This window comes from Aulostomus chinensis, chromosome 22 (assembly GCF_037954235.1).
Source record: "Aulostomus chinensis isolate RoL2024-O1b breed Wild chromosome 22, RoL_Achi_v1.0, whole genome shotgun sequence".
In the NCBI taxonomy this organism is placed as follows: Eukaryota; Metazoa; Chordata; class Actinopteri; order Syngnathiformes; family Aulostomidae; genus Aulostomus; species Aulostomus chinensis.
The window spans coordinates 7,003,691-7,075,779 of NC_141341.1; the positions used below are offsets into that span (position 1 = coordinate 7,003,691).

Below are 72,089 nucleotides of genomic sequence, written 5' to 3' on the forward strand. Positions count from 1 at the left end.
ATATAAAGTCCATAATATCCTTTTTTTTTTTTTTTTTTTTGCATGCACATGCAAGTATTAAAAAATACAGTTACACCAGAGCATATAGTATATACACTGTTTGAAAAAAGAGTGTAAAAATCCAGTGTGACAGTCATTGAGTTCTTGAGGTCATGATTGTAGATTAAAACAGTCAATGAGATGATCCAGTTGATGGGGGGGGGGGGGGGGGGTGTCGCCACTCTCTGTGTTGCATATTCATGTTCAAGGAGCTGTGTGTTGGCCCTGAAATAACGAACGTAACGTTTCATATTCTGACTGATCCCATCTAATAATAGAACTCCTGTTGTTCATCCACCTTCCGACAGAAAGCAAATGAGGGCTTTTCCTGCTCCGAACTACAAAAATGGATCATCTCATTGACTGTTGGGACATGTTGCTTGTTAAGTGAGGCTTCCATGACTTCCCAAACAGATTGCACCACAACACTGACATACCTTTATCTACAAGCCCTTATACAAAAGGGAGAAAGGAGTCGTGTTTGGGAAAACAAATAAAAGGAAGGGGAAAAAAAACACAGATTGAAACACAGTATCATCATAAGATTGGATCGAAAAATAGTTTACAGCAAAGAGTAGAAAAGTTGCTCTTGAAAGTTCCTCACTGCATCATCTTTCTGGAACCAACGCGGGCCAAAAGGGCTCGTGAACTCACAGAACAGTTCCTGGTATCACAAATCTTTGAATTATAGGTATACAAAGCAGAACTCAGACTAGCCAGCACCAGAGACATTCCATCATCGTTGCATATTGCAGCAACACACCCCCTCACTGAGTTTCCGTGGTGACTGGAGAGGTCCACGCTAGAAACTCAAACTCATCAAGGCACATTCAGGAATCCTGTATTCCTTCAAAGATAATCAGAGTGAAGCAGCTCCGGTCAGCGTGGAGGCCCAGAACGGTCCCGCCTGACTGTTTTAAACGCCATGATCTCGAGATCAGGAGTTAATTATTGTGTTATTCTGAGGTAATTACATTTGTTTTCTTCTGATAACAGGTTAATTCATCTCACGTCAAAGAATAAAAGCCAATTTTCTAAACGCCATCAATACCACGTTTTGAGGGAACATCCCGTTTTCTTTAGATAATTTATTAATTATCCCGTTATCTCAGCTTTCGTGACAAAAAGTTAAGCAGTCATCAGGAGATAACAAGCTTCGTTATCTCGAGACAACGAATAATGAACTCGTGATCTTAACAAATAAAAAGAGTTGGTGATCTTGAGCTTGCAAGTTAAACCTCTTGAAGAAAAAGTCACTTTTCTCATGATAACAAGTAAATTACCTTGTCATTATCTCAAGAAAACAGGTTTGTTATCTCCAGACGTCGCAATAATTAACTCATTATCTTTAGATTGGGGCATTAAAACTAATTACAAGCATGGTCGTCCTCAGCATCCATATGTCAGGAGGGGAACCCACCCACCCACCCCCCAAAAAAAACAAAAAACTGAAGCATTCCACCCACGTCTCCACCCTCCTCCTCCTCATTCCTGAATGAATGAAGGATGGAGGACCCGGGCTCTTTTTATTGACACCACCCCACCCCGGCACTGGAGGCAGATAAGAGCAGAGATGCCTGTCAGTGCAGTTGCCATGGAAACTAGCCCTACATGTCGCGGGATGTGACACTTGGTGGACACGGGGCTACCCAGTCTATACTTAGGATCATGCAAGGCAACGCTATGACTACTCAGGTGTACTGACCTGTGCACACAAGTTCAATAGATAGCTTATTTTCACATACATGTACTCACATACAGGACACCGCCTGCTGCACTGCTGGGTGGTACAGCAGGAGTGTGTGTGTGTGTGTGTGTGTGTGTGTGTGTGTGTGTGTGTGTGTGTGTGTGTGTGTGTGTGTGTGTGGGATAGGCCGATAACAACCCTGTGGGTATCATACAGGTTTTATCACCTGCTAATCTGCCAACACAGAGCTGAGACCACCGCTTGACTCAAGAGTGACTTTGTACTTCTGGAGGTCAAAAATCACGACTTTAGGGAGAATCACATCAATATACTGATACACACCGATACTGTAGCTTAGATATACTGTACTGCAGCTTATTTTTGGATATATACTGTAGCAAATATTGAGCTGGATGATATAAGGTATAATAAGTGTCAGCTTCTTGTCACAAACAAGTCTTGTCATGTATGAAATATTGATCTCAAGAAGGATTCTGGGACATAAAGCAGGCACGCTTATAAAACTGTCAACACATGAACCGCTGTTTAAGCCATAACTGCCCTGTAGATAAGCTGGACATCCACACACGAACATATATGTGTGTGTATGTGTGTGTGCGTGAGGACACCAAGGGTCACTCATAACTCACACAGTTTGATTTTTATACCTTCCGTAAGCAGAATAACGCTATCTTGTTTAATTCATCTTATAAATCACAGCTGAGCGCTCCTCAGCCCTTTAATAGGCAGCAGCGGAGTGGCTAAACACACCGGAGAACAAAAGCCTGACCAGCTGCCGCTCCTCCATCGGGAAAAAAACAAGTCCTCATAAGTATTCATATCACACTGGAGCAACAAGAAAGCCTATTGTGGCTCTTTGATAGTTTTAATTCTGCTGTGTGCATACATGTGCCTACTGGCTGCTCGCTCTGGCCAGGGCTTACACACAGAGAGCTTCTTCTCTGCTCTACAATCAGTAAGATCAGGGGGAAGCTGTCACGTTGGCACGCTCGGAATCTTAAAGGTGTCAATTGGAATGTAAAATGATGAGTGCTGGTTCCAGATGAAGTCAACTAAAGTTCATTTTTTATGGGCAAAACAAGACAAGTTGTTTTTTTTGTAAAATCTTTTTGTAGTCGAGAGAATTTTAAGTTCTTAAATTCGGAGGTGCACAATTAAATGAAATTGCATCAGCCATGTCTGCCTTCTCTAGAGTTTTCTCCCCATTTCCCCATCAACAGGTTGCGTTTGCTCCGTTCATGGACAGACTGGTCATCTTCCCGGATAACTGAATAAACTTTATCTGCAGATGAAGCCCAGTGAGAACAGACAGCTCAACATCATGACGCTGAATCGACTTGCACAATGATTCCTCGATGAAAAAAAAAAAATGACACGAGTATTATTTTGGAATACTGTTATTTCATGCTGCGTGGGGGTGGAGCCAGAGGGGTGTCCAGGATGGCACTGGTATCTGGGTGCTCCCTTCCTTTGTATTTACTATCCCTGGTACCATTTTGATATTTTTATTTTAATGAGCATCTCATTGATTGGAGCCTTTTTCAAATCTACTGGCCCCGACGTTTCCAGATTCGACAGTTTTCCACCTGTTCAGATGACTTTTCCATCACCGTGGGCTGAGCGAAATATTTTAAGCTCCAGTTTCTGTCGTTTTTTTATAGCCTTGGCCAGCCCCGTATAAAACTCATATTTGGCGGATTTTGCACGACTGTCCAACACGGTGACATTAATCTGTGTTATTATGACTTAACGAATAAGGGGTTAGTAAAAAAAAAAAAAAAAAGACTGTTCAGACTGAAGCAGAAGCGAGAGGGCGACTAACTTCTGTCTGGACACTTGGTAGACTTGAGGCAGGGTGTTTTTATTTTCATGTTCTACAGCATCACATTGTGTACAGGAAGGAGATGATAGACCAGAGGACACATGGGGAATAGCACCTCAGTTTCTCCGCTGCGGAGGGTGCAGCACCAGTGCAAGTGTGTAGAGTACTCAACGACAGACCCGGGCGGAGTTCCTCTCAAAGCATCTTTGAGCCACTGGCGTTGAATGGAACCAAGATGGTGTCAGTACGACAATGAGGGTCAAGCTGGTCCATAAACAAATCCCAGAGTTGCTTAGCGTTGTCTGAAAAGAGATGTTTCAGAAATATGGCAGCAAAATGTGCTGTGAGACTTTCCTGGTTGAATTTCTGTGTCATATGAGGGACACAACACTGGCCTAGAATCTGAAATTAGCTGCCTGAACTTTAAAGATCCAGTGTTGCCAGAACCTCTGACTGACCTCAACTTGGGACTTGTTTCCTGGACGTACCCTGACTTTTCCACATGCCGACGGAGGGGAAGACCCAAACACAAACACGATGCATGATGGTGAACAAAAGGCAGTGGAAATACAGGAACGCAACCAGCCCATATGATCTGAACCAACACAAACATCTGTGAATCACAAAGTGTTGGCTTGGCTTGTTGGGGGCTTAGCGGGGGACTTGACCTGCATACACTGACAGGAAAACGCCACAGGCTGTTTGATAAAGGTGGAGACCTCCTTGGGAGAAGTGAGTAACGCCTGGAGGGGGGGGCGGCAGAGCACCATGCTTCAGTGGCGGCTTGCATTCTTTGCCTGGGGCTCCTTCACGTTCACATGTAAAACCTTCGAGTGCACACACAGGTGCAAACACCCAAAGACGTCAATCAAACTAATAGCAAGTGGGCCAGTGTGACAATGGGAGAGAAGAATTGGAAATTAGATCAAGGTATTAATCAACTTGGTATTGGATCAACAGCAGCAGCAGCAGCAGCAGCAGCGGTGGCGGCGGAGACGTGAAGGAGCTCCAGGCAGGAGTGTGCGGCGCACTGGAAATAGCTTATCAAGCTAGGCTTGGAGTGAGCAACACGCCTGGGCTCCCTCCCTCCACATTACAATAGCCACAAAAATGTCCTTCAGCAGAACATGAAAACAAAATACAGTATATATATTTATAAGAAACAAACAGAAAGTCAAATCAATGTCTTTTTTGCTTTGAATTTAAACCCCAACGTCTTCTTTCTTCGCGCATATATAGATTTGTTTTCTTTTCTTCAACAATATGCTCACATAATACAATGGCTAATCATTTTTGAGATAATCTAAATATCTTTTAATGAAATATCAACATAATGAAGGGAAGAAGCACGACGATTATTTTCAAGAAAGTGACTTTAAGGCTACCCCTATGTTCAAAACAATAGTAGCAAGAATGGCTGAAACTTACATTATTTTCTTGCACGCTATCGGACCTGACTCGCTCATACGCTGGCAAATGTAACGACGGGGGTCATAAACATGGAGCTCAGAGAAAACACAACCACACGTAGGTGAACAGACAAGAGGATAAAAGAAACAAACATGACAGAGCGACCGCTGTGAAGTAAATAGGCGACTGTGTGAGTTTAATCGCTGGTGTTGGTTTGGGATTTTTCTGGTTTAAACGATCCTGTCAGAGTAACAGAAAGATTTCGGTGTGCATTTAAACACATTTCATATAATTCAGAGAGTAAATGCTGGAACAGAGAGACAAAAAGGCCTGTTGGAGGAAACATTTGTCTTCAATTCAGTACAGCGTAATGAAGCAAGCCTGCAGCTGGTCACCACAAAACTAAAATCTGTAAACGATTAGTGATTTTTTTTATCCCGCGCTTCCAGCCACACACAAATCAGATAACTGCATTATTCTTTTACCACCAGAGCCAAAGCTTTGCTTGCAAGTTGCCAAATGAATGATGCATATTGAACAACAAAGAAGTGACCTCATCAAGTGCTTTTAACTTTTTCCCAATCCCAAACTCTATTATGGACCAGTTAAGGTGAAGGAATGAAAAGAGCAACTCTCTCTAGAAGTAACCACCAATGTACCAAGTGCTCAGATACGCACATACAGTGCAAGTGCCTCACTTTTGGTTTTGAGCCCTCCTCCTTTGGTTAGTTGGTCATCAAATACACCTCACCGCCGTGTGTAACATGGCGTTTGTTTTTTTTTGCTCCCTTTAGGAAGATGTCGATGAGGAGGAGGAGGAGGATGAAGAGGGCGATCTGTCTCTGGTGTAAGATGCTTCTCTCTTACGGCCTCGCACACTGCTGGCTTCTAGCTTCCAGTGCTGTCAGGCAGGTCTTAACACACGCGCTGCAGCAGGTGGTACGTAAACAGTCTCAATTCCCCCCCCCCCCCCCAAAAAAAAAAGAGAGAGAAAGCAAACATCAACAACATGGCACCTTAACAAAATCCAAAAACTTCAAGAAGATAAAGGAGTTTTTGGTTGCAAAGTTGTCATGTGTCATGAAAGAAAGAAGCTGTAGAAAATAGCTGCTGGTTTTTGCTTTCTCTAGAATCGCATCTGATAAAACAAAGAACAAATTAAATGGATAAAAAGTGGGTCTGTTTGATGTGGCGTGGTCCATCTGCTCTCCCTGGCTGTAAATTGGATTCTTTTTTTTTCTTTCTTTCTTTTTTTTTTGCATTGATCATTCACCTTCCTCCTGTTCTCTCTTCCTGTCACCCAGCCCCTCCCGGCTCGGCCGTAAACTCCCTCTGGGGTGGTGAAGGTAGGAACCAGGAGAGGCTGAGAGGTCAGATGTCACCTCCATAAGTCCAGGAATAAAACAAGAGATGAAGAGTTTGAAGGAAGAACAACTTTCCTGTCTTCAAAAACTTCAAAGAGGTCCATTCTTCTTTTGGATTGGAAAAAAAAAGTCTTCCGACGAAACACAAGATCTTCTGGTGGACCCCTTCTTATCTGACTTTTAAAAAGCAGAGCTTTACAAAACATAGAAAGTTGCAACACTGAAACCAAGATAGACCAGATATTCTATTTTTTTACACTGTTTAGCTGCACTGGGAATTCCCTAATGTGGGAATGGTGAGGGCGTACTGGGAATCCTGGAGGGCAATGTAAAAGGTGACGCCGTCATCCTTTGGTTCCTTCCACAGCTGGAATGGTTCAGTGAAGCTGCGGGGGTGGAGCTGAGGCTTGACAGACAGTTGCGATTTTGAGCTGAAGAAAACCAAATGCATGCAAAACGATGCCCCTCCCCCCTTTTCTCTGGCGACAGGCAGCAGGTGCCTGATGGCGTGGCGTGCCTTTGCGTTGGCCGGTTACACTCAATCGGTGAATCTCTGGCAGGCCTTTTTCCAGCGGCAGGCAGTGCACCACATGTCACGGTTCTCCATCCCGTATACCTTGCGGCACTTTTTCCCTTCACCACGCACCTTTCGACTGCAAAAGAGAAAATATAGAGAATATTAACATAGAAAATGGTTCGCCCCAGAGTTTTTATCACATCACACATTTTTCCAACCGCACTATTGGGAGTATGATTGCTCCCAAGAGCTGCTGAGCTTTATTCTGTGCTGCACAGACACGGTAGCATAAGCAAACATTCTAGCAGGAGAACTCGGGGAGCGTAGCCACTCACGTGTTCATCTCCACCACTGCCTTCTGATCCCAGTCTGTTGTGATGGGTCTGTTACCCCTGGTTTCTCCTTGCTACCACTAGTTGGTCCATCAGGGGGAAACCCCATGCCCCCAACAATCAATTCGATCTGTCTTCAGTTTCATGCTGGGCAAATGGATGGGGGGCACCAAACTCCCTCTTCATGTAATCCAGCTATTCCTTTCAGGAATAAAGCTCTTATCTCACATGATCTAATGAGTCCTTCGAGTAGAACCGGGCCACTGGCCCCTGCTGCTAGTGCGCTGTGGCACACATAGTCTCAGTGGGGCCCCATCATGCCCAGCTCACCGGAGCTCACACACACTGACCACACAAGTACTGTTTATCTACTACTTATGGTATTTATTTACTCCTATTAATGGACAAGAAAACTTAAGACCTTTTTAACAAAATTCAATACTCTAAAGGCCTTTAAGACCCTGAGGCAGCTCTGGTGAAGTGTCAGCTAAGAAGCAGTGATCAATGAAGGTCCAGTACCTGAGGGCGGTGGTGGCTCTGGGTGGGGATGAAAGGACGGCAATGGTCTGGGAGCGCTGGTCACTAAAGCCCAGACTTTTACTAGGAGACATCTGAGAAGGGACAGACACATCTGACCTTAATAACAGACCAGTGCTTGTTCTTGTGTGTGCTTGCATGTGTGTGTGTGTGTGTGCACACGCATAAGTGTGTCCTCACCGTGTTCCCAGTGAAAGTGACAGGCGGTGACTGCCAGGAGATGCTAAAGCTGGAGCTGTTGGTGGGCGTGAAGCTGGTGGAAGCTGAGCCAGCCGAGTTACTGCTGCTAGACGGGATGGACACAGGAGCCGTAGCCTGGAGGCAAAGGTCAAAGGTCAAAATGATTGTCACTTCCTATCTGAATGAAGCATGTATGTGGAAGAACTTTTGCTTCTGCTATTGGCTCATTACAATTTTTACATCATTTATTTACTTTTGCCGACTCTAAACTTTAATCACAACTCTGATCAAACACACAAGACTAAGAGGAAGAATGTTCAAACATTTTTTCTTCATAAACAGACCATTTCTATGTTGAATGTGGCAACACACTGCAAATGAATAATCCATTCAGCTCTAATTTGTAAAGAAACAAATGTGAAAAAGTAATTACAATTGTGTGATTACTCGTTTATTTAAACAGCTACTGTGTGGTCCTCCCTTCTTGATCATGGCCTTGAACGAGCTGCGCATAACAATTGTTATGTCTGGATAATTGTCATGTATTTGTATATTGTAAATGACCTCTCCAAGGCCACCAGCAGTACCATCATACCCCACCAGGGGGCTACAGCCCTGACAATCTCTACTTTAAATGCAGAATTACAGGAAGGACAATTCTTTCATTAGATTGTTAATGAAGCTCAGACAGGATAACATAACAGCAGAGGTGGAGATTTTGATTATATATGGTATTTAGAATCTTTGGCATCATCCACCAGCAATGAAATGGTCTGCTGCAGTGATATCACTGTTGTGACATCATTTGTTTCTAGTAAACACAGTAAAAGCAGAATGACCTCGAGGCAGAGGAACAGTGTGTAATGAGACATGAGGTGCTGACCTGGTAGGCGTGGTCCGTGTGGATGAGGTAGAGTGCGCTGGGCGCAGAGCGGCTAAGCGGGGTGGTGCTGCCAGCATGAGGCTCCTTGGTGTCGGAGGACGGCGGAGGTCTGTGGGAGTCCGACAGCTGGCTGAGAGGGGGGAGAGGACAAGGTGGAGGAGGAGGGGGAGAGAGGACGGAGGGCGACACAGGGGACAGGCTGCTCAGCCCGTCTGCCACTGAGTCCGTGTTGAGCTTGATCTCTGTGTAGTAGAAATCCTCCTCACCGTCACTGCAGTCTGAGTCACAGTTCCGCCTGGAAACATAGAGGATGCAGACAGTGAGGGGTGAAGGAGGGAGGGAGGGAGGGAGGAGAAGGACAAGTGGGTCACAAATTAAAGGAAAAAGCAACATGAGATTTCTTCTGAAGTTTTTGGGCCACCAAGAGCTGCCAGAACAGCATCTGTGCTTTCCAGCACTGATTTTATAAGACTCTGGGTCTCTACTGGTGGGATGATCACGATTCTTCCAAAAGGTATTCCATCTTTGGCTTTAAGATGATTGTGATGAAGAGCACAGCCAGTCCAGAATCACCTGTTGGTGTTTGTTATGATATCTGGAGTCAGGCTTTCTTCCATCAAAATCAAGCACTTTTATGAGTCTTCAAGGAAGAGTTTCAGGCTTTTCCGGCACTTTACAGCTGTGGTGGACAAAAAAAAAATCTCCATGTGTCCAAACTATTTGATACCAAATCAAGGTATGCTGTGGGGCTTCCATTATAAAGGTCTTGCCGTCTTGTGTATCTTGGAAAGATTTTGACCATTTGTACGAGTTCTCAAGTGGTTAAAACAATGTAAAAAAAAATCAACTGTTGCAACACCTGATGAGACACAAACGCACATGGGAATGGCCATAATATACCTCTTTCATCATGTGTCTTACACGTATGCATGAAACATTCACAATTTTAACCGGTGGTGACCAAAAAAACACATTTATTACAGAATTATGACGAGAGACATTGCTGATCTCAGCTTTCAGACAATGCCCAACACCTACTGTTGCCCTGCAATCTTGCCCTAAGAACCTTTATTCTCTCCTGCATTGTCTTGAGTTTTTTTCACTTTATCACCAGTAATGAGTTTGTTTGGGAATATTAAAAGTGTGGAATGAACTGCAAAAATGTTGGAACGCAGTCACACGTGGCCTCTGACCTGGTTCAAAATTGACGTCATTCCTTCAGCCAACAAAATGCTATCATGGGCAGTGAATCAGTGACTTCAGGCTAATTGAATGTCAGTATAAATGTGCGATACATCTGATATGATTGTTCTCCGCCTCACTCATTTTCTCTCAACTCTAGCCTGAGCATGTTAGAGCCATGATTAACCATCAGCCATTAATTTGGTGTTTTGACAACCATATTGTTTAGAGTGAGTGAGGTGTGTGTGTGTGTGTGTGTTGCATTGGCGTCTTACCCCAGGTGGATGGTGCGAATGTGTCTCTGGATGCCAGCAGCAGTACTCAGCACTTTGCCGCAGTTCTTCCACAGGCACTTGAACATCACCTTCATGGAGTTCTGTGTAGAACAAACATGACAGCTGCTACAGTCGCCAGCAGACAGGATCACGCCACTCCAAGGCTGACTGGTCTGAGGCCAAAGAAAGATTAGCTAATTGTTTGTTTGTTTTTTTGTCCTTGTTTCATGGATATGAATTTGGCAATAAGCAACGTCAAACCCAATGTGCCTTTATAATCACAAGACTCCTTTAACGTTTTGTTTGAAATCAAGGTTCAAGGAAAATATAAACTAAATTTCCTTTTTTGTCTTTTCACTGAGACTTTTTGTAACTCTCTAAACAACACCACAGTACCTTAAGACTAATGTTTGTTATACCATCTATGACTGCAAGTACACAAGAGTCTGGGAGGGTCTGCATGATTTCAACTTTGACTTTATTTCAGGCATTCAACTTGAGACGAAGGACCAGGAGGATCAGCATTGCTTATTTCTGCATCCTCCAAAAGCTGAACATGCAAAATTGGAACCCAAAATTATTGTAAAGACATTTTCATGAACACTTTGATGGAGGAGCAGAGAGAGGCCAAATAACAATTTTTTTCTAGTCGTGAGGTGGCAAAGCTCCAACATCTTTTGTCTGAAATACTGTAATTACCCCGCCGGCCTCCTAGCGAGACTGTGTTGTTTATCATGGAGTGGAAATCCCTGTGAGCGTTCTCTCTGCCCTCCCGCTCCCCCACTTGGAGCAGCTATAAATGGTCTTATAGGCCCGTCTATCAAACTATTGTTGAGGGCACTGATTTAATTTTGACATGTCCCCCCCCCTTTTCAGAAATGCACAACAATAATCTGTCCCCCGTGCATTGTTTTTTTCTTTGGCTAACAAAAGCTTGCTGAGTGTGTGGCTGAGTGTGAGTGTGTGTGTGTGTCTTTTTAAAGAAGGCTTTCACTATTAATTAAATGGGGGGCTCCAAATGGTGTTGTCTTGCCAAGATAGAAATGAGAGCACAGACCAAGAGTGTAGATAATTTCCTGTGAAACCTTTACGTTGCTCTAATAGTGTGTGTGAGTGTTTATTTACATGCGCTATATTGAGAGTTTTTTTTCCTCTCCATCGACGCTCCGTCTCTTTCTCCGGTGATTCCTGTTACTTCCCCTTTAATTCTTGATTATACTTCTCTCTACCTAACATCTAGATGTCTTTCTCTCTTCGTTCCCATGCCCTTCACTGTGATAAGTCCTCAATAAATACAATAATATGGAGCTCATCTGAGTTTTTCATATCGATTGGGAGAGCAGGCATGATCTTTATGTTTGCTGTAGCAAGTATTAGATCATTATTGACGTTGCTGAGCGGCTGCATTTGAAGACTGCGAAGTAATTATGAAGGGCAAATGTCTGGGGAAGACACACACAGACACACACACACACACCTCCAGAGCCAGTGGAGACAAAGGAAGAGAGGAGGTGGGGAAGAAAAGGGGAGACTGAATGGGGAGAAGGATGGATGATACTGACAGTAAAAACTAGCAATAAGGACCACTGATAAGGATGAAGGGATGGAGGGAGAGAGCAAAGCAATATACATCTGAGAAAATAATGAGAGTGACACTGAGCTGAGGATGTGATGAGCTGTCAGCGCTGTGCAGAAATGAGAAGGGCTAAAATGATGAGTGAGTTTAAGTGTTGTGCTCACAACACCTGGGTAACAAAGACAAAACCACGTCAGGGGCAAAAGGTTCTGTGTTCTTTTCTTGTCCCATCTCTATCTCTGTCTTATCAGTCAGTAGGAATTTGCACAGCATCCATTACCTCTTAATATCAGTGGGTGGTGGAGGGAAGCTGCTGCAGCTTGTGGAGATCTGACAGAATCGCCAATGACGCTGTCCCTGCTCTGACCCTGTTTTTATTGAGATCTCACAGCTATCAGAGGATCTGAAGCCGTTTTCTTAGAAATATGCGACTCCGTCACAAGCCCACGCAGTTAAAACAAGAAACCCCTAACAGTGATGTCCTTAAACTGTCGAGGTCTCACGTGGTCATGACAGCAATCGTTTTTGTTCCTGAGAAACCCAGTTACACCACGCAGAGGTTGTTTTCATTTTGTCATAAAACTAAAACTAAAAAATAAGTCTTCATTCACATAACAGCAAAGCAGCACAATGAGAAGAAGACAGAAATGAGGAAGAAAGCATCCAATAAAAGCTCACTGTCCATCAAACAGTCTCATGCATCCTGCTTATTCCAATAAAGGAGAACAGCACTGAATGTTAGAGATGGGACAAAATACCAATATTGCAATATATATTCATATTTTTCCTTGCACAAGATACACTAGTGCCAAAATCAATATTTTTGTCAAAGAAGCTGGTGTTACAATTGGAGCGCACGTCACCATTTTGTGTTATCATTGTGACAAAGTCTTTCCTGAACATACGCCTACCATTGGTCATTCCTTTCATCCTCCTTTAAACTCATTTATTGTATGAATGTTGATTAAATGGCTTAGAACTGATCCTCATTCTATTCTACCAGAAAAAGTTGAATGACTAAACTAAAGCCCAGTCGGGTGGAGGGAAGAAGGGGACAGAGCTACGCTCCACCACTGACCCCTCAGGGATGGTTCCTTTTTCATTTACACGAGGAGGTTTAGCCTTGGTTCAAAATGGAGACAAATATTTAGAAGGTCATTGCTGACATAAACATCAGATTAGAGTGCCAGCCTGGAATTGTATCATTAAATGATTTTTTAAAATTTATGTTAATGTTGCCTTCAAAGATGGACTCGCTTTTATAATGACAGGTGCCAGCAGGACTCACCTTGCGCTTGCGAGGGATGGGCTCATCGAAAAGCAGGCTGCTGCCATCCTGCTCATCCAGGCAGGGGTCTTCAGGCCCTGCAGGACCAGGCCCCACGCCACCAAGGCTGGGCACACGGAAAGGCTTGAAGCTGTCTGCGGAGAGTGGTGGGGAAGGTGTGGAAGGGTTGGACTGGTCACTGGGGGCAGACCAGCTCCAGTAGCCTCCTGAGGAGCTGTTGCTAGAGGGCGTGAAGGGACCAGCTGAGCCGTTGTCCTTCCACGATCCACTCAGACCCTCTGAGAAGAAAGAAGTGAGGGGGTGGAGAGAGAGAGAGAGAGAGAGTGTCAAACTAACAATAAATCCGACTTCTTGAGTCATATTTGTAAATAATTCAAGAGCAGCAATACATGAAGGTGTTTCCTCTGTTCATGATGGGAGATCCAGACATTCAATTAAGTTCAGACAGCTTTATTTGCACTTCACACAAAAAGAGGCTCCTGGAGCTTCTGTTGACTGTGACACAAGAAAATAAAGGTTACACTCCTGTACTGGGATCCCGCAGAGACCATTCCAAGGTCTTCCTTGTTTCTTTAGATCTAAGAAATGTTTCTTGTAAATATCAGCTACAAAAGAAATTTCACTTTGTGAAGATGTGGGCTTGGGGAAACTTCAGAGTACTTTTGACAACATGTTTTTTCGCGTGTGATAGAGACTTAAGAACAGACCCAGTTTGGTTTAGAGAGGCTGATTCTAGGTGCAGGTGCAGGTGTGTGTGTGTGTGTGTGTGTGTGTGTGTGTGTGTGTGTGTGTGTGTGTGTGTGTGTGTTTTGGTACACACAAGACAAAGTGGCTCACCGGCAACAAGAATCTGCTCTGATATACATTTGCTTTTGTGGTACCAAAAAGCAAATTTTTCACAAGGAGTGATTTCAAGATTCACACTTAAATGCTAAAGAAAGTCTTGACGAGAACGGCAGTCAGAGGCATAAGAAATAGGATCTTTTGATCCGTTCCCAATTATGCCATGAACTGTTGTCACGCTCTTTGATTTAAATGACAAACTGTGACTTCCGCAACGTGCAAAATTATCCTTTAAATTGACAGACATCACATGTAGTTCTTCACAATTTAAATCTGATCAAAGGATCATATGTCTCTCACCATCATCTACCGTTCATATCTTTTGTTTTGCACAGTCTCATGGGATTCTCTAGTCTTCGAACTCTCATGTGACTCAGGCTAGACTGCATGAAGCAGGAATGTGTGCTGATGTTAAAGCCCACTGAGTGTACGTGGGTGTGTCATTAACATGTGTACATGAAGACAAAACTGCTGGGTTGGTATTTAAAACCCGGTTTGTGCATGTGTGGATGATGTATGTGATTTAACATTTGACTTGGTGTGTGTGAGTGACAGTGATAACATGTTCACAGTGGTTGGAGAGTTGCCTGCATGTCTGCTCAGCTGAATGGTCGCTCGACTATCTAAGCAGAAGCGGGTGATGGCAGTCATTGGGCACTTTGGATTTCCGCCACTGCGTGGAGCGGCAGAGATCCAGATTCATCGTGCTTTTCTGTGGATTTGCAGAATTCTGCTCATTGATGAGAGAATCCCCGAGCACTGCAGGTGGCTGTAATTTATCCAACTAAGCTTCCACATGCATTCATACGATAACAGCTGGGAGGAAATGAGAAGTAGCGGAACATACACATCAAGGCTTAGGCTGAGCTGCTTTTTTTCTGTTAACCTTTCATTTATTATAAATCAATTTATATTTAACTCAAGCTGAGATGAAAAAAAGACTTTTTAACCCTTTTAGTTCAAATCCTTGGTGACATTATTCACCTATTCAATAATATATGAAAAAATTCATTTTCTTTGTATTTTTGAAGTAAAATTCAAATTTCCTTTAAGACATAAAAAAAAAAAAAAAAAAGCCATTTGGAAAGATGAGGGGTTCCGGGATCCCATCAGCAAAGACCGCCAATGAGTCATCTAACATTCAGTCTGGATACGCCCAATTTTCAGCATTACAATCAAATTCCTCCCATTATTTCCTGCCATACTATCCTACGTCACTTTTCAATACGTCAGAATTCAGTTGTTAGACACTTGAAAAGCAGTTTAAGCTAGACTTTAGGGGCCTCTTGGTGTCACAGGGTTGTCACTTCATCTATTTTTTTACTCACCGCTGACTTTGACAGGTGGACTCCTGACCAGAGGACTGGTGGAGAGACTTGTCAGCACCATGGCAGCGGTCACCTTGTCCATGTCTACTTCCTCCTCTGACCGTCTGTCAAACAAAAAACACAAAACAAAGTTGAGTTACAGACCAAAAACTCAATGGTGGTTTTCGTGTGTCAGTACTAAAACAGATGGCTCCAGTCAAAAAGAAACCTGCTATGAAAAGAAGGTAGAAACAAAAATCTCTCAGCTTGCTGTGACTGTGACATGAGCTGCTAATTGCCTTCAAGTTTTGTATTTTTGTCTTTTATAAGTAAATGATGCAATCAGCCAGACAGACAATTAAAGACGCCATTAGAAAAATCAACAGCTAAAATGTCAGAGTGCGAAACAAAGACTAAAAACATTGAGCTTTCTTGTGCACTATACCATTTGTTTTACAAATACAAACATCAGGCTTGTGCTGCACAGTACACACAGACACACACAAGATCATAACACACGTATTTGTCTCTGCTAATTAGTTTCCAGCAAAGACGGGCATCTTAATCCTCTCCCATGTTTTCTTCGGAGAGAGGCAATGCCTGTGATCAAAGCGATGTCAATAGCTTTATCACTGACAGTCTACCTATATAACATGCTCACTATTAATGCAACAAGCAGTGTGTGAATGTGTGTGCATGTGTGTGTGTGTGTGTGTGTTTTGTCCTTGTGTGAGCAAGACTTTGATGCCGTGCAAAGACTAAATGATCAAAGTCGGTTCCATTACAATGATGAAATCTTCCACTGGCTTGGAAAAACATGACAACTTCTGAGATCAAACAGTAAACTATACAGCATTTTAATTGGTAGACGTACAGACAACGAACAGATGAAATAAACAAGTCTCCCTACTCTCCACTACTTGTCACCTGTAACAATGAGTAACCACTTAGCAGTGAGAGGTTTGTTTGAGTTAACGTGAGAAAAATATATACTTGGTGTCTCTGGTCATGGTTTTTCTTTTTCATACCTATATGCATTCAGTAGTATACAAAATAATATCTGTCAAAAATGGCAATTATGTTGTTATTTGCCTGCCACAAAGTGTGTTAAGCTGCACTTGGCAAATTCAGGCAAAGTAATTTAACATGAGCAAAACATTCGCATTCATGAGCAGCTGGTCTCCATGGCATCAACAGAAAAGTTCCATAAATATCAGATCTATCCCTTGGATGATTAAAGCACAAATGTCCACTGCATAAACAATTTGCAGAAATAAAGGAGGAAAAAAGTTGTCTTGCATCTAACATACCAATCTGGGCCCAAACATGACTCAGCTGAAAATAAGAATAAAACGAGGCAAGGCGGTCAGGGAAGTGACCACAAAACCAGAAACCACAGGATCTGTCTCAACCCTGGAACAGAAGTAAAAACAGCCTACTGGTGTTTGCAATTGCAAAAACAAGGTGAAAGGTTGAGAGCAAAGAACATCAAATTAAAATAAATATTCAACTCCTAAGTTGTCTTGCAATTTACTGTCTGTCTCAACCCTTGGGAGGTGACGGACATAAAAAAAAAAAAAAAAAAAAAATCCCTCAAGCATAACCGCCTTTTACTGGACCAACAATTTGTGCTCCGACTTGAACCCTGACACACAAACGCAAAAACAACACCAGGGAGGCTTAAAAACAACACCATTTAACTTGTGGTGCAGACAAGGCTTAAACATGGCTCCAAATCCTTGTATAGCACTGTACTAAAGGTGGAGGGTAGTCGACTCACCCTGGTCTTGAATCCGAGTCCTTGACCATTCGCTGGCATAGCAGCTAAAGAACAACTTATTCTGTTTGTACGCTTGCTTTCAATATGTTTTTTTTTTAAGGATGCTACCCAAGTACACTTTCACTGATATCAGTAGCTTAAGAAAAATCCAGAGACAAACTAATAAGACATTTCAAAGCTGTCCTGTGTTACACAAAAAAAAATTATATATGTGTGTGTGTGTGTGTTTGTGTGTGTGTGTGTGTGTGTGTGTGTGTGTTTAAAACTAATATTTGTTTATTTCAATTTAAATTTCCTCTGGGAAACAGTGAAATCAATCTTATCTTATCTTATCTTTCTTTTTTTGTTAAAAGGTAGTAAACAACATTAATATTAAAATTTAATTTGATCTGTAACAGAAGTCAACAGGAGCTGGATCTGATCTAGAAATAGAACACCCAAACAACAGCAACACATTCATAAATAACAATACTTCTGTGTCAATTAGTTTTGCGATGGCTCTGCTGTCTTGTATAAATTACAGCTCCTAAATCAAAGGAGGAACTATTAAAGAGCATTTACAGAGAAGATGGAGAAGTTGATGTCAGGAAGAAGGAAGCCGAAGAAGAGAAGAGTAGAGAAGAGTAGAGAAGAGTAGAGAAGAGAAGAGAAGAGAAGAGAAGAGAAGAGAAGAGAAGAGAAGAGTAGAGAAGAGAAGAGAAGAGAAGAGAAGAGAAGAGAAGAGAAGAGTAGAGAATAGAAGAGAAGAGTAGAGTAGAGTAGAGAAGAGAATAGAAGAGTAGAGTAGAGAAGAGAAGAGAATAGAAGAGAAGAGTAGAGTAGAGTAGAGAATAGAAGAGAAGAGTAGAGTAGAGTAGAGAAGAGAAGAGTAGAGTAGAGAAGAGAATAGAAGAGAAGAGTAGAGTAGAGTAGAGTAGAGAAGAGAAGAGAGGAGTAGAGATTAGAAGAGTAGAGTAGAGTAGAGTAGAGAATAGAAGAGTAGAGTAGAGAAGAGAAGAGAAGAGAAGAAAAGAGTAGAGAAGGGAAGAGAAGAGAAGAGAAGAGAAGAGGAGAAGAGTAGAGAATAGAAGAGTAGAGTAGAGTAGAGAAGAGAATAGAAGAGAAGAGTAGAGTAGAGTAGAGAAGAGAAGAGAAGAGTAGAGATTAGAAGAGTAGAGTAGAGTAGAGTAGAGTAGAGTAGAGAAGAGAATAGAAGAGTAGAGAATAGAAGAGAAGAGTAGAGTAGAGAAGAGAAGAGGAGAAGAGAAGAGTAGAGTAGAGTAGAGAAGAGAAGACAAGAGAAGAGTAGAGATTAGAAGAGTAGAGTAGAGTAGAGTAGAGAAGAGAAGAGTAGAGTAGAGAATAGAAGAGAAGAGTAGAGTAGAGGAGAAAAGAGAAGAGAAGAGAAGAAAAGAGCGATGGCCAACAAAGAAACATTAGCTGATGTCTAATTTATTACCTCCTCCGCTGTTGAATATGATGTCATTACAGCCTCCACATAAATCATGGAATGGAGCTGTACACTTTTACCCATAACCCCCCATCCTATGGCGCTGTAAAACTACTTCCTGGTCACCTTGGGAAGCCATCATGTGACTGTAGATATAATCTCCATGGCAACGGTGACAGACAATAATTACGCGGTGCTTTGTCTGTCTTGAAATATGAAAGAGTAAATCTGAGAGAAAACACATTAGGGGACTAATAATTAAGATGTGATGTATGAGAGAGAGTGAGAGGGAGAGCTGGAAGGGGACTTTCATTGTCATTAGTGGTCTTATCGACCTAACTTCCCATCCAAGTGCTTATTGTGACTAATTAACACAGGCCAAAAGAGCACGCGTGTGAGTGTGAGTGTGTGTGTGTTAGAGTGATTGTTAAAATATATGATACATGTGACACAGGAGACATCGTGTGATGGTTAATGGTTTAGTAAGTGAATTCTGATAAATGAGTTTCATATGTTGGCAAGTGTGTGTGTGTGTGTGTGTGTGTGTGTGTGTGTGTGTGTGTGTGAGAGAGAGAGAGAGAGAGAGAGAGAGAGAGAGAGAGAGAGAGAGAGAGAGAGAGAGAGAGAGAGAGAGAGAGAGAGAGAGAGAGAGAGAGAGAGAGAGAGAGAGAGAGAGATGGTTACGTTTCAATATTCTCACTTCCCTAACTTGCAATAAAACATCTTCACCATCTTGGACCCCTGAGGCTTCCTAAAAGGAACATTATTATGGACCTATTGGCTCCATAAACAGAAAACTAGTGAGAAGGTAAACAGCTTGTTTGCTAATGCGGATTACATGAAACAGATTCATGTAATTTCACGGTGCCGCTGGCTATTCATAAATTGGAAATGAGTTTATCTTAAGGGGCCAGACAGGTTGCCATAAATGGCATCAAGGTTATTAATGCCTTTAAATACCAGCAAGGTTTTTTTTTTTTTTAAATGACCTACAATGAAGCTAATTTGCTCTTTTTTAAATTTACCTATTTTGCATATAGCAGCATAAACATCTGATTTTTAACCAGCATCTAAGCTTCAATATTCAAAAATGCAAGAACGCAACGCCTCCTTGAGGGATGCAGGAATGAGTTCTACAACCTGCCGAGTGTATAACATACAGGAAAAGACAAACTGGTAACTAGGGAACTCAGGCTTCCTGTGCATTTACAATGTTATGGTGTCCTCAAGCTATTCAGACCACCTTATAAACACAACACAGGTGAGCAGACTACCATCGTCAACACATGAATTAAGAAAAAAAAGAATGTTGGCCATGTATTACTGAACCACTGAAAAGCTTGTGTATTCTTCTGGTTCTCACCAGACGTAAGATTAGTTGGGATTCCCCCTCTGAGTGAGGAGATTCAAGTAAAACAACAGCTCCCTCTTCAGGGGTTCTGATGGGTTTGGTGGGCTGTTGGCCAATCTGCTAAGGGGCTCTGTCAGTGTGTGTTGAAACTTGTACTTCCTTCCTAACATGTGCCAAATCCCTTTTAAGTGGATTCAACAGAACAAAAGGGCCAAGAAAGGAACAGGTAAGTTGGGGGGTTGAGTGTGAGTCTGAGGCCAGCTTACCATCGTTGTGGGGGACGGGCAGTGTCCAGTTTCAAGCAAAACACGGGCCGGTAGAAGGACAATAACAAGGGTTTAAGTTACTGCAGCTAGTTGGACAGGTAGAAGGGATCCGATGAAATATGGGTCTGTCTTTTTTCAACACATTTTAAGGTTAGCTTGAAGTTTCAGACAGAAATATGCATGAGGGGGCTGTTATTTCGATGTCATAAAATTCAAAACTCAGTCTCCAGAAAAATCAGTGAACAGCCATTTTATTCTGATTTGACCACATTATAAGAAACATTTTCCCCCCTTAATTTAAAAAAAACAAAAACATTTCACAACATCCAGCTCAACAGCGAAAACAACAATATTACTGCCAACAATTTTTATAATCTACAAGTCATTTCAGGCTTTTTTAAGCAAAAATGTCAACACGGCAAATGAAGCATTTGTTGGCTCAAGGCTTTTAGAAGATAAGGACTTGCTACTTTTTTGTCATTCGTGAAAGTAATTGAAGAGGATTGGATTTTAGACTGATTGATGGACAAAAGAGCAATCTGAACACAACAACTTGGGCTCTGGGATGAGTTGTTTTTTGTTTTTTTACTTTTTCACTGACATTTTATGGTCCAAAATAATTAATTGTGAAAATAAAAAGCCTACAGTAATACATTAGTGACATAAATAATTGTTTCAATCCTAATTGGAACACTTTTGTTGAACGAGATCAAATGCATGGAATATCTAACAGAGATTGCAAAAAGAAGGATGTGGATATTACCTTCTGAGCACTGTGTGACATTTGAATACGAGGGGAAAGAAATGACTAATATGCACTGAAGTGATGAATATAGACCGACCTTTGTAAACAAACCTTCAGGATCTTTTCACTCTCATAGTAGACCTTGTACTTCAATACCAGCTTTGATATGGACTGAATGAATGAGAAAATTAAATAGGGCGTCTGGCTCTGTAAGGCTGGCTCGGCAGAAACTCTGTGCTTATTTTATTTTAGTTCAGCTTATTTCGTTCATTTTAGTTGAGTTTATTTTATTCATTTATCAAAATGAACCGATACATTTGCATTCTTTTTTCCACATTTTCTTAGCATTTGGAAATGTTTGGCATTGGGACGGAAACCCGACTACTGCAGCAGGTGGGATGGCTCATTAGCAGTAGTAAAACACGGGGGGGGGGGGGGGGGGGGTAATCACACACTGTCACTGCCAACCAAAAGTAATTCAGTTCACTACATCAACATCAATTGACTACAAAAATCTGTTAAAAAAAAAAGATTTTAAGAGCGTGGGAAGCTTATGAACAAATCCTGCCTCAGAGACCAGCATTTCTAACTGCTTATCGTAAAACATTTGGCTGCAGACGTCATCTAAACATCCCTCCACTTACAGCTAAAGAGAGAAAAGTTCTGTCCAGACTGAGTCAACAAAAACGATCACATTCTTGTCAACTTTCACATGTAGCCACACTGCAAACCAACGACTACGTTCTTTTTAAAAAAAAAAATTAACTTGTTCCCAAACGTCCTGGGATGAAATATTTTGAGGTCAAACTTTTTGCATGCAAACATGAACAAATCCCAGGTGGCTTTAGTTTCTGTAATGAAAATCAATGAATCCATTCTAATGAAGGGAGCTGAATGGTGTGATGGATTACAGGAATTCCCCTGAAACACAGGCTGAAGACGCCTAGCACACCTCTCACTCCTACACTCTTCCGTCCATAGTCCGTCCCCTTTCTCCTCTGCTTCCCTTCACCCCTGCTGGACTAACTCTCCCTCCCACACGTTGAGCTTCTTTGAGTTTTGTTGTTGAGTATCACACTGTGAACATAGTAAGTGAGAAGGAGTGTGTATGTGTGTGTGTGTGTGTTTTTGTTGGCCCTTCTCTTTGATACTGAGCGTTACAGGGAGGTGTTCTCATTTATTGCAGCCACTGGACTATGACGTCCATTTCCTCCTCTATAAGCTGCTATAAATCAGAAAGCTCCTCCACTAGCATCTTATCTGTTCTCTTACCCTGTTACACACGCACACACACACACGCGCACACACACACACACGCACACATCAAACATCAAAACCACAGAAGGCATCTGCATATGACATGGAGCTAACATGCATGAAGGACGATGCTTTTGATTGGCAGATGTGTAGGAAGACACACACAAGTCACAGGAATTTTCTTTGACATGCTTACGAGCATCGTTCAGGCACTAGAGATGTTGCTGATAACTGTCCCTTTGTTGGAAAATACATTTCCCAAAAGCGGCATTTGTATAAAACGTGAGAAACATACAAACAACGTATTACAGCCTATTCAATATCCTGTGAAGAGTATTGCTGTGGTTGCAATGCACAGTAGAGGGGTGTGTGTGTGTGTGTGTGTGTGTGTGTGTGTGTGTGTGTGTGTGCGTGTCCGTCTACCAATGACAAACATGAGGGTGTATGTGAGGTTTAGACAGGTGCTGCCAGCACCCCCAGGATGAAGTTTGCATGATGGTAAAGATGAGCACATCTAAGAAGATCCATTTATACGACCACAGTCGGAGATTTACTGCACATGGAGAAGAGATCCTAAATAAATAATCTTGCTTTGCTGTCATCTGCTGATTTTAATGGCCAAATCTTTACGTACATCAGTGCAAACTGATGGTGAATTAATACTGACAGTAGAGGAGGAGATGATGCATTGGTACATTAATCTGTGCTACCTTTTATCATTTACCAGCATATTCATTGTCATAAAGGACGGAGGAACAATCTCCTTCAAGACATATGAGAAACCCACAACAAATACCCTTTGTTTCTGTGTGTTTGAATGTTTAACTACAATTTACTGTCTGACATTGTAATTCTGGATTTTTTTTTAATAAAAACACAATCGTGTGTTTCGTAAACACTACACTATATATTTTAATGCACTCCAAGCACTTTAATGTGAAGCACTTTGGTGCAGCTCAGCCGTCTGTAAATGTGCTATACAAATATAATTGACTTGACTTGACAATAGTGTATCATTTTAATTCTTTTCTCTGCTTTTGTCCACTTAACATATTTGTGGACTGAATACCTCAGTGTTTATTATTATTTTCGTGCCTTTTCCCCTGGTGTTCACCTCATCCAGCTTTCCACCCGCAGACACGGCCAGTTGAGTGAGTACCAACAGCCAACCAAGCTGAAAGCAACAAGGGAGCCACTGGTTCAGTTCCCCGTGTAGGCAACCCAGTAGACCGCAGCAATACCTGACCAGCCATTACCATTATTTTCTGCTATGCCATAGACAAGACTGGTGATTTAACGAAAGACAATTTCTTCTAAATGAAATATTCTTTAATGTAAGCTATATTTCTCTATTAGTTGCAGTGAACTGAGCAAAATAATTCATTATTTGATATCAGTTCTGCACACAAATTATATTTCTGTTGTTTGTGATGTGCATATCTGGTCTGGAAGACAAAAAACATCCAGAAAATCAAAGCGGTAGCAAGCCATCTTCCTAGCCATAACAACATATGCCCTGGCCTGGCAGCCGCTTCCTTGAAATAGGAGCCACGAGCATCTTTCCCTTCCCACAGACAGACTCCCTCAGCCCTTTGAGCAGCAGAGCCAAAACCTCCATCTGATTCACTGTAATTCAAGTTTTACAATGAACTGTAGCCCAGATTAACGCTTTTACCCATACATAGGTTCTACTTGGGCAGCCTGCACAGGTGGTTCAGGCCTAACCTATTCTCAACATGCGAGAGACACTGTACAAATTTTGCTTGACAACATGAAAGTGCAGGTGTAAATGGTCTGGGCCACATCGTGACTACATTGAAAACCAGATATGGATAACACTGGCTGCAGCCTTCGACAAATAAAAGTGAGTAACATTATTTTGATGAATTTTACTTCAATTAGATCAAAGCGGAATCTATGTGGAATGCAGCAGTCATCCAGACAAGGAAAGGGTTTTGAGAGTCAGGGGCTGTAAGAGTCAGACGGCTGCATGCTTCTGGGTGATGTTATGAACTCTGTCGGACTGCATTTGGTGTCTAGGACTTCCGCAAGTTGCCAACCATAGTTGATGAAGGTTGAGATCTGACAGATCTGAAATGGTGTATCTACATAGAGGAAAGTGTCCGTGTGGTCGACCAGCAGAGATTTGCTATTTAAGTTTCCTTGGCCTTAACAGCGTTTGCGGCAAAACTACAGGTGATTACATAAATTTGTGGCGTGATCCTGCAGTGCTGCTGCTGTGGCCAAACAAGGCTTGTAATGTACGTGATTATGACTTTCATTGGATTCATCTGAATCCAACAAGCTTCCACACCACAGTGTGGAAATCTCCCCCAGGAGAGTGGTATGGTACTGAGCTGCTTGAATTCGCTTTCATTAGTGAGAGCAATAAAGACATCGTTATGGTTGCTGGCTCTCAGAGCATCCAGATCAAAGGCGGAAGCAGGATTGTGTTCAAGAAAATGCTTTGTAAGGTCAATATCAATCAAAACTAAAACAGAAAAAGAATGAAGTACCTTCAGGCTCAGGCCCTAATAATAACCAACTCTCAAAACCCCAATGAAAGAGTTTTGATGTTACTTAAGGGTAAAATACCTTCTATATAAAAGGCTTTCTTCTCCAACGTAGTATTTCTCTTTTCTAAATTGACATCGTCATTGTGACTGTGATCAGTCTGCACCATCAGGCTTTGTAAAGATGCTATCAAACATTCTCACCATTGACTATAATGGGCTCTACAGTGACAGATTTAATGAGTGTCGAAGGCTGGTTGTGTATAGATTACTGAAGATGATCAAGTCATTAAAGCCATACTGAGTCTAATCATCTGCATTTGCTAGCAACTAATTAGCCAAATATGCATTAGCGTGTTTTAGTCATCCCTCTCCTGCACATGATGTCACACATAGTTGAGTACATGGCAAAACAGTGACTGTGTATACAGGCTCATTTTTACATAAACAACAGTAACTGCAGATGCAGTTTGCTCGTAACACAACAGATTTTTTACGAGTACAATTCTACCGCTATGAAAGGTGCCAAAACCCAATAACAGTTGGTTTAAATCAAACAGCAAAAATCAAGTTTAGGGTTGACTTTGTTTATTTCAGCATCCGTCAACTTTCTGTGTTTTGATCACACGTCACTCGCTTACAGAACACCAGGAGACAACAAATATGTTGATGTTTGTGGTGTAATGCTTTGGTTCATACCGCCTTGGATTTTATGCCACAGTTGAGCCAAGTATAAGCCCACACACAAAACTGCATCTGTTTGGTACGCATCTGCACCAAAAGTCCTGTAGTGAGGCAATTTGTTGAGAAAATGTGTACGTTGCACCCCTCAATGATAGGACTGTTTGATTTCAAATATTAAAGACCCAAGCATAGTCCTGACCATGGGAACATGCAGGTCAAAATTTCTCCAACTTTCAAGATGAACACTGCAGTAACTTTTTTTTTTTTAAACAACACTCCTCTATTAGACAGACACACACTACTTACTGAAAGCCCTCTGGTGAGAGAAAAACAGGGTGTGGTGTGCATTAGCCGGGCATGGGGCCACAGACCCTCGGAGTGTTTATGAGTGTGTTGCTTCCTCGCGCCGACCTCTGCCAACAGACAGTTACAGCTGTTCAACAGCTCCACTGAATCAACAAAGCATGTTTTATCTGCACGTTCATACACTTTGCTTTTGTGATTTTTGTCGTTTACTTCATCCAAGAGTGGATGAGATGATTTCATGATTCAAATTGATAAATAATAGTCAACACTGACCTTGTAACACACTCAGTCTCTCTTTTAAATACAGTTTTATCTGTATAAAATTTCATCAAAGGCTTTGAAGAGTGTGTTTTTCAATGTCTCAGCACCTCTTGGAGTACAGCATGCTTCCTTAAGAGACAGCCGCCCACCTCTACGCAGCTCTTAAGCCAGTCATTATCTTAATATCACACTCCTGAGCACACACACATATGAGGATGAGAATCATTAATAAGGGAAATTACACATATGATAATGTATATAAATAGAGGTATTTTAACAGTGCTATAAATGTCTGGCAGAAGTGTGGCCTTTTAGTAAACAGACTCAAAGCTGGGGGGGGGGGGGATCAGTTATGCTCAATTTGTCAATATCCTTTATCGGTTTCCACTTCTCCTTTCACTTGTCCAATAAACTGAAGAGCACAAACAGAAGTACATAGAACTATGTGTGTAAATGGATAACCTTTGAACTTGAAGGTAAATAGCACGAACACAAGGATGGCACTGTGTCTGAAAGAATGCAGTCTTCTTTAAGTGTCTGCATGCGTTTATATAGGAAAGAAGCAGCCTGGTATTAGGTCATGACTTCAGTGAACGGATGTGTGTGTGTGTCAGGTTGATGTATATAGGTCCTGATTTCTTCTTATTTCACATCTACACTGACAGCAACCCCTTAAGCAACATAGATGAGGGGAGATGATCATCCACTCCCTCCACTGCACTTTACCTTTTAAGTTGATTGACACACACGCGCACACACACGCCCTAGATCTGCACTATCGGTTGGGGTTCTTACATACATCCTACCCTTTGGGCTTAGGGTGAAAACACACATGCACAAACATTCGATGCTTACGCCACCGAATGGTGCAAAAGGTTGGAGGTTGAACTCTTTGCCTGAGGGCTACACGCACGCGCGCGCACGCACGCCCGCACACACACACACACACACACACACACCACTCATCCAGTAATACAGTAGCAGGTGAAGGGAGTGACAGATGAAAACATATTCGGTGGCTGCTAAACAAAATCAAGCTGATAGTGAAAAACGATGGGCAGTCGCGCAGATATGTTTCTGTTTACCTACAGAATGTAAGACATTCTTTAAGACCAGTTAAAAAATGTAATTACATGACTGAAACTGTCAAATCTCTCTGCAGTAGCAAAACCAGTGTCCACAATCTTCCAGCAATTGTATAGATCATTCAGATAAATCTGTTTTGTGTGTGTGTGTGTGTGTGTGTGTGTGTGTGTGTGTGTGTGTGTGTGAATTATCCAGCAATGAATCATTTTTAAAACCAACCAGAAGACAGATGAACTGAAGTTGAAGCAAGTCAGTAAAGAACAAATAACCTTCAGTGGTGTTATTTAAACTCCATGTCACAGAGGAAATATTCTCCAGTTCTCATATAACTGATGCGACAGGAGCATCTGCGCTAACCATTGCAAGACCAACCATTTTTGTTTTGAATAAACAGTCTCGTTCCAACAACTGTTGTATCACCTAAATCGTGACCACATATCTCCAAATGACACTGACTGGTCAAAATGTTGTACCGTTGGGATTTCACAACTCCAGGTATCTCACAAGTTAAGGTCTTTTTATGTTCAGGCATTAAACTTAACACCCCTGAAGACCTCTATAGCACCAATGTCAGACCTGTGACAGTCTGGCAGCCTCTCCAGGATGGAGCACGCCTCTCGCCCAATGTCAGCTGAAACTGGCAGCAGCAGCCTTGCGTAATATTTCAGCAGCACTCATTATCTCTACTTTTAAGTTGCCTGATTTTCTTTCTTCTTTTTTTTTTCTTGGTATTGGTTTTCTGATGTAGTGAACTCATCCTCCACTGATCATTGTGTCTCAGTGTATTTCTCTTTACTAGTACCTTAACAAACAACTTTAAAAATACTTTGAAAGACGATCTGCTGCACAGTCTACCCTGCTCCTTTGAGGCTAAGCTCCATCACACCAATGAGCATTAGCAGCTTTTAAAAGCAGCAAATGGGAACTGTTTTAAACCACATTGAATATGATCCTGATTAACACAAGCCCTAAAATTGGGGAGAATGTGAGCTCTTGATCTGTCAAGTGTGACACAATCTCTTTTCTGCCAGGTAGACAATCTCCAGGGCTTTATGAGCACCTTCAGCAAGCAAACACACACCTTCAGCAAGCAAACACGCAAACACGCAAACACACACACACACACACACACACACACACACACACACACACACACACACACACACACACACAGTGATGGGCTTTCCCTGAATGGATATCACTGTGTGCCATAATGAGCAGAGGGAATACACAGGATCTCACTGCTTCAAGCTACTCATTTTTGCCTTGTTTGTGTGTATGTGATGGTGTGTGTGTGTGTGTGTGTGTGTGTGACTAGAAGTGTCATTTTCTTTGTGTGTATGTTTTTGCTGGCAAGGACCTCTGAGCATGATGCCTGGCTGCATGTCGGCAAATGTATATAAATGTGTGTGAGACAGATATAGAAGGACAGAGAGAGAGAGAGAAAAAAAGAGAGAGAGAGAAAAAAGAGAGAGACAGACAGAGTGAGCAGCGAGGGGGTCGATCACTGATGTGAACAAAGGCAGCAGCTATGAGAGTCATGACGACCTTTACAGCAGCTTGCTGGTAAATATCTTTCCGCCCTCTATCCTCTTCTCCTTTCATCCTCTCTCTTGCTCCCTATGTCCCTAAACCCTCTGCTCTTTCACCTGTCTTTCTCCATCTAATACCTCCATTTCTCTTATTTTGGATCCTCGCTGTCCATCCATATGATGCAGCACTGAAGTAAATAAAAGGAAGTGGCTTGAGGAGTGAAGTATGTGAGGTCTGTGTCAGAAAGTGGGTAAATGGAGAGCCTGAACATGTGTAGGAAAGTAAATATCAGGAGACATCTTCCTCTCTGTCATGCCCTTTTACTCTGGCTTAGCATCAACATGAATTATTTATGTTGTGGCTTTAATTTCAACATCATTGACATGGAGAAGTGTTTCAAAAGTTGACGCGAATGGAGTTCTAGAATCAAATCAAATCCATGATACTGACATCTGGCGAATATTCCTGGACAAAGTCCTTTTCAAACTAGAAAATGCAAATTGTATGTACTCAATATCCATGACATACATGTGAGACATTTGCAATGGATATTTAAAACAGATGGTTGCACTCACTGGAGACCCAAAAGTCCTCCTGGATATGAGCAAGGTTGCATGCTTCACAAAATATATATCTGGGATGTTTTACAGTTCTGAATAGTAATTTCAATAAATTGTGTCTAAAAGTTATTTTTGTGACAGGTAAATTAAAATTCCATGTAGTTAACATAATTAGCTAATTTACAAGCAGGGCACATTAGCAAATCCTTGGTGTGGATGTTCTTCACTGTGAGTGACGAGAACATATGTATTAAAAATGGTGCTTAAGGGAAGGAGGCTAAAGGCAAGCTAGTGAGAGAGGACAACCAGCCCTCACAAGTGTCAGTCAAATAAATCAGTGTTAAATAAAGTTGGATATGCTGCACATCGTTTGGATTTTCTTAGTACAAGGTTTGTCCAGTAACCGGCAAGATACTTGTCGAGTTAATATTGGTTTCAGTGAAAGTTAAAGAACTCATAACCTGTTTCCTCGATGGAAATTTACAAAACTGTTTGTTTATGCTGTCAATTAGGCTGCATTCCTAGGAAAGAAAGGAGATTGCACAAAATTGGAATCTGCCAAGAAAATTTCAATCTGAGCATCTCTGGTGAATAGTGGAAACTGATCTCATTAGTGAATGCAGGTTTGCTATGTTATCAAGGTTGAATCAGGAAGGTCTGATCTGTCCATGTCCATGTTTCCTGCTGTCTTCAAAGATTTGGGAGCCTTCTCCTCCAGCTACCTTACACCTCATCAGTGTGTGTGTGTCTGTGTGTGTGTTCTCGTTACAGTGTTTAGTGGTGATAATGGGGGTCATGAGGAGTCAGCTCTGAGTGCTCCTTTCTCTCCACCTGCCCTCCGGACCCACACACACACACACACAACCTGCCAATAAATGCTGTAAACCACACAGACATAAACATGCACAAGTAACCTTTTATCACTGCTGAGCTTGATTATAAACACTTTGGATGTAAGTATGGCAGACTCAGGCAGACACACAGCAGCACTACCATACACACCTCCAGCCCCTCCGATCCCAGGAGAGCGATACACACACACTGGAGGAAGGGGCCTCTTTCCCAATTACACCTCTTGGAGAAGGGGGGGTTGCTGAGAGTGTGTGTGTGTGTGTGTGTGTGTGTGTGTGTGTGTGTGTCTGTGTGTTTGCTGAAGGTGCTCATAAAGCCCCGGAGATTGAGCTGATGGAGAGCATTATAAAAGGCCTATCAGCTGGTCCAATCGCCTCACATCGCCTCCAGGCAGGACAAAGGATCTGCCCGCCACTTCAACATTTACCTAAAGGCCTTTTACTTACACCCTTCCCCCTTTACTCTCTCCCCCTTTCTCCCTTCCTGTTTATTTGCCATTTGTGCAATAGTTCACCATTACATGCCTGTCAAACGTGACCGGGATGTGGGTTTTCCCCAGAAATGCCCTTTTTTACACTCACAAATACACAGTCAGTTGGATTACATGCAGAGTTGCTTTTGCCATTTAACTGGACAACTGGGACTGTTGTCCCAATGCAAGAACTCAGGAAGAATCTATTTATTGATGCAAGTGTGTCTATCTCCTAAATGGTGGGTGGCAGTATGTCTCCACACAGCTGGCTGCAATCATGCTTTAATCCTATTGAGCTTCTGCATCAAGCACTGAAGAAGTAAGCGAGTTGCGTCCCTGTCGTACGACCGTACATTTCTCCTCACCTGTACAGAAATGCACTGTTTTCCCAATTGCATCCACCATGATGATATCCTGTTGACTGCTCACTATTTGCTGGGTTAAACAGCAGCACAATGCCCAATACTGAGCCTACTGAAGCGTATACATACTATGGTTAATTCATCTCAAATTGCATGATCTTGGTAAGTCAGAAAGAGCCCCAGTATGATGTCAGTCACACTAGCGTGTTTATATGTGTTTCAACAGTAAAGTTGGTTGCAAAATACAAAAGTGACAATGTTTATTTATACTATTTACATCATTGCAGTGTGTTTTGCAATTAGTTGCCATTTACTGGGGAAATTTTACTTTTCAGGAAATAAAGCAAACCTTTAGTTCAATGCATCAGTAGAAAAAAGGAAATATTATACACAGATCAGTTAAGTACAATGCACACAGACCACATTAAACTGCTAAACAGCTCCAGTGTGCCTCATGTTTTACCTGTGATTCATGTATTGATGCAACTGTTGATCATCGTTAATGAAGAAAACGTCATCAGCTACATCTATCGCAGTTCACGTTTACCCTGGTGCATCGAATGGTTGCTGAGCTTTAAAAAGGAAGTTGCACCAGTGTCTGGTTTAACGAACTCACTGCATTCATGCAAAATAAGCAGCAAACAGAAACCAAATAGAAGCTGTCCTCCATTTTCAGGCATGCACTTAGATTATTTTGAGACAATACTCTTACAACCTATATTGTTGTAATCCTGTGTACAATGATGCAACTAAAACCATTGATCTGCTACCTGGGGATTCCACTGATTGCTTAATAAATGATTCAACCACTGGAATAGGTAGGAAAACTCAGACACACCAAACAATGTCAGGGACAGAAGGGGGAAAGTAAGAGAGAAAGACAGGAGGGGTGGGTTTTGTTTGGTGTGTGTGTGTGTGGGGGGGGTCTCCATCAGGAGAGCTTCATCTCTGATTAATTTACTGCCATGTGGTATGAGGATGTGACACCGAGCGTGAAGGGACAAAAAAAAAAAAAATGAAAACGTATCAGTGAGAAGAGAGGGAGATAGAGAAAGGGAGATAGAGAGAGAGCAAAAGAGAGAGAGAGAGAGAGAGAGAGAGAGAGAGAGAGGGAGAGCACCGCTTCCTTGTTCTCCCTAAACCATGTCAACAAGTCCACACAAAGAATCCTCCGCTCCATGGTCACATATGGTCTCGTATACGATATTAGACTGCATATACTTCATCTGATGCTTCGGATGGGGATAGAGAGAAACACCAGATAGCAAAGTAATCAGTATTCCCATGAACAAATACATTACTGATTATTTTCATCATTCTTCAAAGCACGGCTTCAGTTTGCAAAGTGAACAGGATTTCATAAATGGTGTGAGTGTTAACAGAAACATCCCACAAAAACAGTAAAAGCTTGAACAATACAAATATATCTCTTTTTCAGAGATGTCACTTTTGTGTTGTGTGTGTGTGTGTGTGTGTGTGTGTGTGTGTGTGTGTGTGTGTGTGTGTGTGTGTGTGTGTGTGTGTGTGCGTGTGTGTGTCAGCATGCTGCTCACGTCTTCTGTGCTAACACTTTAAGCAGCTGCAGGTGATGCAACGAATTGATGGACAGTTCCAGTCAGCTGATGTACTGATTGTCACTTAGCATTTGGGTCAACGAAGCACCACAACAACTGCACCGAGAAGGTAAACAAAAACAAAACAAACATGGAAAAAATATAATAAAGAGTGGCTATCCACGACACGATAATGATTTGTAAATGTGAGATTGTACACCAACTACTCATTATTAACCCTTGCTGAGGGGGTTAACTGCAGATGATTGGCATATTTGCACAGATAATTGGATGTTTGTGTGTGTGGGTGTGTTTTCTGGATATAGTGTCTGTAAGCATGTCCAGTAAACATTATATTAATTTCCCTGTATATCATTAATTATAGTTATATTCTATCATGATTAACATTTGCGAGAACACACAACTGGAGAAGGGTGAAGGGAGTTTTTTAAGCAAAAATTTGACATCCGTTCTGTCAAAGACTAAGTGGTGATTTCATCTGCTTGTGTAAGTTATCCTCACTGCTGTCTATACTACTGTACAACACCAGTGTACAGCTCAGCAGTGGGTTAACATCTCGCTCTGTCAGTCAGGGGAAAAACATTGCCACACACACACACACACACACACACACACACACACACACACATACAGTGAGCAGGCAGCAGAGAGCAGACAAAGGAAGAGAGGGAGGGCTTGAGTGTGGGAGGGTGAGAGACACAGATCATGGGGGAACAGAGGGGGAAATGAGCGGGAAAGCAGAGATGGAGAAATCAAGATAGAATAAAGGGGAAGTGGAGAAAGAAGAAAAGCTGAAAACAATGTTTAAAAAGCTCATCTACCCAGACAGTTACAGAGGGACAATGAAAAATAGATGGAGAGAAAAAGGGGAAGGGGACAGTGACTATGTTTTCGTGAGCTGCAGAATTATACAAACAATACTCTGAATAACTGCTGCCATGTTAACAACACTTTCTTTCTACCCGAAAAAGGTAATTGTCATAGAAAGAAATTGTACTATTGCAATGGTAGTTGCATGATTGTCGCGTGTTTGTGCACTATCTTGCAACATGTATGGCAGTCGCACTGGTTGACAACGCAGCTCTCGGCTTGAAGCAGAATGTTTTGCATAATCAGCCACAGCAGCAACTCCACAGATAAAGTTTCAGGACCTAAGTCCAGTAAAAACCCAGGAAACTGACATACGGTAGAACACAGAGACATAATTTGAGATTGAGTACCACATAAACATTCTACAAGCATGATATGAAAATACTAGGATCAGAACAGTGTCTTATTTAGAGGTCAAGGTCAATAGTTGAAGTATTGCAGTCCCTCAAGTGTAATGTTTCCTCTCGCTATTGGGAAAAATACACTTGGAATCGAATGGTGCACTTGCCATCTAATTTGATTTGTCTTCAGCAACTGAATACAGGCAGGAGAGAGTTTTGCATCTTCCAAAGTGAAACAGTTTCCAAATTCATTGTACATAAATAAAAAGTGCATGACAAATATGCCAAATTCAGTTATACGAAACACAATACCAACACGAAGTGAGAGGAGAAGTGCAGATGGAGATAAATATTGAAAAAAAGGAACAGGTCAGCTCACTTTGTTTCAGTTTGTTTTTCTTCAGTCTGACTGAGAAATCAAGTGGTTTAATTCAATCTTGTCTCTCCTGAAGTCTATCAAATTTAGGTCAAAAATGAAATGTTATAATCATCGATGTTCTATATTACCAAGGCCTGATGCAGATTACTGAAGATATGAAAATAAACTGACTAGAAGGCCACTGAGATAGCAAAGATGACAACCAAGGCCAATAGCCGGCTCTTAAATACTGTTATCTACAGTAGATCTGTACAAAATCCCACTCAGAAATAGTAAACCACTATAAATATGTGCAATTTTTTATAAAGATCCGTGTAAAATGTCCAGTGAAATTCATGAGGATGTACCTCATAACTGCAAAATGTTATAGGCGTGACCTGACAACTGGCACATGCTCCACCCTGCCATCTTGTTTCATGAAAATCTGCCAGGTACATTTTGTAAAGTGGACTTTATAAACTTACCATTGAACACTAAGGAGAACTTAATCTCCTCGGTGGAGTAGTCAATTGTTGGTGGATGAAAGTGTGTGTGGTTACAGTTGACTAGAGGAGTTTTTTCTTCTACAAGCCAATGCTCTGACAAAGACCCACTACTGAGCAGCTGAAGGAAGCACCCATGTTTACATAGATGTCAATGGGAGGTCATGAATTATGCATAGTATATGGAGGAGTGTGGCTACCTAACATGGTTTCTGTGTGTGTGTGTTGGGTGTGTGCGCGCGTGTGTGTGTGTGCGCGTGTGTATTTTGGACCTAAACTCCAGAGAATGATTCTGTGTGTGTGTGTGTGTGTGTGTGTGTGTGTGTGTGTGTGTGTGTGTGTGTGTCATGGTGGTGTTATGTTTCCTTCCAATAAGGTTATGAGCCTCATATGCTTGCAAAAAAAGCGAGGGATATTAGACAGAGAGAGCAAGGTACAGAGAAGAGGAAGAAGACCATGATAAACATATCCATTTTCAGCACACAGTGAGGTCACGCTACAAGAGCCAACACAGACAACACACAGAAAAGACACACACAAAATAATCAAAACAAAACAAACAAAAAAGCAAAAACAAAGTCTGACTGCAGTCCTCTAGTTTGGCAGAACATTGCAGTCCCACCCGGCCTTAAACCCTGAAACGATTGCAAGTCCTCATCAAGTCAGTCTCAAGTTCACCATTTGGAACCCAAATCAAAACAATAACAACTTGGTCTGCAGATGCTGGTAAGCTCACGTGACCGAAGCTTTGGGCTCCTATTGTTTACAAGCAGGGACAGGAAAGAGAGAGAGAGAGAGGGAGGGACGAGAGACAAAGAGGGAGGTGACAAATTTGCAGTTGGAGCAAACTGCAACCTTGTTGATATTAAAAGCTTGTTGATGGTGGGGGTGGTGGCTGTGTGTTGAAGAAAAACAGGAGATGGTCTGAGTAACCTCTCCAAATAGGGGGAGGAGGGGGCAACTGTACCAGCTGTCTTCTGAATTCCAACACCAACCTCTATATACACACACACACACACATGCACGCGCGTGTGTGCGCACACATACACACACGCACACACACAATATCACCCCCAAAGAAAGAAGTGCCACTGCTGACAGTTTACCCCCTTACAATCTGTTCTGTAAAGAGATAAGGGACGAGCTGATGATAAGCTGTGACAAACTAACCTTTACCTAGAAGAGGAGCTTGTGTGTCTGCGTGTGTGCGTGCATGTGCATGTGCGTGTAGTAACTGCGGTACTGCCAGCGAGATGGCAGCTAAAGCTAGTGAGTCTAATGACAAATGTCCCTGATGAACAAAGGAGCAGCTGAGAGAGAGAGAGAGAGAGAGAGAGAGAGAGAGAGAGAGAGAGAGAGAGACTCTAAAAAAAGAGACAAAGAGACACTGAACATCATGCAGATCCACTCCAGAGAGAGGTTGGGTATCATTCACATTTGAACTGATATCATTAGCAGTACCGGTGCCAGACCAAGTACTGGTACTTTATTTTTGGTTCTTTACTCTCTGATGAATAACACAAATTTCAGTTCTAAAAAATTTAAGTCTAAACTTAAGTTCCCTGGTGTGCCGCTAACAACAGTTAACCCAAAAAACACTTCACTCTAAACTTTTCCCGAAACTTTATTTCTTCAGGTTAGATCTATTGTTACGGCCACTGTGGTATTTTACCCTAATTTTGTGTTACAGGGGTGACATCACATGGAACTTGACTCTCTCAAAGAGATCCAATCTTAGGTACTGAAATCTGTGCACTGATTTCCTTAATGGCAAGTGTTGCGTGGCAGTACTGATGTCATTTGGTAGGTAATTTTAAAAGTCCACTGGTCAACTCTACTGATACAACAGTCAAAGCTTTATCTTACTGTAAAAGCCAACGACTGATGATTTGAATAGTCCGTCAGGAACCCCTTTAGTACATTTTGTCTTCAAATCACTGCCACGTCAGAGCAACACAGTGTTTGAACAACAGTGCAGCTCCTTTGGGGAATAGCTCGGTGGATAGTGTGTGGGAGGTGGGAGTTTAAGTATTTCAAGGCTTTTAACTGTCATTAAAATTTCCAAGGACCAAAGCAAGGCTGAAAAGAAACAAATTCATCAGCACTTAAAAGACCGTCTCAGAAGAATATATAACACCAATATTAAGCTAAATACTTTGTTTCAACACAATTTCAGTCAACATATAAGCCTCTAATCAACAGAATCGAAATTACAAGCAAAGATAACGCGAGAAAGAGCTCCTCTTTGGTTCTTTGTTCGACTACATCTGGCCAACTGCAAGAGCTGGAAAACCAACAGATGATGGATTAGCTTTTAGATTTTTCTTTTGGAAATGCCAGGTCTCTTATTTACAGTTCTGGTCTGCTGCCTACTTTCGGTAGTAGATCTTATGAAGACACCAAAGACCACAGCGGCCTCTAATTGGATTGTGAAGTAAAAGGATCTTCTAGTGTTGTCATCTTCTGGAAGCGTTTATGTCGATGGAACCCAAGCAGATGGTTCTTAGATATCAGTCTAACAAATGGCTGACTTTCAATTAACTTTATCACTCCCTCCTTGCAATGAGGTATTTAGTTGGGGAAGACATCTGTTGGATAGTTTTGACTAAATGTTTTGGTGCACTAATGCACATGTCAGATTTAATGGTGTTGAGCAGAATTCAGATGCCTGGCTTCGCCACAACTTGTAGCATGAATGTTTTGCAAGCATTTGAGTGCAAAGGCAAATCTGTACCATAATGCAGACTGAGGCAAATTGCACATCACTACTATACATTTCTACGCTTGCTTGAAAAATGATCATTTTAGCCTTTTGGAGGTGAAATTACATGCCGCCATGATAAATACATTATGGCCTCCCCTGCAGTGTGAGTATCCTTTATACATCTGTCAGACCAGAAGGTGAATGAAAAGGGAATTTGAGGTTATATGAGGTTATAATTTTGTCTAAAAAATGTGTTTTGCCACTTATGGTCTGTGTGGTTGTGTAAATACTTGGATAGACTGACTTTATATATTTGTCTGCCTGGATTGTTACAAAAATTTACTCATTCTGATGTGTAATTTAGAGATTTGAGTTTAGTTTTCCATCCTGATGAACTTCAAGTATATCAAGTCATCACCCCACAGGTGATTGGTCCCCTTTCATTATCAATAACTGATCATGGTCCCTTTTTGCTCAAAGATTCCACAATAGAAAAAAAAAAACCCAGCTGTGTTCAATTATACTTGCAGAACCAAATAAAGTGCAAGGCCTCCCTTTTTATTCAGATATCTATTGGCTCTGTGGCTACCTCCACTGCTGGCCTCACACCGCAACAATAAAACCCTCCACTCTGTTTTCAAAATTATGTTTTATGAAGAGTGTCTAGGGGGAATAAGAGCACAACCTTCCCACAGAGATGCTCATAAGTTATTTCTAGTAAGTCCAAATCCGGTCTCAAATCTTTGGTAACCAGTCCAAATCAAGTTTCTCAATCTTTCTCCCTTTCTCCTCATTCAGTAGTTAGGCCAATTCCTCTCTTTATGTCCTTTAGGTTTTAAAGTTTGCCAGCAGGTGGTGGGACATGGATGGCAACAAATGTGGTGCCAGTGTCAGCTTGTGAGATGGTGCCTTAATGCTAGTGTGCCACATAAAGACTATTCATGAGTCCTACAGCACAAACCTTATTCAAGTCTCAGATCTTTTGAGTCCATCTGAAGTCTCAACTCATGTGTATGAGCAACTTAAGTCAGACTCTTGTCCAAGTCTGCACCTCTACATCCCTGCGTTGAATGGGGTGGTGAAACAGGGCTTGAGTGTACAGTCTGACGAGACGGAAGGACTGTGGTAGTCAGGATGTTGTTTGACATGGAGGATGTGGTATTTGTGTGAGATGCTGCACAACCCAACAATTACTTGGACAGGGAAGACACCTGTTGTGACCTGGTATGACTCAGAGTTGGAGGCAGGTTCTCAGCGTGAGCCAGAGGGAGATGTAATGAGGTGGGCTGAGAGATTAATCATATGAAATCACTTCATCATTACGTACATAAAGACCCTTTCAAAAAAGGGTGGTGAATAATAAAGCAACATATTATTGACATGGCCAAGTGAAATATGCAAATTACAGGAGCAGCAGATTTTTGATGACAATAAAATGTCACAACATGACATTATAAATGAGGAATATGGTACTACAGAGATCCCCAACCTACCAATAATATTCTCCTTGTAAGGGAGAACGCTTGTTTGGTACAGACCCCAGCCAAATCACATCATCATAATTCTTTATATCTTTTCAGGGAAACTGAACTGAAAAACAAACAAACAAACAATCAAAAAAAAAAAAAAAACCATCCCCATGAAACAAGGAGTCATATCTGTGAAAATAATCAAAGCTCCTTTTTCCAAATTTTACTCCAAGCCATGAGGACTCGCTATCATTTGGGGGACTGCTGGCAGAAGTAGAAGGAAGTGTTTCTTTTTAATTGTGTGTTTGCATGAGACCAACATTTTCTAATATTACATTGCTGTCTGGTGTAAATCTATTCAAAGTTCATTTAAGGGCCACAGCGTTAAAAGAAAATACAGCAAGCAGCTCAGCGGAGATACTCATATGTTTTGTTGTTGAATAGGCTGGTCTTTTAATTTAATTTTATCTTATCTCTTCGGATTATACTGCAGAAAAATTAACATTCTGATGCAAACTGGTTTGAGAAAAGAAAGTAGGTCCTTATATCCTCTGATAATCGTACAAGAAGCAAGTTGGGTTAGTGTTAAATGATGGACATTCGCTTGAGGTAAGAGTTAACATGTGGCCACACACACACACACACACACACACACACACACACACACACACACACACACACACACACACACACACAATCAAATCAGGGCACCTCCACCCTCTCTTTGCCAACCCCTTTATCACATGCACCCACTCTGGAAAGCTGCGATAAAATTGATGAGTGACACTCAAATTAAAACAGGGCTACAATTATGACACCCTCATGCCGTGCTCTTAATTAGTACATCTCCATTTTAATTAATAAAGCCTGTCAGGCTGACAGATATCAATAATTTAACAATAATTCAAAACAGACAGGTCAATGGAGCTACAAAATGGATGGCCATAATTAGAAATAATGGGCAGGGGGTTGTTATTAATAGATTACACTTGAGAAGCATGTTGCCTCCCATGTGGGTCACTGTGCCTTTGCCCCAAACCAAAACTTGGTTGGGTCAGAACAGTAACATTAACACTAAAATATGAAAAGATGTGCACAATAGACTGCTAATTGTGTGGGTGTTGTTTGTCTGTAAGGGCAACTTATGAACATTTTTTTGTGAGTTGCTGCGTCTAATCAGAAGAATCAGACTCCCAGCATCATTGAACAAGATCGGCGGTTCAGTTAAACAATGATGGAAGCAAATGTAAACCACTGCTGGGGCCTGTTGTTACTATCAAAATATTGATGCTCTGCAGGTAACATTTAGCTCATGTTTTCATTTTTTTAAAAAAATTTAAAAAGATTTTGACCGCTGAAGTTTATCGATTCATTTATTCACATATTTACCAAATCGAATCGAAATTCTCTAAATATTTTGCCACGGCTATAATTGATATACGCCATTGATTTAGATTAATTAAGTACCGAACACTCCTATCAATCATTTGACAGCACCAAGATTTACATTAGTTTTTCATGGAGGAAACATCATTTCAAACTTTGAGAATGCATAGAGTTAAAAACAAACAAAAAAACAGCCAAGGTGTTGTGATTGAAAGGTCTTACCATACTTTAATAAGCTGCTATTATTGCTCAGTCATCATAAATCGCAGTGCAATTCTTTTGTAACTCAAAGACATATTGGAACATGATGTTGACTTTCTGTCACTCATTCCACATAAGCACAGGTGCTGATCAGGAGTTCACCATGCTACCTGTACGATTAAAGCTAAGCCTTTTCAATGACATGACGGTTTTTTTTCTCCAGAGTGTCAGGAGCTGACTGGACAGAACCAACTCTGAATTCATCTGCACAGATAAAATCATCACATACTACCTGAGAGGATGAATGTTCAGTTGAAGCGACAACTACTTCCACCTCCTCATTAGCACATGTTTGGACACAATACATGATACTGCATCAATTAGTACCACCTCCTATACTGTAGATGACCATAATGCACATCCGTCAATAGAATCAATTAGGGCTTTTTCTCTTCCAGCAGCACTTTGTGCCATCAGTCCATTAAAGCTGGGGACTATGGATTACTCTGAAGCAATGGAGGCCTACAAAGTCACATAAACATCGGCTTTGAGGCCCTGGGCTATGCATTATAGATAGCAAGCAGGGAACGATTACACACAAAGCTACCTTGCAGCAGATACAAGAACCACAATCTAGGGCAAATTAGCATATTAGTGACACTTTTTGTGAGGCCTTTGGTTGATTCATCTGTTGATTCATAACACTGGTGCTGTCAGGCCGACACATTCGGCCACTCTCGCTTGACAGCCATACAGAGGGTTCTAACTCCTAAGACGCTGTGTCATGTTTATTTACGACATCCACGCCTGCAAACAGATTTCTGAGGATGGCTTGAGATGAAAGTTAAACATGATTTCACCACAAGCATAATCAGTGTTAAGAATTCTAGGGTCAAATATGTTATTTCATTTAGATAAACTGACATTGTGGATTTCATTTTTACTCCATGCAGTGAACATGACTACAGCCCCAACATTGTAGTTAGCAGGTCGAATGCATGCTGAGGAACTAGCAGCCAGTTCTGAAGGCTTTGCTGATTAAGCAACACGCATATTTGTCTGCAAATAATGGCCACTATTCAACTTTGACAAAAGCTCTCACTGAATTAAGGTCCACCATCTACTAATCCGTGGTTTCCCATTTCCCTTCTCACATTCACCAATATTCACCATAGTTAATTAAAGAGCCAATTTGCATATAAATTCAAACTCACAACAGAGAATCACATGTGGCCGTTTTCTCAGGAGCCAGAACAAGAGCCACTGGTGTATGTGCAACAGGCTTGGCCCGTCTATTTAAGCATATGAAGTAGTTCTTATTCAGGGGGGGGGGGGGGGGAAATCAATATAAGTGGAAAATAGGGGTTGACAACATTGTCAGTTTTATATGTAATCTCAGTATGTTTAAGGCATACGGTACAGTTTGTCCGGTTGTGTTTGCCAGCCAAAGAGTTTTTAACTTGCCTCATCCAGTATTAAACTATGTAGCATTTTGAGATATAGGAGGTGTTGAACTGGATCATTGGTTTGGTGTGTAATTTCACCCCTGTAATGGAGTCATGAGATTCAGGTGTGAATGGAAGTTGCCAAATCCAAGAGGTTGACATGCAGCAACTGAAACTTTTGGCTGCAATGGGGTTTTTTTTGTATATCACTTTATTAAAACGATGAATGAACAACAAATTCTTCTTCCAACTCAGTGTTGTGCTGATCCAGTCCAGCAGACTTTACATAGTCAGACCAGCTGTTTACATTTAGGTGACAAAAAGAGGATTTTGTCCGTAAGTTTTAACTGACAGAGTGTATCTACAACGGGAAGAAACGCATCCACAAACTCTCAACAATGTAGTTACAGTTTTCAAGCCTTCAAAAAAGTAAATTGCGGTTACTTTGGTAGAGCAGAATGCTCAAGCAAACGTCCTCCTTGTATGTGTAATATCTGAGTAGTCCACATAGGCCATGGTTCAATAAGATGTGTTCCCTCAAGAAAAACCTTCATGCTAGAACATCACAATGACAGCACATAAGGTGCTTTTCTCTCAGCTGGTTTTAATCCCTTTTGCATTTATTCTTTTCCACCACAGAGAAGATCTAATTTTGTCCCATTATATGCAGTTATATTGTACTGAGGCACTAAAGATTGAGAGTGGGAGGGTAGAGTCAGGATCTGGTGATACATGGAACTCCCCTTGAAATTACTAATTTCCCAATGTTTCCACTGGTTGCTTCATATTCCAAAAATTGATCTTCAGATCTTGCTGAACCCATTTCAAGACACGAGAACATCTGGTGCCAAGATATGATCATCGATCTTTTAACCTCTTATGAGCTGCACTGAGGACCCCGGGTTCCTCCCTCGTGGCTGTTTTGAAGCCGATATTAAAACTGTCTTTTCCATCAGAAATCCTAGACAATGAAACAACCTACAATGACGTAACCAGGCAAAAGTCCACACTATGCCAGGTGAATATATCTGCTTACTTCTCACTTCGTTTCAGCTGTCCTTACATAATTTAAAAAAAAAGTATTTTGCCATTCAAAACTGTACTAAACAGCCATGAGAGTATAAATGTATTTAAATGGATTAGTTATTAACAGTGAGCCCCAAAACACCTGACAGCCATATAACTACTGTCAGTACATTTAGCTGAAGTGAACATCCCTGTATTTTCAGTAGGAGCATGATGTCACTCACCTGAATTTAATTTAAATCATGTCATCGCAATTGCAAAATCATTATTCTAACACTGGAATGACCACTGGGTAATGAGCATTGTCAATAGGCTGTGATTAAAAGACTGTCATATTCTAAAGAGACCGAGAGTTAACAACAGCTGAAGCACACAACTGCTGAATGGGCTGATCATTAGCCATGGTAACTGTCTGTGGCTCCAGCATCCAAGCACAGACTGGACGGTTTCACATGACAACAGCATGTTAGAAATTAAAAGGCAAAGCTCCCATGTAACTGAAGACATTTTATTAATGGTGTTTTTATTTTTTACTGATTAACTAATGACTTTTTTTTTTTTTTTTTTTACAACTTCGAAACACTTTTTATGCTTATTTTGAGCAATTCTGCATGCCCATGTACTGGGGTGACCTTAGAGCACTGTGAAAGAAAAGAAAACGAAGAAGAATCCTTTTAGCCAACATTTTCAAATGCCTGCAAACAATTTCTTGGCTATTTTCATTAGAAGAATGCAGAAAATACTGCCCGCTAAAGCAGTCATTATGACAAATGAATCTCATAAAATGTGGCCGTTATTGTGGGCCAGAAACCCACTATTACACATTGAGCTATGTCCTTATGTAAATACAAGCACATTTCTGTTTGATATTTTTAGATGTCTGTAGTCAGGCCAATCTGATACAGTTTAACAGATTATTTGACTCAACATACTTGGTTTGGTCAAGCAAATTGTTGCGGGGAAAAAAAACCTCAGAATTCAATCAGATAATTGTATGTGGAGACCAAGAGAGACCGTGAACAAGGGGAGGAAAGACAGAGATTGCGAGAGCTGTCTTTTCAGATTGTAATCGCATGGTTTCTGAACTCAACTGGCATCCAAACCGGGAAAACTGTTTTCTTTGGCAAACATTTAGTATTTCTCTCACTCCTCTCTTACTCTGTCACTCACACGACTCATCAACACGCCCCATCCTCCCCTCCTTTCTCTTATTTCGTAACTCAATGGCCGTCTTTTTTTCCATAAACACAAACACACTGTGCAAAAGGAGGAGCAGCTGTAACAGTGATCCAAAAGGCAAGAACCAACTATGAGCACAGGAAAAAACAAGCAGATTATAGACCCATGCCACCTTATCAAAAGACAAATTGCTAGTCCATTTGGGCCTTTTTTTGCACAGGATAGGGAGTGTTTGGCCCTGTTCCATTTCTTTCCGTTCCGGAGTTGGCTGATACACCAGGCTCTGAGTGCAGGACACATGGTTGGCTCAGCACAGTGAACTGTCTGATCTGCAAACGCCTTGATCAACAACAAAAATGATCAAAATTAACAGTTTAAATTGGTTTGTTTTAGCCCTGACGTTGGTTTTACAGTCAGTGCCATCCACCTACACCGGCCTTCCTGCCTGAAGTTACATCGACATATAATCATGACATAAATCAAATTAAATGTAGTCACTGTATTGGGCTTGCCGTGGGCTTGAAAAAAAATTACACAAACATAGAGGACCAATAAGGGGTCCAGTTATTTTCAGAAACATGAGTAACCTCAGTTAATACTAGAGAGGGAGGACTGTTGGCAGATTGAAAACGAGTGGATTTGAACTCTTAGATCTGTTGTTTTTGGATTTTGCAATAATAAGCAGAGCACTCTCTTGATTTCCCCTTCAACTAAGGTTATACTTCACTTCCCCTGCTAGCAATTAGTCTCCAGAATGCTATTTGTCAAAAGCCAAGCCATTCGTTTCCACTGGTCTGCCCCCGCCAGCTCTTGTTACAATTGACTGTTTCCTGCATAGAAAAAACATAAGCCCTGAGAGCAAGGAGCAGACCAAGCAGCTGGCTGAGACCCCAGCCCGACTATGTGAGTGTGAGAGGTGTCTAGGCCTTCAGTAAAGAGAAAATGAGACATTAAATATCTTGTAAATAAATCAGAAATCCGCCACACTGTGCAATTTCTGCCTCTAAATCTCCAGACACAGCACATTAGAAAAATATTTCATACTGGAACATATTTCTTTGGGCAGTTGGGAATATGGCCAATACAGAAAATAGGTCAATCATGGAATGAGACCTATTGATTTTTGGCTCAAGATCTGACAAAATGCAGGTGTGCTAAATGTGCTGTAAACAAATATGATGGAGGAAGCAACTCAATAAAGTATTGAGAGCTGGACAGGCTGACAGAACTATGAAATGTAGCTACACAAACCCCCTAAGGTATATGGCAAACTGTCATTTCTTCTATATTTTCCCAATGATTGCAGACGAGGCACTTCAGTGAGGTAGGAGACCTATTGTAACTGGGTTACAAGGGGCCTGGAGAACCATCAAACAGCCAGACATTTTCTTGGTAAATCACCAGTAGAGAGGAAACTTGTGAGAGTGCAATTAACAACCTCAAGGTCAGAGTTCTCTGGAGAGTTAGCTCTGAAAAAATCCCCTCTCCATCTTTTGTGCTATTATCCTCACAGCTACATACTGGAATACATGCTCTCTCTTTTACCCTCTTGTCCTCTTCACAAACACTTCATTCACTTTTTCCCTTGTTACTCCCTCATCCCCTTTACACGACCCCCCCCACCCCCCACCCCCCACCCCCAAGTCCTCCTCCACTTGCAAGGCCTTGCCTCCATTATAGATAAATGTTACTCTGCGGTCAGTGGCGACACCATTTCTTCCCCAGTGTCGGAGCAGGTTTGAAAATCAGTCGCAGGTGTGCAAAGGATGACAGCCATGGATCTTAATCTTGAGGCAATAATGGTGTTGTGCGCTTAAGAGGTCACTGCAGGGATACCTGAGAGAAGAACTCATACATGCTTGAAAAATGTGGCAGGAACAAACTCTCCTCAACTACATGCTCACACTTCTACAGACATTGGGCTGAAATTGATTTTATGAAGGCTAGTTTAGACATGGGTTTGATTTAGCACTTGACAAACACATTAGATCTTATGGATTTTCAGGACCAGGCTTTGAAGTTTATCCCCAAAATAATTAGATGTCAAATCCATGCCGCTAGCTAGGAATTGGACATTTCATGAGTTTATCTAAAAAAATTTAAAAAAATTAAAAAAAAGCCACTGACATTAGGGAGGGAGAAACTGGCTGAACTGTAACTATTTGGATACTTTCAGGCAGAAACTCTCTACTTCTTCTACGGAAATCTGAAAACACCTCAATATCTCATCATAGTTCCTTGGTCTGGATTACGAGCTTATTACATAATAACGTGCTTAAAGACAGAAGGTGACCGAGGCCCCTTGGCTGTAGTGCACAACATCCCTTGAAATCTGCCCTTTGTTCTTGACCTTGCACTTGAAGCTTGATACTTCTATAAATATGACTTACTTGTTGCGATAATTATTTTTGCTGGATGATAAATTACACAGAAAAAGTTTGTGACATTAATAAGTGTTTTTAGAAGAACATTTTATGGGGCTAATATAAGCTGATATTCACCCCAAAAAGCAATGACTGTTGAACTTAGAATATTTAGACATTTGAATGTGAAAGTACTATGAAAAAAATAAATAGACAAGTCAAGGATAGAGTGAAGGGTTTCTGCGAGTATGTCAGCAGTGTGGCTCTGATTTCCAAACACCTGATTGAATACAGTCAGCAGCTTGTTATGTGAAGTTTATAATAGAACTCATGGTTGGGGTCATATCTGATCTCTAGGGTAACGTTTTTTTCCTCTTGTACGTTACAGGAGATGACTAAATTCTTCTGGTAAAGACACAGAAAGACAAACATAAAGCTCAGGCTGTGTAAGCAAAACACACAGCCAAAATAAATAACTAAACACACTGGTAGTTTCTCAGTTTCACTCGGTGTGTCAGCTGTTTTTGCTTCACGAAACCTAATCTAACTGAAGCTGCTTCTTACAGAAGATACAAGCTACTGTATTAAATCAAATATTGTGAGGACTACTGCAGAAAATTCTAACTAATCATGGTTCAAACATTCCTGGGCTAAATAAAAACACAGCCTCCTTTGGCACATTCCTGTTGGAATTTTCGGCGGGGAGACAACTTGGGTGTGTCATCTCAGTTCGGGAGGACGTGTCCACACTAATAACGGAGAAGATGTGAAGGTCATGCTTTCAATCATCCAGTACATCAGGATTATTGCATCTTGAGAGTAAAGTCTGATTTATAAGACATTCCCCGTGGCTTTGTGGCTGTCAGATTCTCTCATTAAGAGGATAAACAGGAACTTGGCTTACAAAGTGATCGTCCCTGAGCTGAGGCAACATGCTGAAACCGTGCAAGGGCAGTAAGATAATCAATAAGCCATTTCACAATAACCATATAAATATCAATATCACCTCAATCCCTATGTAAGAGGGTAATTATAGTGGGACAGGTGTAAAACTTCTGTCTAATCCATATGATAGATAAGACTTAAAAAGAGATTTTTCCTCTTAATGGGTAACAGGAGAGCACCGAATCGATGATTCATCAACAAATTACAATTAAATATAACGCAGGGCCCAGGATGCAGTGATAAAGCTGCTTAAATGGGCGACTTTTACTGTACTTTTCAGTAGGCTGACATTGATTGGACAGCATGCAGGAGGAAAAGTAATGGGGAGTGATGTTCGATAACAGCATCATGCTTTACAAGGGATTAGTGCCTCCCATTTAATGGTGAAAGAGTGTTGTTTCTTTATTAGATGGCACTTCACTGCTGTGCTCTGCTGCCTATTAATGTTTAATTGTCCTGCTGTGGTCCTTCTTCAGGGGTGGATTTAGATTACGCTGACCCTCTAAAAATAATATTTGTCTATGTGTGTGTGCGCGTGGTGTTGAGAGGATCATTGAATTGAGTGAAGGGACAACTCATCCATCATAACACACAGTAATAACAGTTTACATTTGAACAGGACTGTGCATTCCACACCGCAGGATCAGATGTAGCCCACTTTGGAAAACAAGGAGGTGATAGCTGTCCTCCCACACAAATTTTGAACATATTTGTTGTCACACCTATTTTGGATTTAAGGTGACACAGAATTGATGCCTTCTTCCAAAGTAGCACATAAAGAAGTTAGACGTGCAAAGGAAAATTAATAAAGTGTTTTCTTTATTAAAGAGACAGGAGGAGACATCAAGATGCAAATATTAAATAATCTAATCACACACAAGAAATACAGAAAGTGCCAACCCTTTGAACTGCTTCAACTCTAAAAGACACATGGATACCAAACTTAGGTTCTTTTGTGAAAGGAACCTAATTGTTTTAATTAAAGATTCAATCACCCAAGAAATATAATATTCCTTTAAAGGAATGTTTCCCCCCCTTTTTTCTTTCTGACTCCAGAATTTAGAAAACAGCACCCAGATATTTTAAGCGTGAAGCCAATGGAGAGTCACCCATTTGTTTTTACAGGTTGAATTGTTCCCGACTATACCTAAGCAGCATTCACACCTCTTACGAACTCTACCAAAGTACACATGAAACAAACCTGGGACCACCAAGCAGACTTGGGCAATGAACTGAACTTCAGAGTCAAGAGCACTCAGGTCTGGGCTTGGGTCCCTGCAGTGAAAACTGCCCTTATTCTTCAAACTTTGTGTAGATTTGTCACTTTGTGTCAAAGCAAACTTAAGCTATCAGTCAACTCTTGATCTGGGAGTCAGGACAACGTATGTTAAGAACAATGTACTATGATTATCATTGTTGTTGGATTGTCAGCCTGTTGTTTCCTCCTAAAGTTGACAAACGGTGTTTATTGACAATGACAGTGACACGCTCACACCGACAAGCCCTGCTGAAGTGCGACCATAGGGTTTTTGTTCTGAAGCAGAAAAGACGTACGTGCAAGTGGGTAGCTGGCGGGATTTACAATGTAAGTTGACATCCATGGCCGTGATCCCACATTGAACCACTTATACAATTTCAGACACTATCAGAGGAATTTGATCTAAATAACCATAATTGCCTCGGCAACTTAAGCTTGATGAAATTACTGTAAAAGTGACTTTTTGAGTACATCTTTTTATCACCGGTTATCGTCACAGACAAACTAAATTGGTGTACAGTATAGCATGCTGTATGATGGCAAATGAATTATAAACCTATCTGGAATAAAAGTGGACCCCTGTCAGATGACATTGCACCACCACAATGGCTGAGAGGATCACATGAATAAATCAAACGTCAACCTATAAACTCCGTGATGAAACTCTGAGATGACATATCTATGTCATACACCTTCACTGAACTTTGCATCTATGACCTCAAGCCAAACTCCCTCCGAGACAGAAACAAGACTCAGGCTGTCAAAGAACTGGCAGGCTTGTATAAACACATACACACACTCTCCTACCTGGCATGAGGGACATCAATGCTGGAGGAGACCACCTTGCGTTTCTGCTCTAGCAGGGACACTGAGCGAGTGTCAGGGTCCCGGCCACCACGCTTGCCATCCACCACTCGCTGGTCCTCTGCTGCCTCTGGGCTAAGGGAGCAGCCTTCTATTTTCTGGCCATCTGTAGCTCCATTAATGGAGTTCTGCTGGAGAGGCATAGACAAATGAATATGAAATAAGTTTATATTGACCTCTTAATTTCTTCCTCAATCATGTACATGACAACAGAAATAAAACAAAATAACGCTTTAGATTAGTGATTCTTTAACCACAGAAACAGTCAACTGCTTGACGCAGAACCCCATGCACCACAACACTTAGTCTATCAGATACCATACTTGAAGCCACTGAGAAAATGATTGGCCAATCGGGTCGTCTGCTTCTGCTGAGATATAACACCCACTGCTTCTGCCATAGGTGTGGTGTGAGACTGTACCAACCATTTATCCATATTTGAGTAGGTTTGGTAACATGTTGTGTGCTAAAATGCCTTATTTTTTCAGCCCCAGGGAGGAAATATACTGGTGGACATGGCCTGTAGACCCGCTTGTGGCTGTACTATGCCTCTGATTGGGATGTACTTGGTGCCTTTAGGCTTGTGAGATGGATCAGGGTCAGAGCCAATCACAGGAAGAGAAAGAGTGAGACGGCACAGAATATTCTTGGGAGAAACAGTCACTCATTTTGAGAGGATAGTACAGTTTTGTTGTTTGTTTTTTTTTAATTTTCCATACTCCCTTACATAACTGTGCATACCCCTGTTTAGATAAAGTTGCTCATGAGGGTTGTTTGAGAGCTTCAGCCCTTGCAGCAAAATTTCAGCAACATACACAAACTATACTTTACAACATAAACACACACTTACCAACATTAATTTCTTGTTGACATAAAGGCCAGCACAAGAGAAAAGCCTTAAAACACCTACCTGCTGTGTGTGTGTGTATATATATATATATATATATATATATATATATATATATATATAAAAAACAATAACCCAACATGACCTCCTACCTTACACAACATCAACAAATGCATGCGCCTGAACATGAAACCCTGCATGCATGCGTGCACACACACGCACACACACACCTTTGTAGTTAACTAATGCCATTGGGCTCTTAGAAAAACACACAAGAAGGCCAAAACATTGCCAAACTGACACACACAACTGCCCATGCTGTAAAGCACTGAAAAGTATGACATTTACAGCAAAGGGTGTGTGTGTGTGTGTGTGTGTGTGTGTGTGTGTGATCTAGATCATTATCTCAAAGCACTGTAACACGATTAGGCTTTATTGTGGAAAAGGCAATGGCACCCACTTCAATCACTCATACAAACAACGCACACATACACACACACTCACTCACTCACTCACACTCACAAATACAAACACCAAGAGAACAATTTGCCCGAAATGAGTATTGAGTATCGCTCATGACAGAAGCAGCTCACATGAACACTCAGTGGTGCGCAAAACGCTCTGTGAAAACACGACTGGAGTAAAACAACAAGATGGATTACACAGGCTCTGGAAAGATTAGGTGTTGTGTTTGACAAGTGTGTACCCCTCCGATAAAACCAATGGAAATTCCTTCATTTCATCTGGTTTATGAACGATGGCAATTCACAGAGTCGGGACATTGTTAATCATGACAATTCATTTGGGAAATTTGATCTGCACGTGTCAAAAATGGTGATTGTCTGTGTGTGTGACACTACACTACAGATTGGTCATGCGAAAACCCCTCTATCTTTTTGGCAGACATGTTTTGCAGGAACCACCTGTATTTAAAGAATACCAGGATTACAGGTTTAATTATTAACCGATAAATTCCTGCTGCACTGACACAGTCCAGCTTTATGTTCACCATCAACTCTGCTGCTTGTGTAATAGAGGAAGTCTTTTTTTAATTCAAATTCAAAGCGCTTGCTTTCTAAATAAGAGTCCTTTTGCAAATGAGACAGAAATACCAGGAAGATGAAGCCAAAGCGATTAAAATGTGTGCATGTAACTTTCTGTGTTTAAAGAAATTATAATGCATAAATCTTTGGCTTAAATATTTCTTGTCACAGTCGCAGCATCCAAAACTGAACCCATGGTCACAGTGATTAGCCAACCAAAAAGGACAGCCTACACAGGCCTGCCCGGAATCACCACTTCAGAACAAAGAGTCACTCAGCTGCTGTCAACAATCTTGCTTCATTGACTCTAACGCCGGCGTTTGATCAACGAAAACAACAGCGAGAAACAACAAAAGCAAAGCAAAAACAAGCCGCATCTCTTTGTTAGCAGTGCGGAAACCTGCTCACACAATACACACTTGCACAAATCAACAAGTCAACAAGTGGCATGCTGTTCCCCCTGCAGAAAGGGTGTGTGTGTGTGTGTTGGGGGGGGGCTCTGATTGCCATACTGGGCATGGTGCCAAGCGTGCAGATTCTTTGGAGAATGCCACCAGTTGCCAACCTGGGGGTGCCCACTTTGCTGGCTGTACAGCTGCTGCTAAAATGGGGCGGCATGCTCTAAAAAACAACCCCCACTCCATAATTGAAAAATAGTATCACACACATCCTTGCAAACAAAAAGCAACACAGATGCACATGGGACACGGACACACACACACACACACACGCACACACACACACACAAGATCCCTCCTCCTCATTTTATGGCTTGTTTTCGACCTCTGTGGGGAATTGTGTTGTGCTGAAAGAGACTTGTCCATTGTGCTGACAGGACTGCGCGCGTAGCCTCAGCTGCACTACTCCAGCCTGTATGGTGGCTGTAACTGTCTGTGAAACAGCTTTTGTGAATGCAACACTGCCTACACAAATGTGTGCAAAACAAGAGAAGCATGCTGTCAATCTTGCATGTAGAGCTGGTGCCTTTTTTCTATGTGGATATAACTGTAGCTTGCAGCTGCATAAAGATAGCAAACCGTTCAGTCAGTGGAATGAGATTTCTTCCTACTGCTGTTGTATCTATAAATGCAAACCCTCCCTCAAGTTACAAAATACAGAAATGCGAACAGTTCGTGTGAGGAAAAAAAAAAAAACTAAACAAAACAAAATTTAAAAAATAATTCAGTTACAAAACTAGCACAACAAAGGTTGTCATAAGTTATCATCAGCAACTTACCAACATCCATGAAAATGTAAGGATACCTGAAACTGTATCAATCAATCAAAGGCTAAACAACCGTCAGTCACATGCACTCCTCACTCACTATAAAAAAAAGACACAACTCATACCTCCCCCATGCTGGATATGAGTTACATCCTGATCTGACTGGTCTATCTCATGCATTCTCTCGCTGAGGCCATGTGACACCAAAGCGGCATACAGGCACCACATGAAGGCAATTAGGTCACTAGTAATTAGGCCCCCATCAGACAACAAACTTAAACCTTCTACTCAGCTTCTGAAGCCGCAGGAAGCCGGTGGTTAAATTTTTTAACCGTTGTTTTTTAAAAAAAAAAAAATTTAAAAAGAGGGGCTTGCTGACAAAAGTGAATTCACATCCTGACACAACTGAGTGACAGCCAGCAATATTCATCTATCATAAATCCTAGGACAAAACCCATTCTCAAAAATGCAAATGTGCAATAATAAACAAGTCATAAACATGCTTATGTCATATGTGCATAAAACCTTGGAGCAGCTCTTCTATCGATCCAAATCGCTGCAGTCAGAGCCTGTTTGTTTGCATCGGCTTACCCACCCACTAGCCCACATAAACATTGCGCAGGCCCTGTCAAGCCCTTTGTCCCATATTTCTAATGTCGCCAAAAGTCATGACAGTCCCTTGTTTAAGAAAATAGGCGGCTAAATTTGCATAGTGGCAATCCAAAACATTGCAAATTCTGTCTCAGCGGGTTAAACGTGCCAGCAGCGGCAGAGGCAGCGGCGGCAGTGGTGGCGCCGTTCACACCGCTCCGACAAGGAAGCGGTTAATCGCTGCAAAACGCCGCACAACAACAACATCAGCGGTGCCGGCCGGAGAGCTCTGCACACACACCTTCAAGCTGGACTTGAGCGGTCCCTTCGGCGCGGTGTGGTTGAAGCCTGCGGCTATCTCCTCCTCGGAGAACTCCTTCAGGCTCCCGTCCTGCATGAGCACGGTGTAGACGCTGCGCCGGGCTCCCGCGGCCGAGACGTCTCTGTTTTCCTGCTTGACAGCCTGGACCACTCCTGTCACCGGGGCACCGTCCCCGGTCGGACTCGGTGCATAAACACGGCTGCCGAGAATCGACCGCTTCACCAAACGCCTCGTATGCATTTTTTTAAAAAAAATAAAATGTCTATCTGAATTCAGAGCAGACAAACCGGTGGATTTTAAATCATTAAACGTCGAATCGTGGCCGGTAAACAACGTCGAGAAAAACACAAAACCGCAGCGCGCTCTAACAAAATGTTAGAAAGCGACAACATACTCGGGAAGGCGAGAACTCTAAAACTACTCAAAAGCACCAAATAACTGTAGAACTTTAAAAATAGCACCCGACAAAAAGCTTACAATGCGCTTCATTTGCCGCTAAACAACCTCCACATCCAACCGGCTACCAATCTTCCTCTCCGTTCGACCTGTTTGTTTTCCCCACTGCTCCCTGTGAGCTGAGGAGGCGGCGGGAAAACATGGAGAAGACGCCGCCATCATGAATATATATGACGTTGGTACACGACAAAGCAATATGGCGGATAATCGGTGGGGAAAACACTTGAACGTCGAAGAACGAGGGCAAACGCGTCGAATTATTTCACTTCACTCGATTTCATTCATTGCCATTCCTTCAGGGATGGTGAAAGCGGTCGAAAATACCACCGTGAAGCGACTCCGGATCCAGTTTATGGGATATCCAGTTCGCAGTTACATCCAGCCGAGCAGAGCCTCTACCGGCGGAATGCTGCCTGTAAACATGTGCGGTCCCGCGGTCAAAGCGGCCTGCAATTGGTCGGCGCAGCACACGCCTCCACAAGCCCCACCGCTCCCCCTTCTCCTCCGACAGAAGGTAATGCAAGCCGGGAGGATGCTCCATTCAAAACAATGACGCAAGGATAGAGAGGAAACGAGAAGGGAGGGGAGGTATGGCAGAATGAAAGAAAAAAGGGGAATTTAGGCTATGGAGAAGAAACTCCATGCATAACCTAGTTGTAGACATGTACCCTACTTTTTCGGTGCCATGGGACTACTAAATTGCCAGTACTATGCCCTGGTTCTCAAGTAACTGTAGTGGACCAGTCTCCTCTGTTTTTTGAACGTAAACACAACAGGTTATGGGTGTCAGATGGGAGTTTCTTCACTATCATGCCAGTTTTATGCAATAAAGTTATTGGACTAAAGATTTAGGCCTTTAATAGCATCTGCAAAAAAAAACAAAAAAAAAAGCCCACCAAATCTTCTCCAGTCCTATCTGACAAACACGTTTTCCTCTACGTGCAATCACTCAATAGGTGGCAGAGATATAAAAGTCTGGATGGAAACACACACTGTTATATATTCAACTTAAGTTTGGCCCCAGTGCTTGTAATTTGATCACATTCATTTATGAAGGGCAATGACCGAACAGCCCCATGGTACTCTTTCAGTGGTCTTTATTACAACTCTATGCATTAACAGCTCTCACAGGTGGCTCATGCACTTAGAGAAACCAGCGGAATCCCCCCCCCCCCCCCCCCCCCAGGTGTGTTATATTATATAAATGCTCTGCATGTAGACTTTAGTGTGAATAATAGGCTTTGGCTAAAACCACTAAAATAAGTCAAATTTAAACTGAAATTGCTCTCAAAAAGCACAGACCGTACCAAGGCCAAAGAGTACTCCTCCATTATGTGCAAATCCACTCATGTCTCAGAGTAGACTTTTTCTATCTGGAATATGCCTAAATGTTTTCTTTTAATAAAGGTTAGTACATTTTCTGAAATGTTTATGAATGTGACATGAAGGTCCCATTTCACAAGGAAGAAATAAATCCCCACTGATAAGTCCCATATAAAGGTCCAAGAAATGTTTCTTGATTAAAAAAGGATGTACAATGTTATGTATGAATGTAAAATGTTACGTTTTGCCCTCTTGCAAAGTGGAATCCTTAAAAAAAAAAAAATCCTGGATCCCAATCAGTCTCAACAAATTGAAGAGTGTTTTCACAAGGGGGGGGGGGGGGGGGGGTCCCAGATGGTTGTGAGAAGAAAAAGGAAACAACAAAACTTTCCTTTCCTAAAAACTGTTTCTTTCGCTAAAAGTTATATATTTTGACTTGTTGGAAGAAAGAAACTAAGACAAAAGATGTTAAACCGTCGGACTGTATGCTATACTGTTGGTGTTGTTGTTTACCTTTCAAAGGCCCAGTTTTCTCAGTGGCGTAAGAATGCATTTCTTTCTCTTATGGTTCCTTGCACTTGTTACTAAAGTAAAAAAACAAAATGGAAATGCAAAAATGTGCCCAAATATTGGCATTGTGTTTCAAAAGCTGGACAAGACGACTCTCAGTTCCTCAATGTGTCCCTGAGGTTTCCGTGTTACATAAGCACAAGTTCAAATTACTGAACTACAATTAGCTCTGAATCCAAACTAGTTGTGAGATCTTAAATCTATCTAATTAGCCCACTTGTGCGAAAACAGCTTCAAAGCTCCAACACCGGTCTTATTGACCTTTCTTTTCTCCATCAAGCCCGTCTGCAAATGTGATTCCACAGCAAAGAAAGCTCTCTCATAAACATGCCCCTGTTGAAATACTTTGATCAGTCAAACTCACAAAGACACCACTTCATTTATCACAATTATCACCCTCAGAGAATATCATATAAATGTAAAAAAAAATGACCTAATTAATGTCAAACATAACATCTTAAGAATATTGTATGCAGCTTCTAATATTTCTACATGACAGCACCCCAGAGAGAAAAAAAAGTCAAGAGTGACACATTTTATTCTATATATATTTTAATAGAACAATTCATGTCATAAAATATTTACATGCAGAGAATGGAAACTGGACAGAGGGAGGTGACAGATGTGGCCATAACTGCCAAAATGGGCTTTTCCCTGTGATCAAAGGCGGGTGTCACAGTTGAGCTGTCTGCTGGTTGTAAGGGGAACAAATGGTCTCATTACGGGAGTAGTGGAGCTGAAGGAGGGGCAGCGAGGGAAACATCTCCCAACCTCTACCACACCCCCGTTCCCTCAAGGGGAATTCATGTGTTTATATGAGAAGGATGGACAGCTGAGTAGAATAAGTGATTTCAGGTAAGCAGCTATTAACAGTGTCTGTGTGTGTGTTACCCCGACTTTGAATTGGCACTAAAACACTTCCTTTTGACAGATCATTTCCCGAGAGGTCATTTTGAGCATTCCGTGAAGACCATTATGTCTGTGTGACGGCAACAACCTGATACACATCGCGTCACCTGCAAGGAGAAATGACTTCAAGGGCTCACGTGTTTTTGTGAATAATCAGAATGATCAACTCTGTGTGGAAAGAAAGACCATTGCATCACCCCCACCAATATGACCACTGCTGCATGTTGTTGTTGTTTTTTAGCAGGATATTTAAAAAAAAAAAAAACAGACGGATTATTGTAAAAGATGGCGGAAGGACAGGCTGAACTACAAGGAGCAAGCCGTTACCTCTGGGAGTTAATCTGGATCAAATTGAAGATTCTGGATGCTGGACATGTCATGGGTTCATTTTGATCACATTTCTTGCGGCCATGCAAAATAGCTGAACTCACATTTTGGTTTCCGGAAAAAATCTCGATCGCCTCCTGGATTGGTGGTCTGACAGACCTATTGTCAATACAATGATCAATATCTTTAAACAATTGGAGCACAATTTGATGAAATTTGTTCAGGTCAAGTATTTAAAACAGAGAGATAAGTATTTAATTCCAGGAGATGATACTGTTTTGTTGGTAGGCGAGGAAATCTATGATATGTAATGCATTCACATGACCACTTTGGTCTCTCAGTTCATTCTAGATTCTTATGTTCACTGGGGATCACATTTAAAAGTCCATTTCACTGCAGCAATGCTAAGAGGAGTAACAACTAGGGAAGCACAAAAATATCAGCATACCTTCATATCGGCATATATAGCGCTTTTGTTTTTGAATATCAGTATCAGTCCAATCAGCAAAACTGGGCCAAGTGTGCTCATGTTGTTTGTACTTCATGGCTCCTTGAAAATGTTTTGGGAAAAAAAGGCAAAAGTTTGACAAATTCACAATGTTTAGATGTGGTTTTTAAGTATGTACAAAATGTAGATATCATATAAATTTACTTTGATACAGATAATCAGAAATTTGTTAGTATTGCACAAAAGATATGGGCAAAAACGCAATGTCGTGCATCCCTAGTAGCTACATTTGAAATTTTATATATAATTGATGTTGCGTTGGTCTGACTGAACAAGTTCCTGTATGTCTCATCAAAGCGTGTAATACTGCATTCTTTTTAAAATATGTTGTTTTTCTGCAGAGGATAGTCACACTGCTGCATTGAATTATATATTTACAGCAAAAAGATTTGACAACAAACAAATATTCAGACAGTTATTCCATTTTTAAATTAAAGTACCAGACTCAGTGTCTCTACGAATGCATGTACCAACAGAATGTACCTTTATCTGACATTTGATTGGTTACAGTTTGTCAGAGCTTAACATTGAGTGACAATACAAAAAGCCATCCGACAACAAGGTTTCAGTTTTCTCATTAAAACGAGGTTGACTTACATCAGTGTTTTCAATATTAAAACTATACCGACCTGGACATTATACAAATAAGTAAAAGCGTACAGAAAATTTCCAGCGAGTACAAGTTGGTTAAAATAGTGCTCGAACTATATACAAGCCTCAGTTGGCATGTCGTTAGTATCAGCTACAACCAGATAAGGGTTTGTGTTGTATTGTGCGACTAGTAAGTTACAAAGCATTCTATGGTGGAGTTGTGCAGAGATGTTGCAGGATTTGGATAACTTTATTTGGACATGATATATTTAAATGCAGTACCATAATATCAAACCTTGTGCTTTAAAAAGAAAATCATCAGGGATTGTGGCTACCGACAGCGTACTGTAAGGAGCTCAACAAGGGTATGGCAACCAAAAAAATGCATGTAGTCTTCATGTGTACATGAATAATACATTTGTTATTTCATCCCTTTGCAAGTCTTTTGAATTGGATTCGACCCCAACAGAAAAAAAGAGAGAAAAAAATTCAACAGAACTGCCACAATAAACATGGGCTCATCATGTTTTGACTTTCATGTCTTAATCACAATGATTTGTTTTAAAAGTCATGTGTATGCGTACCTTCTACGTTTTCTTACAACTCCCTTATCAAAGTATCTCGATAAAAACACTAGAAACGTCTATAAAACCCTGTGTACTTTTCTCTCACAGACACTTCACACTGACACGCCGATATGTATCTTCACATAAATAGGATTTTCACACACAAAAAAAGGTTGACGTGGACTGTAATACATCTACAAATGTATCGTTATACCTGTGAAACTGCCCCGCCTCTCTCGTTGCTCGTTTCCATTTTAGTTCTGAAGAATTAGCTTCCTATTTTCGGTCTAGTTTCTTGTATACCTCTTACGTTGAGCTGAGAAGCTGAGAAGGACAACGCACGTAATTTTCAGACGCCGTTACTTCAAAATAACTAGTTGTCGTCTTTTTCTTTTTCGACCCAACTGTACACTGCCAGTATACCCTAGCTGCCCATGACTAGCAAGTGCCTCCTCTGCCCCATGTTGTCATCTTTTAACCTGATGATGTGGAGTTGCACTGGCGCTCGTGCGGCGACCAGGACACATAACCGTCATTCCACTTTCAGTACAGTTGATTAATCATTTGTTTACTGAAATGATGAGGTCATTCACCAGTTAATGAATTTATCATCCTAAGAAAAGGACTTTTTTTTCCCCTCTCAAACAAAAGCCATTTTCCGAAGATAACAAGTTAATCAACACTTGCTTTCTTGATATCAAGAGTTTAAGACTCTCAAAATTAAAGCTTAAAAATGCTGCTTCCATACAAATGACATGTTAGTCTACAGGTAGCTTGGCTTTTGCTTTCTCTTCCCCCTTCATATGAATTTCTAGCAGGAATAACCTGGAGGGACACCCCACGGGTCACCTGGTTAAGTCCCTAGCAGCTGCAGAGAGGCGGTCATTATTATTTTTTATACTTTCATATGTGCATGTATTTCATGATCATATGGCACAGATTTTTTTTAAAAATCACAGGCACTGATCGTATCCTCAGCTATCAACTTGAAATGCTGCATGCGTGTTGGATAATCATTTGATATTTTTACACAATCAGGTGTTCTTTGATATGCACTGTCAGCAGAGATTAAAAATGAGGAGTTTAGTGATAACCCATAGTGCACGTTTCCAGATGATTACCACCCATCGAAGGAGGTACTACAGTTAATTTACTAATAATAGGCTTACCAGTACCAATGACATTCACGCTGCTTGATAAATTACAGGAGTCAAGTTTGGATGTGATAAACTGTACCCGAGCTGTAAAGAGGACGCTCATGCATTGATGATGAATGCTGCGGTGAGAGGTTTCTGATGTTTCTCCAAGTCATGCACCGAAAGCTCAAAGCACTGCAGTGATGTATCAAAGAGGAAGCTTCTTCTGCAGAAGAGGAACTCAGAGGCGTGACATTTCCCGGCTCAGACCCAGCTCCCCCACACTCTCGTAGTCAGGTTCTGCCTTGGCAGCATCTGACCCCTCCTCTGCCAGCCCAGCCCTGTGCTCATCATCTGAACTGCTAGTCTTTGGAATGCGGATGGCCTCGTAACCAGGATCTGTGCTGTCAAAGATGGGGTCTCCCCCTGGCGCGGGCTCACCAGGCTGGGAGTAGATGTCCCGGACCGTTGCGTAGAGGTCACTGGAGGACACGGCTGGGACGAGACCTTTGATCTCTGCGATGCTGCTGTAGTCATGCTCTTTGTCTTCCTGATTTACAGCATTGTCACAGTTTGTTTTGTTGACTGTAGAATACACGGCTGACTGAAGGACACACACACAAAAAAAAAACAGAGGTTTTAATTTAGGTTATTCCTTAAATATGTGATTAACAAATGAAACAGATTGTGCACCAAAAACAACGTAACAGCAAGAAAGTGGAAATGTGTGACACACTAGAAAAGACCCCCGCTGGCGTTTTCCCTCATAGCATTTCATCTGATGTCGTACAACTACTTCACCAGTTTTATTTTTAATCTTTTGGCATTCACAGTAAAGAGCCGCTGTCTCGGGAATGGAAGCGGCAGTTTGGGGAATAAGGGAGTTTAACACTGACTTACCTCACTGTCAGACAAAACGTTGTTGTCGAACCCCAGTGCAGGAGATAGAGGGGAGTGTAACTGCAGGAGAAGAGAACAAAAAGAAAGATTTAGATATGGCGTGTTCAAAAAAGCAGCTAAGCAAGAATCACACGTATAAAACATCCCTAAGGCTAAAAAGTGAGCGATTACTTATCATAAAAGCATTTTGGGGGGGATGCCATCTTTAATTTAGAAAATGTTCCTTATTTAGTCACAATAAAAACTGCGACAAAGATGTGGTGTAGTTGTCATAGTAAAGGTATTTGAACCAACTTTGTGGGGATGTAATTAAGACACAGTTGCAGTTCTCATTGATCCGCATCCCTAAAACATGTTGGCAAAGTATTGAAAAGTTTTCAAATACATAAACACCAGTGAAAAAAACTCTTCAGAGGTCGCTTGGGATCAAATCAATGAGGAGAACTTCCAAACTACTCCCTGTAGCCGGAGAGAGGAACGAGATCTGCCCTTGCCATTTTTGCTGTGATACATTTGAAGCTAATGTTGTATATAACCACCCATTTATTAAGAAAATTATTGAGCGAAAATCAATAGGAAGTGACAGAGAGTGCGGTGTTTTTTGTGCACAGCCGCGGTTCACTTCATCTTATGATCGATGGGAAAGCTATTAATCAACAAAGCACATCTGACAGCCGCGGCAAACACCTCAGGAGTCTAACAAGAACCTCAATATCCCTGCCAGCATTGACTAAATACTTCATATCATGTGGGAATTTAACATGCTTCTCTGAGGGGAGAAAGCGTGCTTTTTTGTTTCTTGTTACGAGGAAATAAATCAAGATTTACTAAGTCCTTTCCTTCAGGTACCAAAGTTAAAGTTAATTTATTTAAAAAAAAGGTAAAGTTATTCACTTGTTGAAGCATACATGTGGTGTTAGTCAAGGGCATATTATCTCAAGCTACATATACCAAAAGAAAAATTGTGCACATCCATCAAAATGTCTGTCCTTGTTCATGCTGGCACACGTTTCTGAGAGAGCATAAATCAATATGGTTACTTTATGGCTAACCCGTGTTTGGAGACATGATTGCTTGTATAGATCTGACACACATTCGGGAATGCAGCAGATGGCTTCTCCATTTCGCTTAAATTAGCCGACCAATTAGGCAGAGTGCCCCAGAGGAGTCTCGGTAGGAAACACGGCCACAGGTGACTTGACCCAGCCACAGCCACTCTCAGTGAGTTTCACAATATTTGTTCATCTAATTTGTAGTAATTTCATTCCTCCCTCAAGAATAACAACAAATCAAAGTGGTTTTCTAATTCAATCTCGTCAACTGTTCAATGATAAAATATGTAAAATACACACGATATGACATTATTTCATTCTAAGGAAATAGATGCATTAATGTTATTTAGCGTTAACTTGTTTTAGTGAATACAGTTAGCTAGCTACTGAAGCCAATGTAATGTGGAAAATACAAATGTGTGTCATAATTGTGTAATCATAATACCAAAAATAACTTCATGTGGGCAATATAAGTAGAGGCAGTAGTATAGAGAAAGTTAAGTAAAAAAAAAGTATTGTATTTGGTATCCAACAGTACATTTTTTACTTTACTATCTCGATAATAACAAATTAGCCAAAACTTCTTTATTTCCAGTCATACTGCTAACGTTGCCATTAAATAGGAGTCACTTTATATATATTTAGTGTGTGTGTGTGTGTGTGTGGGGGGGGGGGGGGTTGAGCTAGGTGAGATGTGTCGCCAAGGCCCTTTTGCATTACATATATTGCAGAGACCACTTTCTTTTCGCCTGTGCTTGAACATGTTGCACAGGGGACATCACGTGACCTTCCTCTGACATATGGCGCCTTTAACCTGGGTTTGATTCATGTGAATGTAAAATTAGACTTTTAAAATGTGTATTTCCATATTGATAAACTAATATAAAGACTATGTATTACATCGATACACATGGACATGAGAGATACATAACTAGGTGTCATAATGAGAGCATGTGGTTTTGTATGTGGAGGATTACGGGTTAATGTTCCTGTGTATGAAGGCCATATAAAGACATGCAGGATGGCAACAAGCTGATTACAGCAGCCTCGGAAGACAGACAACTCAGGTGTCAATGTGTCATTCAAGCTGATGTGTGCGTTGACGTATATTCTGCATATCAATCTAAGTACATCAGCGTATATTATCGATGTTCTCTGTTTCGCACGTGTTGCTTCATAAATAACTCTAAACATAGAGCCTCATGTTCAATAGTGTATCCCTTGAGCATCAGCATGTTGGGCAGCTCAACAGTGCTGACACGCAGAATATCCAAGTTTACCAGGACCACGTCCCTGGTGTGTATCCCAGCAGCCCGGTGGCTGGGTCAAACTCATTTCTTACATCTCACAGAAAAACCCCACAGGTGACAAACAGTCAAATAACTGCGCACAAGTCTTGCAAGTGTTTATGAGCATTCAATAATTGTACACTTGCACAAGTGAATGTTGTGTATATAAAAATGCTGAAAAGTGTGTTTGTGTTTGTGTGTGTGTGTGTGTGTGTGTGTGTGTGTGTGTGTTTGTGTGTGTGAGAGAGAGGGAGAGAGCTAGAGGTAGAGAACCATTTACCAATCTTCCACCGGAGGGAATTCCTCAGACATTTACATATGGGCACCCCAGGGTACACACGGTGAATGTGTACGTATCAGAGACAGACAGAGGGCTTCCATAGCTGATATCATCCATCATGGAACCAGACTAACTGTCATAGGGACGGTGGCCAGCTGGTGCTCACCAGGCACAGGTACATACACACACACAGACTTTATTTGACAAGACAAATCACCGAATGCTCCTGGTCATACAAGGGCGTAAGCCACCGGGAGCCGGAAACATCCAGGGTTAAACTTAAATCAGCCCCAGGGGGTCTGTATGTAGCAGAATACATGCAAACACACACATATCTTAGTATCTATATGTTTTTGTAATGTGGGGGGATGGGGAGAAATAACAGAGTTAATGCTGACGAGACATGCCGACACATACACGTGGGATCCACATATGAGTGCAAGCATTTGCAAGTATGGATATGTGTGTGTGTGTGTGTGTGTGTGTGTAAGTGCGGTTTACACTGTCGTTGGGTAGATAAAGATTTCATCATAGATTTGGAGGTCAGATGAGGCAAAACACGCCTGCTGTCTAAATAAGGTATGAGCTAATTGGCTGCTAAAATGGCAAAGACAAAGGAACGTGGAGAACAGAATCAAGGTGAGAGGGAGAGAGGATGCAGACTGTTGACTGAAGGATACTTAGGTCTCTTTTTTTTTCAACATCTATCCACCGTTTCAAGCTGTTTAATTGATTTTGTGGCCACCCGGGAGCTATAAACATAACACTGACACATTGTCACCTTGAAAAAATTGAAATGACAAACTTGTTAGCATACGGCAGACACGGAGAAATACTGTACCCAGATGGAATTTATGGTGCTTTAAATATAAATTCATGTCCATTCCAGTATATTCAGTGCTCATTAAGGTTATAGCCACTTGGTAAATCTCTCTGCATTCAAAAGTATATGGGGTTTCTAAAATTGTGTGTTAAATGTTAGCAAGATAGTTAGCAGAGCTAGTGAGCGAGCTTGTTATTCAGCTAGCAAAATAAATTACAAAACCATTTTGAGAAAGCAGCTAAAGGTTACATGTCTATGATTACAAAAAAACCCAGACACCACACAAGCTAAAAGCTATACACACAAAAAAATTCCAACAAATGTTTACACTGCCTGACATAACACACCGGAGTTTCAACTTCCATCAGTGTTGTGTTAATTCTGATCTTATTCCAGAGGTTTAGCAGACGAAAGTTACACACGATAGTTTTGTTTTTTCTGTACCAAACATCGAAAAGGCAAGAAGTTGTGGTTTTATAGTGGTTATATGTATGAAGCTGGATGATCTGTTGTGATGAGTAGATGATCTCCAGTTCATCTGGGGATATTTTGGGTCACAAGAGCTGATGAGAATGAGGTTATCTGGTGGTAAATCTGAATCTGAACTTTTCCTGGAGATTTTCTTTCACCTTTTATGTTGCTTAAATAAGGTTTTCTTTGTTCACATGAAATATGAACCGACACATATTATGCAAATGTCAGTGCACTACATGAATCTATAGGAGCGAGACCACAAACACACACTCTCCGCACCTCTCCATTGTGCAGCCCAGCTCCTGCAAGGCCATTCATCAACACTGGCTGGTTGTCGTTCTCATCTAGAACCTTCTCTGGTACCGGCGGAGGTAAATCCTCCTCTGGTTCCTCCACAGGCCTGTGGGAGGGGATGCTTGCGTTATCAGAACGCCTTTTGGCCTCCATGTCGGCGCTGTGGCGGCTCTTCTTATTCAGGTCCACTGAGGCATACTCAACCCCTGCACACAGGGGCCCCCGCTCAGGTGTGCAGGGGCTGAGGTGGCCATTGAGGAGGACAGGGGCATGAAGGGAAGGCTCTTCGGGGCTCAGCTCGGCTGTACCGTTGGGGAGGCCGAGCTGAGTGAGGGGGTGTTTCAGCTCCTTCACCGTCTCGTACAAGGAGTCTTCAACACTGACGTCACGTGATGACACCGCCATCTCTTTCACCACCTTGAAAAAAGGAGTGTGTGTTATTCGATCCAGCTACTCAGAATCAACTTTCTGCACTAAAACAATCAATCAGTCAGTCATGCAGCACTAATTTGCAAACTAATCCAAGCTTTAATCTCCTGTAACGGGCACTTTCGAACACACCCCGAGTAGAAACGTGATTGTGCCTTTGTGAGGTGACTTTAAGTATTGACCTCATAGGTGCTGTCCCCTGATGCTGGGGGTCTGTCCCCTATAAGGGTGTTGTTGGGAGGAATGCTGGGAAGCTCACGATCCTGAGGACACTTGGAGGACCTGAGCTCTGATTGGCTGGACAGCATGTCCTCTGACGGCTGGGGACTTGTGTCCTGTGTGTCTGTGAGAACTGGTGGAGCAGACGGAAGACAGTCAGCATTTGGTGACTCCAAATATTCCGAGACCTTCAAATTACACAATGATTTTTCTTTTTTGAAGAAAACAACTATTTGCAGCTATCTGAACGTGCGTATTAGCTCCCTTCAAAGGAATTAAATGAAAAAACAACATCTGAAAGGCCATAAACACCAGCTGCTTAGCAAATCCCGTCATGTTGCTGATCTGATTTTGTCTGCTGAAACTAAAAGACGAACATCTTCGATTTTAATGAGCTACCTATATGAAATGCTAAGCGTAATGTCTCTGCTTACTTGTACCGCTGGTTAGAGGTCCGTTGTGAGAGCTGCTGACGGCCGCATCAGTGGCTGGACTGTCTGCTGACTGGCTGATCGCCTCTCTCTCTGAAACCTGCCAACAACAAAGCACAATGTGTTTGTTGCTGCAGCTGAAATAAATCTTGATGTAAAGTCACCCACTAAACGGAGACCAGCAACCGATGAGCACAGAAAAACAGTTCAATCATGCACATTTGTCAGGTCTGCACAACATAAATGGGTCTAATAGCATTCTTAGAACAACTATCCTGAAGATCCGATTTTCCAGGATTTTAGAACACATGACTATTATGTTGATGCACCATCATCCTTTATCACTGCTAAGTTGAAGCTCTTCAAATCACATTACTGATTACAAGATGCTTATTATTGGTGTACAGTTAATTAAATGTATTATAGTTCTGCTCACCAGCAGAAGATAATTCTCTATAAGAGAATGTATAATTTATACTCTCTTTAATTGCTTGGTGATTGTCATTTTTACTTCCATGAAGAAGATGCAGTAATCACTGCTGTGTGCTTGTTGCTCTCCTGTACTGGCTTCTCTGCATTGACACCCTGTAAGAGTTGAATTCAAAATTCTTCTTCTAACATACAAAGTCCTTAACAATCAGGCACCTTCATATTTGACAGAGCTCATAGCCCCCTTTTTATCCAGCCAGAACCCTTCGCTTCCAGGATGCAGGGTTACTTGTGGTTCCTGGAGTTTCAAAAAGTAGAATGGGAACCAGAGCCTTCAGCTACCAGGCTCCCCTCCAGTGGAACAGTCTCCCAGTTTCAGTCAGGGATGCAGACACCTTCTCTACCTTTAAGAGCAGGCTTAAGACCTTCCTTTTTGATCAGGCTTACAGTTAGGTCTGGCTTAGGCTGGCCCTTAGATATGCTGCTATAGGCTTGGACTGCTGAGGGATCTCCTATGGTGCACTGGGCTTCTCTCTACTCCTCTCTGTTCTCCTATATTCATACATGTTACTAACTCCTCTTCTTTTCCAGAGCCTTTGTGCTTCCCCACTTCCGAGATCCCTGACTGCTGCTGCTGCTGTTTCAGGCTACAGACCTAAAGAGGCTCAAGCAGCCACCCTTAGCATCACCTGTTCACATCCTTGTCCATCCATCAGTCTCTTCCCTTCTTCTCTCTCTTTATCTCTGCATCTTTCGTTCTGTATCATCTGTCTTTGTCTCTTTCCCACTCTCCTGCTCTCTTTCCCCCCAACCGGTCAAAGCAGAAGGCCGTCCCCATTGAGCCTGGATCTGTTCGACGTTCCTGCCTGTTAAAAGGAAGGTTTTTCACCGCCGCTGTTGCAGGACGTGCTCGCTCACAGAGAACTGTTGGGAGTAAATTCATTGAAGGATTGTGGTACTGGACCTGCTCTACCCGTAAAGTGTCATGAGGTAACTTTTGTTGTGATTTGGCGCAATACAAATAAATATGACTCTCCTTGACTTGTTGGTTATCAGGATGTCTCAAAAATTAATGGAAAGATTTAGATGAAATCTAGTGAAAAGCTGGGCAACATGACAATGAACAAGTTAGTAACTTCTGAATGTGATCAGTATCACATTGTAGATCCTAGATCCTGAAGACCACGCTAGACAACTGGCAGGATGTAGCAATATAATGGAGTTTAATTTGCGTCTTTATTATGCGATCAGAAAGATTTGAGTGTAAAGCTTTAAAAAAAAATTACACAAGCACAGTTTTACCATCCTGCAATCTTTTTTTTAAAAAATTGTGAGTCAAATTAAGACGTATTTATCTCAAAACCTCATTTGTAAATTGAAGAACCTTTGCTCTCGGATCAACATTTTTTGTTTACCATTCAAAAGGGTTTGCTTCCCCATTTGCTGAGGTGTTTTCCTGCACGTGCAAATTTCATGAAACTTGAGAAATGGTTGCAATGGATTGAGGAAATTGTCATAATCTCATGAATTTGCCGTCATATCACAGCATTATATATCTTTTCAGATATATAATGCTGACAGCAAATTTAAACTGACTTTGATACTATGTCATGCTTTTAGAGGTCATATTCTGGTTGTGTTTGTGACAGGGAGAGCTTTTTATGATAGCCTTCGTTTGACATTCTACTCACTCATCCCATTTTGTTCTTAATGTCACATTGGTTCATTAATAGGAGACAGTGAAACCAAATCGAGCATGAAGACCAACTGACGAGGTTAAATGGCTGCATGTAGTGGCGTCACATGAATAACAATGAAAACCATTGATAGTGATACAAAACAAAAGGGCGATTGTGCTCCATCTTTTTACCTTGTTTTCTCTCTCCAGAAAGCCGCACGACAACAACATCACCCGTGAAGCTGTCTGGAATTCAGTCTTGGTCAAAGACACTTCAGTACATTTGTTCCAACATTGAGGTTTTATCTCCTCCCGACGCCTGCTTCTCTATTTGTCACATCACATGGCAAATTCAGCGGCTCTAAATAAACTGTGAGACTGCAGAGTTGCAGGCACCATCGCTGGGATCAGCCACCACAGAATCAGCTCAACACTCAAATCAACACTTTCAGAGGGACGAAGAGGAAACGGCTCTAACTGACAACAAATCCTGCAACACTGCTGTAAGATGATCAACTTTTTCCTGTAAATGTGTCACAGGTGAATATGTCACTCTTTATTATGTCAAGACTGTCTTTGTTCAGGTTTGTTGTTTTCCTCCTGTGAGAGCTTTCAGGTTGTGTAATAACAGCTCCACATTCCCACCTAGTGGCCATCAACTCTCATGCAATCATTAGTGTTGATGATGTAATCTTTAACTATTTTATGACCCACATGATTCCCCCCACATAGTATGCAAATAATGCAATGACTTTAATGATCTAGTTACTGAATCTACACTGAATATATTTACACTTTACAATTTAAAGAAATTAAAACCAATCCAATGCGTGAGATGCCTCTTGACATGGCTGCAGGAGACGGATTGCAGGTGAGCCAGAAGAGCCAATCTACTTATCCGCAAAGACAAAGACCCCCATTTAACCTGTCAAGGCTGTGACATGGTCCGTCATTTAAATGGGGCCCTCCTGAAACAATCTGACCACCCTGCAATTGTGCTACGATATAAAGGTTACGGCAAAGATATCCATCAAATGCAAAGAGGCTCTGAGGAATAGAGGCATGTTGGCTGCCTGACACACACACATAAAAAGCCCCAGAGGGAGTGACAGGATAAAAGAGTAAGTGGGTGTTACTTAGTCGGTGAAAGCTGGGCATTTGTCACACTTAAAAGTGGGCATCAGTATTATAGGGGACGGTAATTACTATCTATGGCCCAGACACGATGATGTACAGCAGCGTGTATTTATGTCATTGTGTGTGTGTGTGTGTGTGTGTGTGTGTGTGTGTGTGTGTGCCTAGAATCTACATGGTCGATTACGGCGCCTCTATTTTTGTTTTACCACTTTCTCTCTTGTGACTTCTAACAAATACTATAGTGTAATAACACATTCAAAAATAGGAATTCCCTCCATGTGTCCTCTCAACAGCCCTTCCCATCAGCCGCCAATGTCAAAACAATTTTAGCAACAACTGGAGGCTGTCAATCATCCGTGCACAGCGAGGTTTTGTTTTGTGTTATGTTTCTGTCAGCGTGATGGAAGTAGGTTAGGAGGCAAATGTCAGCGGGCGTGAGACTGTGTCATAGGATATCAGGGTGTGTGTGTGTGTGTGTGTGTGTGTGTGTGTGTGTGTGTGTGTGTGTGTGTGTGTGTGTGTGTGTGTGTGTGTGTGTTTTACTCAGGCATGCAGCCAGTCTGGAAGCCTGGTTTACAAGCGATTGCCTGATTGCAGACGTGTCACTCTCCCACGCGGCGATTAATGAGGACTATATGTTTGTGAGCGTGCGCATATATATGTGTGTGTATTCTTTCTGTGACATTGTGTGGGTGCATTTGTTAAAGCACTAGCACGGGTTGGAATAAATATCTATATCAATCTTTCACTGCTTCGGTGATCTCTCAGAATGAATCACATCTGACCTCCTCAGCACTCCTACTGTTATTGTCATTGAATGGTTGTGTCATTGAGGGAGTGTGTATCATGTAATTATCTTCCCGACACACAAGCGTTCCCCGTGCACGTCTCAATGGTGCAACTTATCACAATTTTACATTTTGGTTGGCAACATCTCCTCTGACGTCGTCTCCCCAATTCAATTTGCGTGTCATTCATTCCATCTAACAGAGAGCTGCCCGCCATTTGAAAAATCTCAAGTGCAACTCACTCCGTTTATGAGGTCCACGTGGTCTCCAGCTGAATATCCGTTGGCTGCTTTCTTCTGCCTGGGAAAGGAAAGGGAAGACGAGGGAATAATAAAAGAATTTTTAATCCATGGAATGATCCATATTTGTCCATATTCGAGAATAAAACTGCAAACTTCCTGATAACTGCTGCTCTCTAATGACTTGTTTTTCTTTGGGTTGTATCCTCAAACTGCAGGAGTCTCTCTTCACCCCCCCCCCACCATATGTCTTTGTTACCTGGGATCCATTACATACATTTATTATTTTAATTAATGTTTTCAAATGTTGTATATAAAGTGATTGTTGTCCTGCTCCATGTGTCTATTGCGTGGCGGTTCTCGGAGGCTGTTACAGGGTTTCTCTGGGAAGTTTTCCTCACTCTTATCGAGGCTCTAAGTATTGCCCCCCTGAGGCAGATTGTGATTCTGGGCTACATCATTAAAGTTTGACTTTACTTGAATAATGATAACAGAACAGAGGGTCTGATATTTTAATCTTCCTCATAGAAACGGTTTCTCTCTTGGGAGCATGTTATTCCTTCATGGTTCTCCAACACACTGGATATCAAACCAGTCCAGACATTTAGTTTGGACAGTATTTTGGGTGTTTTCATCAACTGAGGTATTTAAGGGCTTTTAATCTAACAGCCTTTAGGATTTTAAACAATTCAAACCATTCATTATTCATTATTTCATTATGAGGAGATACAGCAAATCCAACCTGACACAGGCCGAGAGGCGGAGTCTATCCCGGACAGGTTGCCAATCAATCACAGGACCGACATAAAGAGGCCGCCAACCGTTGACGTTCACTCCCACGGTCAATTCAGAGCCTTCAATCAACCTAACATGTTTTTTGGTCAGTGGGGGGAAGTCAGAGCGCCTGGAGAGAACCCACTCAGGCACAGGGGGGGAACATGCAAACTCCACACAGGAAAGCCCCAGAGCGTTCTTGCTGTGTCCCCAACCAGTGTACATGTTTTGTGAAATTATTATTCCCTGAGGTGCTTTTCTATATCTATGACGAGTTTCTGTTTGGTATTTGTTGACCAGCTGAGAGCACACGATACACAGGGGAGAGGAGAACTGAACTTATACAGCTGGGGGACTCGAGTCGCAAAATTGTCGACTTCTTTGACAACTGCTGATTGAAGACTCCACTTGATTTTGCCCTGGTATTCATGACTTGAGACTTGACATACACTTGAGACAGATGACTTGAAAGCGCTTCACTGTTTCCTATACTGTACTTTATTGGTGACGATTCACAGAAATAAATTGCGCAACAAACTGATTTTCTATTTTTGGCACCTCACGGCCTGATCTTATGCTGTATCTCCTCTAAAAAGAAGCAAAAATAACAGGATAAAACCAAGTATCGGTTTCAGCTGAAAACCTTTGCATGTTTTGTTGGTTTTAGTTCCTCTTAGCTGGTGTGAACAGAGACTTTCATGACCAGACTAATGACTTCCTTGACTTTAATCACAGTATCTTGGGACTTGCTTGTGACTTAAAGGGTAAGAATGGCATGAATACTTAAGAGAGTGTTGTATTTGCTGGTTTAGCCTCCTAACATTACATTCTTCATTGTAGATGGGGTTCTCCTACACACACACACACACACATATATATGTGTGTGTGTGTGCGTGTGTGTGTGTGTGTGTGTGTGTGTGTGTGTGTATGTACTGTATGCATGTATGTATGTAGTATGTGTGTTCTGCTTTGGGAGCAAATATTCTTATTCAGAATGTAGTCAACATGTCCTTGGGATATTTTTTTCTTCCTGCACCTACAATAACTGTTAGCTACCAATGTCCCCTTGAGTGTTCGTGTTGTTTTCAACACTAACATGCTGCACAACCGGTGTTTCATCTAAACAGAGCAGGTTCCATTTAGAAAGTTCAACTTGAGTACAAGTCACTGTGTACTGATTAGAAAGCTGATACAATACACACATTAGCCTTTCCTGAACGTACTGTAGAATTT

The 72,089-nt window shown here is 41.6% G+C and overlaps 2 protein-coding genes across 6 annotated transcripts in view; both read right to left on the reverse strand.

Moving 5' to 3' along the window:
• Positions 1–6,750: 6,750 nt before the first annotated feature.
• On the reverse strand, positions 6,751–54,103 carry znf704 (zinc finger protein 704). Of its 4 annotated transcripts, none has more exons than XM_086192911.1 (9): positions 53,712–54,103; positions 49,150–49,337; positions 15,285–15,388; positions 13,114–13,391; positions 10,250–10,350; positions 8,793–9,087; positions 7,910–8,044; positions 7,712–7,803; positions 6,751–6,996 (listed from the first exon to the last, which is right to left on the reverse strand). In XM_086192911.1, the coding sequence occupies exons 1-9, from the start codon at positions 53,721–53,723 to the stop codon at positions 6,882–6,884; spliced, it is 1,320 nt and encodes a 439-aa protein (XP_086049037.1). In that variant the 5' UTR covers positions 53,724–54,103; the 3' UTR covers positions 6,751–6,881. The 4 variants fall into 4 exon arrangements, with proteins under 4 accessions (XP_086049037.1, XP_086049036.1, XP_086049035.1 ...); XM_086192910.1 differs by having other exon boundaries at positions 49,150–49,334; positions 53,214–54,103; XM_086192909.1 differs by having other exon boundaries at positions 53,214–54,102.
• Positions 54,104–56,139: 2,036 nt separating this feature from the next.
• The window catches only part of pag1 (phosphoprotein membrane anchor with glycosphingolipid microdomains 1), a 51,486-nt gene continuing 35,536 nt past the window's right edge, over positions 56,140–72,089 (reverse strand). For both annotated transcript variants that reach the window (XM_086193630.1, XM_086193631.1), the window contains exons 4-9: positions 70,086–70,143; positions 65,815–65,911; positions 65,344–65,513; positions 64,718–65,149; positions 60,521–60,580; positions 56,140–60,224 (exon numbers count right to left, since the gene is read on the reverse strand). In XM_086193630.1, the coding sequence (XP_086049756.1) occupies positions 59,862–60,224; positions 60,521–60,580; positions 64,718–65,149; positions 65,344–65,513; positions 65,815–65,911; positions 70,086–70,143 (1,180 nt within the window). In that variant the 3' untranslated portion in view covers positions 56,140–59,861. The remainder of the gene's footprint in view (positions 60,225–60,520; positions 60,581–64,717; positions 65,150–65,343; positions 65,514–65,814; positions 65,912–70,085; positions 70,144–72,089) is intronic.

Bases quoted from the DNA above. Each gene is read 5' to 3' on its own strand.
- znf704 (XM_086192909.1), bottom strand. From the start codon at position 53,474: ATGCATACGAGGCGTTTGGTGAAGCGGTCGATTCTCGGCAGCCGTGTT. The intron at 49,338-53,213 runs GTGTGTGTGCAG...ATGCCTCTCCAG, and splicing joins CGCTCAAGTCCAGCTTGAAG to CAGAACTCCATTAATGGAGC. The intron at 13,392-15,284 runs GTGAGTAAAAAA...CTTTCTTCTCAG, and splicing joins TCCACCTGTCAAAGTCAGCG to AGGGTCTGAGTGGATCGTGG.